The 71,219-nt window shown below is 48.4% G+C and overlaps 1 protein-coding gene across 3 annotated transcripts; it reads left to right on the forward strand.

Annotated features, from left to right (window-relative positions):
* Positions 1-281: 281 nt before the first annotated feature.
* On the forward strand, positions 282-22,551 carry SPP2 (secreted phosphoprotein 2). 3 transcript variants are annotated; one of them, XM_030327332.1, is made up of 8 exons: positions 282-456; positions 591-715; positions 7,023-7,145; positions 8,296-8,403; positions 12,893-12,947; positions 13,638-13,685; positions 15,860-15,955; positions 22,522-22,551. In XM_030327332.1, exons 1-7 carry the CDS (start codon positions 399-401, stop codon positions 15,943-15,945), a joined length of 603 nt encoding a protein of 200 aa, XP_030183192.1. In that variant the 5' UTR covers positions 282-398; the 3' UTR covers positions 15,946-15,955; positions 22,522-22,551. The 3 variants fall into 3 exon arrangements, with proteins under 3 accessions (XP_030183192.1, XP_030183191.1, XP_030183193.1); XM_030327331.1 differs by lacking the exon at positions 22,522-22,551 and adding an exon at positions 16,459-17,535; XM_030327333.1 differs by lacking the exon at positions 22,522-22,551 and adding an exon at positions 16,100-16,118.
* Positions 22,552-71,219: the final 48,668 nt, after the last annotated feature.

The following is a 71,219-nucleotide window of genomic DNA, read 5'->3' on the forward strand; positions in this document are numbered from 1 at the left end:
GCACGGTTTTGCCGAAAATACGATTACACCCCCTCCTTCTGCACATGCAGCCGAAAGGAAGAGACAGAAGCAGCACATGTGGATGAAATTAAGACAGGGAAAAACAAACAGCACACGCGGGGGCCCCGGACCTCCCGATGTCTTTGGCCGTGGGCTAAAGTCCCCCACTGAGGGCAAAACTTCAAAAGCAGCCTCAACCTGGCCCGTTTCCGTAGGAAAAGCCAGCAGCAAATATTGACCCCAGGATCAATGGTTTCTGTCGAAGCCGCAGCGGGCAGGCCAGAGAGGCAGGCGGAGAGAGCAGGCCAGGTCACACGTGATCAGCGGCCGCTTCGTCCAACGCCGAGAAACCATCTCGCTGCCTCTGAATTAAAACTACTCTCCCCCGAACGGAGAAGATGGTGACGAAGATGCCGATTCTTCTGGTTCTTGGAGTGAACTTCCTGTCTTGTGCAGGTAAGCAACTCAGCGCCACGGCCCCCTGCCCTTCATGCTGCAGGTGCCGTCCTGGCCCGGGGCGGGGGCGGGGGCGGGGGCGGGGGGGTTGGGGCTCTCGTCTCACTGTGTCCCCCGTGTCCACTCGCGTCCAGGTTTCCCGGTGTATGACTACGACCCGTCCTCCTTGCGGGAAGCCCTCGGCGCGTCCGTGGCCAAAGTCAACGCCCAGTCCTTGAGTCCGTACCTGTTTCGAGCCTTCAGGGGCTCAATTAAAAGGGTAAGTGAGGGGGGGTGGGGTGGGGGGGGCGCCTGGGTGGCTCAGTGGATTAAGTGGCCGACTTCGGCTCAGGTCATGATCTCGCGGGTTCGTGAGTTTGAGCCCCGTGCCTGGCTCTGTGCTGACAGCTCGAGCCTGGAGATGCTTCCGAGTCTGTGTCTCCCTCCCTCTCCGCCCCTCCCCCTGCTTGCGCTCTGCGTCTCTCTCTCAAAAATAAATAAGCATCAAAAAAACATTAAAACAAAAAAGGGTAAGTGCGCATTCCATCTTCTTGATTCCTCTTTCTACTGCTTTCTGCTCTGTTTTTTTTTTTTTTTTCCTTTCGTCTGTTGGGTGCCCTTGAAAATTTTTTCCAGTTTAGAAAGATAATAGCTAGTCCTCTTTTCAGACTTTTTAAAAAAAAATTTTATTTATTTATTTATTTATTTGTTTATTTTGATGAGAAAGCATTTAATTACTGTTCTTGTCATAAGACCCTCAAAGCCACTTCGGATGCCAGATTCTTCCGTCCCTCCCTCCTCTGGCCTGGCTTCCTCTTTCCAGATGTTGCCCTTTGTGTATCCTGCTTCTGTGTCCCCGGTTCCCCCCCCCCCCCGGTTCCTCTTGAGCAGTTCTCTATGAGGAACTGCTCCTTTATTAGAAATGAGGTTTATTTTCGATTTCGGAGGTCCCCCTCCTCGCCCTCAGAGGAAATAAATTCTGGCTTGTAAGCCAAAGAAATCCCACCTTCCTTTGTCAATTTGGTAATGGTCTGTTTCCTGTTAGCTTCGGGAAATGGGGAAAACATGAACTTTCTGGGGCTTCCGATGACTCAGTCTGTGATCGGCCAAGAAAGAAACACAGAAAGAGGCTTCAAAGCCCGGACAGCAAGTCCCCTGCCCCTCCCCCATCCCCAGGGGACTTCATGACCTACTTTTATGGTCCTGGGCCCTGGGCCCGGTTGGAACAGAAGTGCCCCCAGGGTAGTGGGTGCTAAGGTGGGAGGTGGGGGAGGGTCTGTAAAGTGGCAGGTCGCAAGACTGAGAGCTCCTCGCGGCCAGGCCACAGGGCACCGGGGTGGGGATGCAACCGGGGGTCCAGGCGGCAGCTATGCCCCCACAGGGGCAGGAGGGCCTTGCTTTCCCTCTACCTGCCGCTCGCCTCTCCCACCAGGACTGGGCATCACCCTGGCTCACGCTTAGCTTTCTCCCTCTCCTGCCACGGAGAGCACGCAGCTCGTGGCTTTCCTAGCCCTGGTTTCCAAATACAGCACATCCTTCTTGACCTTTGTCCAGAAACTGGCTCAGTTTCTCACGTCCAGATTCCCAGGAAATTAACTGAATTGTCTCAGTTATGTTTTGTAGTTGGGCCCTAGGTCATGAAGATGATGGGCTGTGTGTCAGCTAGGGGCCCAGCCTAGGAGCAGGCTGTCAGGGCCCGGGGTGTGGGGGGTCACTTGGCCCCGACGTCGTGGTTCGGGGACACTGGGAGATAGGTCAGCGCCCAAGCTGAAAGATGAGTTCCTTCTGGAAGAGTAAGGATCAGAATAAAGGACTCCCCTTTTGCACACCGGCTGCCTTGGTTTCCATTTTCCGCATTTAATGAAATGTACTTGTGGTGTCAGGGGCTCGGTGCTTACAGACATAAGCTTTAAGTTTACCTGTAACCCGCTGATATTACAGAAGAAAGTTAGTGGTTTGTCACGTGAGCAAGGGCTCGGGGCAGACCCTCTTACATGGGTCCCGACACCATGGAAACCTGGCCTGTGGCGATGGGCTAGGACGAGGCGCCCCAACCCAGGCAATTGATTCTACGTGACTTGAGCCCACGTTTAAAAAAGACGGGAGAGGATAAGACAGTGACCTCCGACGTGGACATGGGACCTGCTCAGATGCTTCTGTCAGGGGCACGGGCCGGGGAGGACAGTGGACACGGGTCTTGTGCTGGGGAAAAGAACGGAACTCAGGTCTCATCGGGGATGGAGCAGAGGGTAGGAAAGAAGGAGGTTGGGTTGGACAACGACATAAACAAATGAAGGTCATTTCGGAGGGTGGGGAGCACTGCGGGGGGGGGGGCGGAAACAGAACAGGCAGAGGGAGGGGTGGGCGGGCTAGGGCTGGGGCTGGGGCAGCGACAGATGGGGTGGAAGCCTCCGCCGTTATATTTGAGCGAAGACTCAGTCAGTGACAAGAACCTCCATCTGTGGGGAGACCGTGGGGGAACCTGGAGGACCAAAGGCCTTGAGAGAGAGGTCGGAGAGGTGGGCCGGATTGGGGGCGTTCCCGGAGCATGACTTTGAGAAGCTTTAAGCCTGTTTTAAGGACAATGGAACATGCACACACGCTCAGGCAGCTCTTTGCCCTTGGGAAGGTCTCTCCAGCCACCAGGTGGAGTGGGGTGCCAGGGCGGAGGCTGGGCCAGCGACCCTAGGCAGCAGGTGGTGCTGGAGGGCAGCTGAGCCTGGGGTGGGTGCGGGGAGGATGGGGGTGGCTGGGTTCTGGGACAGCCGTAAGCAAAGCCACGGAAGGTTTGGCATCCTTTGATGTCGGTGCCCCTGTCTGTCCGTTTTTACCATTCATCTTCTTTTCTTTTCTTTCTTTTTTTTTTGTCACTGTTTTTCTTTCTAAATTATTCTTAGTTGTACCTGATCTTTACTGATCTTTACTTTTTGTCCAATTGTAAGGATTAATTGGAAAAACCTAAATGATCACCGTGTTAGGCTTCTCCAGAGCAGAATCAATAGTGTGCGTGTGTGTGTGTGTGTGTGTGTGTGTGTGTAGACAGAGAGAGAGAAAGAAATGTGGGAGGAGAGAGAGAGAGGGAGAGTGAGTGAGATTTACTTTAAAGAATTGGCTTACACTATGTGGATGGAGGTTTGAGAGATCCGAACTCTGCAGGCGGGGGGGGGGGGGGGGGGGGGGCTGGCAGGTGGACGTTGTAGTTCATGTCGGAAGGCAGGATGCTGGCAGATTTCCTTCCTGCTCAAGAAAAAGGCAATTTTGTTCCATCCAGGCCTTCAACTGATTGGGTGAGGCCCACCCACATTAAGGAGGGTGATCTGCTTTACTCAAATTCACCAATTTACTTTTTTTTTTTTTTACTTTTTAAATGTTTATTTACATTTGAGAAAGAGAGAGAGAGAGACAGAACGAGAAGGGAGGGGCAGAGAGAGAGGGAGACACAGAATCCGACGCAGGCTCCGGGCTCCGAGCTGTCCGCACAGAGCCTGACGCGAGGCTTGAACCCACAAACTGTGAGATCATGACCTGAGCCGAAGTCGGATGCTTAACCAACTGAACCACCCAGGCGCCCCCCACAAATTCACCAATTTACATGTGAATTGCATTCAAAACACACCTTCATGGAAATATCCAAATATCCATTTGACCAAAACTCTAGGTATTGTGGCCCAGTCAAGTTGACACATAAATAAACCATTATAATCACCAAAAAGAATTGTTATGGGTTTATATATTTTTGTTTCTGTTTGGAATAAAACATTTTCTGTTTGGAATAAAACATTTTCTTCTGTTTGGAATAAAAAAACCCCAAATATTCTCATTATACAAAGTCAGAAAATACAATGAGAAAGAAAACACCAAAATTACTATCTATTGCCCATTCCTCTGAGACCACCACTATGAACATGTGGGAGAATGCCTTTTTGGATCTTTTTCATATATTGGAATAAAATATGTTTTGTTTGTTTTTTTACGACACACAGTAGCATAGTGTAACGTCAGTCGTGAAGTACTACAATTTATTTCAGCAAAGATGCTGGATTTTGGATTTCCTCTAGTTGATTCCTTACCGTGGGGCATTTAGGTCGTCCCACCTTTTTCAAACAACACAGGAAATTCGATGGTTGAAACTGAGTTTACGTGAAAAGGCAAAACCATTAGGCTTTCCTCCTTATTCTGAACGGAGTGCTTAAAGGTGCTTAAAGATGCAAAAAAAAAAAAAAAAATGGTTGCAAACTTATCTCAGAGTTCAATAAAATCATCTGTACTCCAAAATTCCCACATTTTTGTCTTTTCAACCCAGCCTTTGTGTCTCCAGCTGGCTTTCGCTGGGTCGCTTTCAGGGAAACTGCTGAAGTGTGATCGGTGAGAGGGTCCCACCAATGGTGTCCAGCAGAAGAGAGCTCTCTCTGTTTACGAGACTCCGATTTATTAGCCAATATTTTAAAATTACGAGTAAATGAGGTAGTAAATATTGTGGAGGCTGAATTTTTAGTCTTACTTCTTTCCAGAAAACTCTACTTCTATGAGCACGCCTCACCCAGTGTTAAAAGGGACATGAAAGGACGCCTGGGTGACTCAGTGGGTTAAGCATCTGACGTCGGCTCAGGTCACGATCTCGCGGTCCGTGAGTTTGAGCCCCGTGTCGGGCTCTGTGCGGACAGCTCGGAGCCTGGAGCCTGCTTCGGATTCTGTGTCTCCCTCTCTCTCTGCCCCTCCCGCCTCGCTCTCTTCTTTCTCTCTCTCTTAAAAATAAATAAACATTTTTAAAAAATTAAAAAGAAAAAAAAAGGAGGCACAAAGGCGCCCCATCCCGGGCTTGGGGTTTGCTGCTTATTTCCAAACAAAATGTTCTACGTGTTCCTGTTCTTTCCTACGTGTGAATGGTCTGTGCTCTCAGAGAGACATCTCCCCACCGTCTCCTCACTGGGAAGTCGGTCGAACGTGTTGTTGACTCTGATTTGCCATAAGGTCGCTCAAGGACTGAAAGGGACTTGAGTTTTGGAGCCTGGGTGTGTGGTCGGGTACTGGGCTATGGCAGCTCCCGTCCGGCCTCCCCGCTGCCATCTTGTTCCCGCCCCTCCCCTTGTGTTTTCTTTGTAGCGGTCGTGGTGACACACATCTTAGCTCTTAAGTCCTTCTCCGAACTTTCCATCGCAATGAGAATGAAATCTACACACTGTCCCATGGGCGACAGGGCCATCAATTACCGGACACACCCCATCTCGCACACATCATCGTGTAGAGTTCTTCTCTTGTTCATTTTGCTTTGGCCACAACCTCTGGACTTGTTCTGCCCCAGGACATTGGCCCTGCTTTTTCCCCACATGACGGGCTCTTTCCCATTCTATGAGCCTCAGTGGGAAATATTTCTTCCTTGGGAGGATTTCTCTGGCACGTTGTCTCCAGTATTTCCTCCTCTCCATCCCCACCACCATGTCGTTTTTTTCCCTCATAACACCGTAACTGTCTAGAACGACCTTGCTTAGTTTCCTTTAACGTGTTTACTGTGTGAGCCTCCAATTGGAATCCAAGCTGCGTGGAACCTTCCCTGCTCTGCCTTTGGCGCTGGGCACACAGTGGGCAGTCATTAAGTCACGGGACTTCTGGGTCATCAGAACATTGCAGATTCATCAGGGAGTTTGGAAGTTTCCCCCACTATCTCACCCTTGGTGGAAAGGAGTAGACAATTGTGCAACCTCATTTATGGGTCAGAAGTGATCAAACAGGGAGCAGGACTAGACAATACTGTGCAGCAGAGTTGAACTTACCCCTTAATTTCTTATTTCGGGGATTATTAAGAAGTCATGGAGCGTTCTTTTAGGAAAATGTCCCTTAAAAATACACCCAGTTGATTCTCGCTATTTGCAGGGGTTGCGTTCTATGCAGTCACCACACACACTAAATTAGTACCTACTGAACCACTGCTCCTTGTCTGACACGCGTGTTTTCTCCATACGGCACATCTAGGCTTTCCGTGTTTGGAAGCCCTGGACAGCACTGTAAGGCTACAGCTGGGGGGCCATTTTAAACAGCAAAATCACCAAGGAAAAAAAACACAAAAATGAGAAAAACATGGTCCAAAAAAGAGCAGGAAAAGGGCGCTTGTCTACAGCACGACAGCGGAAACAAGAAGGCAGAGCGCTGCCTTGTCTGATCTCCGCTGGGAACGTGGGCGCAGGACAACTGAAATCCTTAGTGCACGCGTGTGGATGACTGCAAAGGGACCCTGAACCTCGGTTCTGGGATTATAAATAAATTTGAGCAAGTAGGCAAATTGGCAAAAACGGAATCTGCCATGAGGATCAGTTATAAAGGTAAGTCGTCGTAAGCAACGTCGACCTTGGAGTTCCCGCCAAGAACGCCTAAGTTCTGGCTCCGTTTTTTTAAATGAAGTATTATGTGCCTTTGGAAAAACGTTTCTTCTTGTCTCAGACTGAGGGCCGGGAACTGGGAGATTGTGAGTCCAGAAAGCTCTCACCATGGAGGACTCTGTAACTTTTTCTTACTGTGCAGGGACAAACATTTGGAGCATTGCAAACCCCAGTAGCTCACCCATGGCAAACTGATGCTTTGTTTTTGTGAAGGTCTATGTCCTGGACCAGGATAGCTTGAGCATGGACCTAGAGTTTGGCATTCGGGAGACAACATGCAGGAGAGAATCTGGAGAAGACCCTTCTACCTGTGACTTCCAAAGGGGCTACTACATGGTAAGCGTGGTGGGAAATGCCATGTCCCAGAAATTAACCTGTGGAAGCTCCTCGCTTCTTCTGTGACCTGGAGCTGTGCCCCGTCACACGGACGCTCTGGCATCCGGTCACACTGGGAGGCACTGACTGTCCATGCTGTGCTCCTTGCGCAGGGGCGCGGTGCGGCTCAGTGGCTGAGGGCTTGAGCTCTGGACTCCATGGTGTTGAGTGATCCTGGCAAATTGTTTAACCCCTGCTGCCTCAGTTTCCTGCTCTTTGAACCGGGTGTAATGATGGTTCCAGGCAAACTGAACACAAAGAGGCCAATCCCAAAGGCAAATTCCAGAGGTGTTTCGAGTTCCATTTTAAACTGATCTAAAAACTGTGTCCTTGGTGTGAGTCACACTATTTTGCAGTTGGCTGTTGTGCAGTATGTTACCTGGCTCTGGTTCAACTGAACCACGGTGTGTTCCGTTTTGCACCCCCGGTGGCCAGAACGTGGCCCAACACTTGTTCCCACCCATGGGCAGGTGTCTGGGGCGAGCAGGCCACCACCACCGGGCCAACTCTTGCTATCCAAGGTGTTTGCCTAAAGACATATGAGTTTTCAGGGTTTTGTGAGCTTATGAGTTTGTTACTTTATGAGTTTGTTACTTTATGAGTTTGTTACTTTATGAGTTTGTTACTTTATGAGTTTGTTACTTTATGACAGGGTCGCTTGGCAATGATGTAAATTCTGAAAAGGGAATCCTTTGTTTTGCGACCTGTTTCATGAGACTTTTCTCTGTGACTGTTGGGCGAAGGACTCAAACCCAAGTGTCACAGCGTCCGCTCCTAACAGACTCTTGAGGTCAAAGGAGAGGAGAACACAGTCCTTGGGTTCTTCCTGCTTCCTTTTGTTCCATTGGGAAACTTCGGGGCAGCTCACTCAGGGCTCACGGGGAGGGGAACACGTGATACCTACATGCCTGACAACACATCTTTAGGTATTTCAGTTGTGTCTGCTTCGCTGCTGGGAGATTTTCGTTTTGGGAACGTGAGGTGCCTCTGTGAATTTCCCCTTTCCGTCTGCATCATTCTGTCAGGCGTTACGTTATCACCTGATCTCTGAGATGGGTCCTAACCCTTTCTAGGAGCCGCTGGCCACGGAGCTCACTGTTTTCTTTTCCAGCCGGCAGTTGTTTGCAGAAGCACGGTGCGGATGTCTGCCGAGCAGGTGCGGGACGTGTGGGTTCGCTGCCACTGGTCGTCCAGTTCTGAGTCTAACAGCAGCGAAGAGGTAGGACCAGGGCCTTGGTGTCCCCCGGGACAGCGCCCTGTAGGCTCTGTGTGGGTCTGTGACAAGCAGACCCGTGTGATTGAGTCACTGGAGTATCCCCAGGCAGGGGCAAACACAGCTTTGCTCACTTGGCTGGAGTCTCCCTTCCTTCTCCAGCCTCCCTCTCTCTTTCTCTCTCTTTGTTTCCCAGAGAGTTGAAAACAGAGCTTAAAGCAACAATTGGCAAATCGTTAGAGTTTTAGAACTGAGTGTGCAGGCCACTGACACTGTGGTTTAGTGGAGGAAAGGGGAGGGGCATTTTTGTTGGACTAGAGTTCAAAACCATTTAGCAGCTCTGCGGTCCAGGTCAGGGTACTTAACTCCATGATCGGGCACCTCTTCACCAGCGAGATGCCGGCAGTAAAGGCCATCTGACAGTGCTGAGAGAGTTGAGTAAGTTGGTGGACAAGTAAGATCTGGCCCAGCGTCTAGTCCGTGAGAGATGCTTGGTGAATGGCAGGCTGGCCCCTCACCCCCGCAACTGCGCTGAAATTGATTTGGTTCCAAGATCTATTTCCCGGGTGTTAGGACAAGTACGAAGGACTTCCTTTTCCAGACTCCACTGAAGCTTACATAAAGTCTGATGTGTTTTTGAGCTGACACACTCACACATCCGTGGCCCGGCTAATCCAGAAACGACAAGGACCAAGCACAGCGTTTCACAAGCATTTTGTGCATGTGGATTTTGTGGCTTATATGGGAACAGCTGGGGAGAGAGTGAGAAGCGAGACAAGCAAGTCCCGGCCCGTGTGGAGTTTGTAGATGAGTAAGGGGGGCTCCGGGCAGCAGGGTTGATCCTGACTACCAGGCAAGCGTTTGGGGGTACATGTTGAGAGGACGGAAGATCGTCTGGGCGCAGGGAGAGCTTCCCTGGGGAACTGACGTTCACATCAAGAATGTCCATCAGTTCAAAGGGGACAGGTGTTGAGGGGAGGAGGAAAAGTGATTCCAAGCACAAGGGGACCATCAGGGAGTTCTATGAAGTGCAAGAGAAGCTGGTGGGTTGGAAGGGACACAAACCATTATGACCGCGATGAGCAAAATACGGGCACAGAGGCACACGGTTGATCTGGAGACAAAGGCAGGATGGACCTCCAGGGTCATGTCTAGGATCCCTGGCCTCATCCTAATGACGACGGGCCTATTGATGGCTGAGAGCAGGTGGGAGCACCAGGGGGCTGACAGGACAGGTGCCAGGGAATGCTAACGGGAGCCGGGAGTTAGTAGTGAGTGTTGAGAAATGGATTCTAGTTCATTCTGTGGCCTTTAACGTGTTGAAATGAATTCAGTAACTGCCCCCCTCCATTTAATCCCTCTTCCACCACTCGTTTGGTAAGTCAATTCTGATCACACAACCCACAGATCTGTTGCAACTTTTTTGTAGCACAGTGGACTGTCTGCTTGTCTTCCAATCTGAGTTTTATAAGAAGACTCTGACATTAAGTTAGGCGAGCCCCTGAAAGAAGCAAGATTTTGAAATAAACCCTCAGGTGGATGTTCTCCAAAGATTAGGAAATCATAAAGAATTAGGGGCAAATTTAAAAAAAAAAAGAACTCCTTAAATTCAAGAATTCTGTAATTCGAAGGAAGAAAGAAAGCAGATGGAGATTTCAAGTAATTCCTGGAAACTCTGAAGTAGATTTCATATATGAAACAGAAAAAAAAAAGAGAAAACAGCTGCTAACCATTTTCAGTGAAATAAGCAGTGATATTAGAAACAAAAGATATGGAAACCAATTGGACAATAAATTTCATATTAAGAAAAGAAAAAGAAACATAAAAGAGACGAGACTAGGATGCATTTAGGCATCAAACAAAGAAGTCATTGTTGGAGGTAGGAAATAGAAGAAATAAAACAAACAAAAAAAAAATCCTGGAGTAATGAAAATGAAGATCGTTTGAAAAACATATGTAGGTTATAGAAAAATTTCGGGAGGTGGCGCCTGGGTGGCTCAGTCGGTTGAGCGTCCGACTTCGGCTCAGGTCACGATCTCGCGGTCCATGAGTTCGAGCCCCGTGTCAGGCTCTGGGCTGATGGCTCAGAGCCTGGAGCCTGCTTCCGATTCTGTGTCTCCCTCTCTCTCTGCCCCTCCCCCATTCATGCTCTGTCTCTCTCTGTCTCAAAAATAAATAAATGTTAAAAAAAATTAAAAAAAAAAAGAAAAATTTCGGGGGAAAGGAATATAATGTGAAGAAAGGGTTAAGCCATGGAGAATAAGACTGAAAAATCCAAAATATGAAGACTAAGGACTTAGATCAAAGGGAAGATATCTCGCAAGGATATGATGAGAGAAACTGTCCATAGTAGAAGTTTGGAGTTTTCCCTTACGTGATTTTAAGAAGTATAAAAGCTGTAAGGACATATGAGGGAAAAAATGTCTCAATTTGCTAACATTCTGCTGTCCTTAGTCAAATGTATATTTGAATTATAGGTAGTTTCTATGATTTCTGGTTGATTTGGAAAGAGAAATCTAGAGAGGACGGAGGGTTCTATGTGCACACGAGTGCACAGTCAACCACTTAATGGTTTAGTCACCGTCCAGAGTGCGGCGCTCATGCCTGTAGGTTGTTGGCGGAACTTGACTTTAGGCAAATCCTGATGTGGAGTAGGTGGGATGAGATTTGCCTAAGCCTTCAGCCAGGAGACCCAGAAACAGTCCAAAGGGAGAAACTGAAGAAGAATAACCAGAATGGAATTCGAGCTCAGGGGACGAGAGGCGACTGTGTTCCGTCGCAAATGATAGAACTTGAACTACAAGTCGCCAAAGCCAAAATGGGTAAGTCCCTGGATCACATTCCCAGAAAGGAAGGGGAGGAGTTGACCTCATGGACCCGTTCATTTGGGAGTCTTCAATGCCACCTGGGCCAGCTTCTCCCTCCCTTCCCTCCCCCCTCTCCCCCAAGCCCCACCCCCTTCCCCTCTCTTCCCTGCTTCCCTCTCCTACTGTAGATGAGCTTTTTCCTTTCAGCAAGGCCACAAGCTGCTCCAGATTCAGATGCTCTAACTAAGGAGGAAGAGGGAGCATTTCTCTCTAGCTCCACTGGACATGCCTCTTGGCATGACTCCCTTTGGCCTGGCTTAGGTCATGTGTGCCCCAGGCCTTTTTTTCAAGTTTATTTATTTATTTTGAGAGAGAGAGAGAGAGAGCGCACAAGTCGGGAAGGAGCAGAGAGAGAGAGGGGGTGAAGAGAGAGAATCCCAAACAGGCTCTGTGCTCATAACACTTGGTACTTAATTCTGTGAACCAGAGACAATGACGTGAGCTGAAATCAAAAGTCGGACACTTAACTGACTGAGCCACCCAGGTCCCCTCCCTTTTCTTTTTTTTTTTTTTTTAATGTTTATTTTTGAGACAGAGAGAGACAGAGCATGAACGGGGGAGGGTCAGAGAGAGAGGGAGACACAGAATCCGAAGCAGGCTCCAGGCTCCGAGCTGTCAGCACAGAGCCCGACGCGGGGCTCGAACTCACGGACCGTGAGATCGTGACCTGAGCCGAAGTCGGATGCTTAACCGACTGAGCCACCCAGGCGCCCCCTTTTCTTTTAATAACACCTTTACTGAGTTATAATCCACATAACATACAACTCACCCTTTTAATGTGTCCAATTCGGTGGCTTTCAGTATATGAGTATATACTGAATATAGCCTCCACTATCTAAATCCAGAACATTTGCATCAACTCGAAAAGAAATCTCATCCCCGTTAGCAGCCGTTTCTGTGCTCCCCGTTCCCCCAGCCCCCAACAACCCCTCATCTGCCTTCTGGGTCTACGGATTTGCCTATTCCGGCCATTTCATACAAATGGAATTATACAACACGTGTCCTTTTGTAACTGGCTTATCTCACTAAGCATCGTGTTCTGGAGGTTCCTACCTGCTGTAGGATGTATTGGTACTTCGTTCCTTTCTAGTATTAAGATTCTATTGTACAGATATACTACCTTTGATTACCCATTCAATACTCGATCAACACTTGGGTTATTTCCGCTGTTATGAATGATGCTACGAGTATTCGTGCCCAAGTCTTTGTGTGGACGTATGTTATTCAGTGACTTCGTGGAATCTATTTGTGCAAGCCTTTCCCTAACTGAACACATTAGGGGAACTTCATACCCAGAAAACCCCCACATCTGATCTAAATACGGTCTGTTTGCAAGTTCATAGGAAAGGTGCCATATTTCTGGTCCCCCATATTTGGGAGCACGTTCTGAGTCCAGTGGAAAGCTTTTCAGGTGATTTAAACATCGTGTGATTTGTTCTTCCCCATGTGCTTTCCTAGACACACGTTTGACACCACATAAAGTTATTTAATACAATATATTACCTTATTTCATTAAAAATGAATTACGTAATACCTAAGAATCTTCCTGATAATATTTGCATTTTTTACAATGTCTTTTTTTCCCCTCTTTCACGTGCTGATCTATCCTGATGCCGAAATTGACTTAGATGGGTTTTGGGGACATATTGGGATCCTCTACATGGAGAAATATGTACCTACCTGGTAAGTTGAGATCTGTTCTTTTTAATGTGTTTGTTTTTTCTTGAAACAACTTTATATTGTAGTTCTCTGTTAGTGAGTCATTTAACACTGGAAACACTATACACGCCTTTGAACAATTATAGTGTTTCCAGAAGATGAGCATTTTTTTTTTTTGTTCCTTTCTTACCAGTAGACGACAATGATACAACTTTTCATTTAGGTATCTCTTTATATTTATGCAGAGATTTTCCATATATGATTCCATCTGAGGTGTCAAACAAACAGAGCAGATGTGAGTTTACACCTCGAGAGGCTCCCCCAACTTGAACAGGCTTATTTCCTCCTGGGTGCGCAGGCCGAGTTACAGGACCCAGGTGTGCCGCAACGTGTGGCTGGAGGGTCTGGACTAAAGCTCATCTAATTGATCGAGGGCGAATTCTGTCATCCTGAAGCCACGTGATGAGAACCAACCATCCCTTTAAGAGTCTCGGTTGGGGGAGGGAGGGCCCTCCTTGCTTTCCTTGGTTAGGGTTCAAAGGGTTAGGGGCCATTTTTATTTCCCTGAGCCTTTTTCCTGCTACAAAACTATTTGGTGATCCTCCACTGTTTCTTGCTTAAAAGGAGGTATATTTGGGGCATCAATAATGAAAGGACAGAACATTCTGGAAATGGAGAAAGGGGTCTTGCCTGATGACCATTCCTGTATTACAGGTCTCAGTCCTGACAAGTCCAGAAGCGAACGCAGTGAACGGTCGCTCGGTAAGTGGTCCTGCTTTTTTCCACGCAGCACCAGCAGATTCTTTTTGGATCGTGCTGGCACCATTTCACAGTAGATTAACCCCCGAAATACAAAATATTTCGAGCGCAAATGAAAAGAGCAGCACTGCACAAGCTTGCTTTGTGAATCACTGAAAAGGTAAAACGTGAGGCATGAAAACTTACTTAAATGTTAGCAGGAATCGAAATGTCACAGCTGGCTCAGGACGTCAGCGTCGACCTTCCCTCCTGCCCCACTTTGGGGCATTTTCTGAAAAAGCGTGAACTCTCTCGAACCACCTCTTTGCCATCCGCTTTCAAAGGTGTTTTGGGGCCCACGGATGGAGTTAACAAGACCATAGTTCCTTTCTTTTTACGGATCATTTTCCTCGTTTAGTCTTCTTAATAGCTCTGGGAAGCAGGTGTTGTTTTACCTGCTTTTATAGACGAGATACATGATAATTCGTGGTGTTAATCGCAGATGCAAAATGTAAAATGCATATGCAAAAGTGCTAATTGGTAGACACGGCTTTGTCTTTCACAACCATCCTGGGAGGCCGCACTGTGTTCCTTCCCATTTTGCAGATGGGCAAACGGAGGCTTAGTGAGTTTCTGGAGTTTGTCCAAGGCTACATTGCCAATGTAGGACTTGATACAGATCTGTCAGACTCTAAAGCTTCTGTTTTTGCCAGTGCTATTTTCTGGAAGAGCTGTGAAATTCACTTTATTTTGGATTTCTTCATTAAAATGAATAACACAGATAATAATATTACATTGAGCCCGGTGTTTGATCCTCACTAGGCATACTGAAATTTATCTGAAGTGCCGGGGCTTACAATCCGAGGCTTGATTTCAAACAAAAAGTTTTAGACACCCTCTGCGTTGTCTGGGAGAACATACAATTATTTGCGCAGTGCGACCATTGCTGAGGACATTTTTTTGAACACTTCTTTTTTGGAATTGCCTTCAGAATCTATGGCCCATTCTTTCAAGCTGCTGTAGTGGTGGAAAATGGGTGTCCTTGGATTTGGTTTTGGAAATAGCCAAAATACATGTGATTAATCAGAGTAATAACCAACTTGGGTACATTAGTTATAGATTTCTGTGTGTCAAATTACCCCCAAATTTAGCAGCTTAAAGCCACAAATGTTTGTTATATCACACTTTCTGAGGCTCAGGAACCCAGAGGCAGCTTAGCCGGCTGGTTCTGACACAGTCTGTAACAAGGCTGCAGGTAAGGTATTGTCTGGGGCTGTGATCTCATTTGAAGGCTTGACTGGGTCTGAAGGATCCACTTCCAAGGTCACTCACGTGGTTGTAAAAAGCCTTGACTCTTCATGGGCTCTTGGACTGAGGGCTTTAGTTTCTCCCACTGTAGGCTTTTCCATCGGGCTGTCTGAATGTCCTCAAAACATGACAGCTGGCTTCCCCCAGAGACAATGATGAGAGAGAGACAGAGAGACAGAGAGAGAGACAGGAAGAGAATGAGTAAGCTGCAGAGCACCTGAGACAGAAGACACGGTCTTTTGTTACCTAATTTTGGAAGTTGTATATCACTTACTTCTTTGTATTTGATTAGTCACACTGACCAACTCTGGTCCAGTGTAGGAGGGGAATACCCAAGTGTGAATTCCAGGAGGCCATCTTGGAGGAGGCTGGCTACTACAGTGGGAAAATGCCATTTGGGACCAAAACTATTTTACGTCTAAATTAATGTGACTGAGCCTTCTTATATGGCTCAGAAGATAATTCCAGAGTTGAATTTTAAAAACGTGTCGGGCCCTGGGAACATCACGGATGCGGTTGAACATCCGTCTCCGAGATTTCTTTGAAGACGACAATTTAATTTACTTCACCAAATGTGTGTGACAAGCACTGGGCAGATCTCACGGAGGCCTGAAAGACAAATGTGACAGTGCCTGCCTTTGAGGCTTACAGTAGTGGCCGGGACAGGTCGCACGTGGAGAGAAACACACACGGGTTCAGCTGTGATGTCTCGCAGGGGAGGGGGAGGGACAGCCGGGGAGGGCAGATGGAGCTGTCCTGTCTGGGCATCCCTCAGCAGTGTGGGGTTCTTTATGCCGGTCACGACCCTTCCCACTACTTATTGTCACGGGGCCCATGTCATCTCAGATGTTGGTGTGAATGACAGAGCCTATCCGTCCTTCCGTCTGCAGAGAGCCTGAGAAGGATCTTTCCTCCCGGGAATCGAGGGTACCCGTACAAGGGGCACAGAACAAGGACAAACGCTGGCTTTGAGTAACAGCCTCGAGGTAAGGGGACACGGCTAAAAACATGCGTATTTAGAAAGAGAAGCCGCTTGGAGTGAGCGCCTGGACGGACGCCGCGGCCCCCAGATGTCCTGCTCGGCCGCTCGGCTCCTGTCCTCGCCTTCCCACCCCCTCGTCTCCTCCCAGGCTCTGCCCCTCCGTCGCCTCTTCCGTCCCGTGCACCTCGAGCTTTCTCCTGTGGCTCTTGTATTTGTCACCACTGGTGTCATCACGTGTTGAAGAGCGAACAGAACAGCCGCTCCTTTGACGCATCCCCCTTCCAGCAACTGCCCCCCAACCCCGTCCGCTAAGCTTCTCGACTCCACCGTGGCCTTCGGCTGCTGCCCTGCCCTTCCCACCTCTCATTCGCCTTCTGCTCCTTGCACCCTGGATCTTCAGCCCTCGGATCTGCGAAATCAGATCTGCCTGCCTCTCCTCGATCGGTAATTTAAATACTGGTGACGATTTGTATTACCTTCTTAGCCTGCTGTCTCTTCCTTCTGCAGATTGCTCCGCGGTCTCTTCCACTTGCCCGCCCTCATCAATGATCTGCAGTTACTTCCAAGCACACGTCTCTTACCACGCTCTATCCCGAGATGCAGGCCCAGTGGATGCAGTTGCTATGGTTACCTGTGACCTCTCGGGTCCCACCCAGCCTCCTCGTCAGCTCCCTGCCTTAATTGAGGGCATCGCCATCCCCCTAATTTTCTCAAGCTCAAAATTTTAGAGCACCATTGACTCTTTACCCTTTCTCTTCTCCCAACATCCACAGGGGTCCAGTCTTACCGAGTTGGGCCGCACGTTTTCTCTGGTATGGGCCGATCACTTGCTCGCCATCACCACCGACCGGGGCATGCTTTCCTGCCTCCGGTCCTGATCTTACGCTGTCCACCTTGCACGCCGTCCTCAGGCTTCTCTTGAAACACAGAGGGGTCTCTGATCCTTTCCACGTAACCCCCCTAATGCTCGCTTCACTTACGGGATAAAGCAGAGGTGTGCAAAAGACAGGCACTAAGCCAAAAGGAAGAAAAGCCTATTGGCCCCCAGCGCTGTGGGGAGCTGGACCCCGAGCCCTGCTTCACCAAAGCAGCCCTGAGTGTCACCGACTCTCACGAGTATATAGATTCCCAGTTGCTAGGGCATTTGTAGCTAAGTCTTGTTAAAGGCTCCCAAGTAGTAAGGGGATATCAGGAAGTGGACACCTAGAAGGAATCCTCAGATGCGATTACAGACATCGATTCCCTGCACATCCAGTTTTGCACAGAAACACAAGTTAATAACGAAGCTTGAGCTCTCACAGGCTTCAGTTTACACAGCACTGTAACCCTTCAGGATAAAGTCCAAACTCCTCAGCGTGGCCCACAAAGGCCTTGGTGACCTGGCCCCTGCCCACTTCTCCAAGTCGGCCTCACCCCGAAGCTCCAGCAGTACTGACATCCGCCCGGCTCGCCCTGCCGTGACCTCTGCAGGGAACAGCCCCCTCGCTGCTCTCCCCTCACTGGTCAGGCCTCAGCTGGGCGTCCAGTCTTCCCATGGGCGGTCTCCTCTGATCCCTTTAGGACGGTCCTCATCACGGGGCCTCTGCACTCGTCCGTCCCCTCTCTGCCGCATCACGTTGCACGGGACCCCCGGGCGCAGGGCGCAGGGAACTTCACTTGCTAACATCCGACTGCCCAGCACGGAGCCTGGCACGCGGCAAACGTTCAGCAAGTAGTTTTGAGTGGGTGATGGAATCTTCCACGTTAGGTCCCTGAAATAGTTATTTTTTAAAAAATCACTTAAGCCTCGTATAATTAATTTTTAACCGCCGGAGTTTGAAGGAAGTCAACTGACATTTTACTAAAATAGAAGGAAAATTTACCAGTGAGGCCGTATTGGATGAAAGATGCAAACAGTAGGTTTTCTTTTTAATCCGCGTGCCTCCTAAAAATAAACACCAGCTTCGTGTGGAGATCAGGAAACTACTCATTACGAAGAAATGGACTCATCATATTCCTTTTTTTTTTTTTTTTATAAATTTAAATCATTTCCTTTTGCTTTATAGAGCATCCTTGGGGAAAAATACAATGCTCAATGAACTGGCTGTATTTCACCTATTAATAACAGGATTATATTGGGCATATACGCACACACGTATTGCAATACAAATTCTTGATTTGATTTCCATAACAAAATTGATTGCTTAACAAATGTCTCTTTAAAGGCAGTGGAGGGGCGGCTGGGTGGCTCAGTCGGTTAAGCGTCCGACTTCGGCTCAGGTCATGATCTTGTGATTCATGAGATCGAGCCCCACGTCGGGCTCTGTGCTGACAGCTCGGAGCCTGGAGCCCGCTTCGGATTCTGTGTCTCCCTCTCTCTCTGCCCCTCCCCTGCTCACGCTCTGTCTGTCTGTCTGTCTCTCAAAAATAAATGAACATTAAAAAAAATAATTAAAGGCCGTGCAGACGAAAGGTTCAATGCGGCCGTCCTCACCTGGACACTGACTTTGAGTTAAGTCCCGGTTATGTCCCTGCCCCCCCATGACCTTTAGATTTCCCCACTGCGCTCTGGATTTCCAGGAATCACAAAATGAGCCTGGGAAGGCCAGCACAGGGTCTGGAACCAGCAGACCTGGCTCCCAGCCTGCTCTATCACCACGAGCTGTGAGACAATGTTCCACTCTCTTAACTTCTCGGCTCACTTCCTTCAAAGGAAATTATTATTATTAGTTTTGTATTTGTTTTTGTGCCTGTTGGACCGGGAACTCCTTGGGGACGCATGGCCTTGTCATTCTTATTAATTATTTTAGTTCCTACCATAAAGTTAAGGACGATGTCTAGACCATAAGAAAGGTTCAATCAGGTTGGAAGGAAGGAAAACACACACGCATGACCCAAATCAGGACAACTATTTGCAAGCTGTGAGTGACGTTCTTCCAGTGGGGAGCTCCTTGAAGGCGGAGGCTTTGGTTCCGGTAGCTTGGAGCCCTCAGACCCTGGTTCAGCTCCTGGAACAAAGTAGGGGCTGAGGAAGTGTTTTTGTAATTCAATAAACACTGTTCTAGGATTCTTTCAGGTTGCTAGAAAATCATTTCGTACATAGGAGTAGATCGTGAAAGGTGATATTTAGACAAGAGCTTTGGAATTTTTGTCTTATTTGCCCCTCTAATATAGGGGCCATGAAAATCAGGCTCCAACCCTCACACTGGAAGGGATCTTTCTGAGTGTCTAACCCTTGCTTGATCCTTATAGCTAAATAGTCCACACTCCTTAATTATGCAGTGGCCAGATGGTCACAAACCACACCAGACCGCAGCACTGTGAGCGAGGCCTTTTCCTTTACGTTGCCACGTTGATTTGTGCGGACCCCTGGAGTTCTATGTCCAAGAGCAGCAAAGGAGGCCATTGCCAGTGAGACCTGTTGGGGATAGCTGCATGGTGGAAAGAATCAGTCTCAGGATTATATCAGTTTGCCCAACAAGTACTCAACTCCCAAGGGTGCCTGCGTCTGTGTTTGGACCCTTTATGTGCATTGCCTTTTATAAATCTTGCAACAACTCCTATGAAGCTTTGCCATTATTGTCTGTGTTTTGTAGATGAGGAAGCGGAGGCATCGGAGAGTCTTGCTCTCAGAGGGGGTGTTGAGATTGGGGTTTTCACTGTTGATGTCTGGGTGTCTCTCTTTTCCCGCCTGTGATACTGTACCTCATGCCAATACATCCGTGTTTAAGAAAGATCATGAAAGGGCAAAGCCCCGAGGATTATTTATTTAAGATACATGTGTCAGGTGTGGGGTGAAGCTAGGTAGGCAGCCGGCTAGAAGGTAGACTAGTTGACAGGTAGACTAGTTGACTGGAAGTGTTAACACATACCTATGTGTCATCAGCCAGGTGGGAGGGGTGACCCTACAACACGGGCCCCTAAGTGAGTGGCTGAGCGATTTCCATATTCGGGTGTGAGACCCGTGGGTGACAACTTCTCATGATCTCCCATGGCTCCCACCTCCTGGGGGAACCAGACTCCATCGGAGATGGAAAAGACCAGCCAGGTGCTTGGGAGCTGGCAACCTGGCTATGTGCGGGCTGTGTCTACTTGTACTCTGTCTGCCCTGACGCTCATCCATGGCACACACGTGACGATTACTCCACCAAGTACGGTCGGTTCTCATTACCATCATAGTTATGATCTGTAGAGTCGATGCCAACACTGATTTAGCGGATACTCAACCATTGCTCCTGTGGGAAGTACAGGGTGAGGCTCCTGTGAGCCTCTGGTCACCTTTCATCAACCAGTCAGTGCATGACCTTGATGTATGGGTGTTTCTGTTTAAAGACACCTTATTTACCGTACTGTTGATCCACGTAGAACTCACGGCCAGCGGCACCGCAACTCACGCCTGAACCGCGTTTCTCTGACACAAGCGTATCTCCCCGAGGCGCGTCACAGCCCGCGCTTAGCAGCGCTAGACAGCACTTGGGCTCCACATGTGGGGGCCGCAAAATCACCACCAGGAAGCACAAAAATGCCAAAAATGTGGCACCGAATAAACCGTGAGAAGGACACTTGTTGACAGTCTGAGCCGCAATAAGGGGGCAGAGCGTCGTTTTACATGGCCAACAGCACCCATGTTGGGAGACTCCCTGAGCATCTCCTGGAACGAATGCAAAACCCCCAGGAGTATTGATCTGGGGGGTACAAAGGAATGTTAGCGAGCAGGCAAATTTCTGAGAATTCAGAGGGTCTACAGAGCAATGGTTTCCACCCCTCGCTCCTCCCCATCCCCTGTTCACTCTCTTGGGTTCTCTTCCCACTTGGCTTGAAAGAAGTGGGGTCTGTACTGCTGCCTCCTCTTTCCAGTGGCTCCGCCCTGCTCTCTCTCCGCCTCTTGGGGCCTCCAGCCCCCTGGCCTTCCCTGTGCCCACTGGACTTCGTGGCTGCATTTAGTGCCTCTTTCCTGGCTCTCCTTTCAGCCAAGACTTCTCTCTCTTCTGCATGGATCTCTCTTCTTCTTCCTGCACCCGAAATGGTGGTGTTCCCCAGGACTCCGGCCTCAGCTCTTCCTCTATGCACTGTCTTCTCTTTCCTGGGTGATCCCAGGAACCCCCGGCACTTTGATGCCTATCTGTCCGGGGAGCATTCTGCCCTCCATGTCCACACTGCACCTCTACAGCGTTTATAGACTGTGTCTTAACCAACAGCATGCTAGACATCTGCATCTGTGTATCCTGTCACATGCTCGAAGCACAGTTCTTCCCTTCGGGACTGGTCTTTCTCCTGTAACCAACTCATCTTCCTGGTTATCCAGAATCTGAATAACAGATTAATCTGAATAACATCTTCCTGGTTATCTGAAACAGAATCCTCTTGGACCTCTTCCCTGCCCTCCGCCACCCAGTCACTGCTTTCTGCTGTCTCCCTCTGAAGTTTCCTGGCTCTGTCCCTTCGCTGGCCCAGTGTGGACAGTGTCTTCATGATGGCTTCATCTTGTTCCCTCAAGGTCACCTCCACATGTCACCAGAATTGTTAACACTGGTGGGGGCAGGAGTGGAGCGGGACACAAGGAATGGGGCCCTCTGTCCCGTGGTGTGGTCCATGTCTGTGTCCCCCGATCCTCTCTGCCTCCACATTGCACAGAAGAGTCACATGGCTGATTATTTCCGTGGGCCCCCAGTCTGGCTCAGACCTCCATTCCCAGGCCCCCGATGCCTTGCTACAGCACCCACCCCCACCTTGTCCTCGGGGTCTCCTGCACCAGATGAATTCCTGGAATTACATTTATCATACTGTATTCTAGTCCCTTCCGGTTTCTCTACAGTTTGTGATTTCTTCCTTCCTTCCTTCCCCCTTCCTTCCTCCCTTTCCTCCTTCCTTTCTTCCTTTGCCCCCTCCTTCCTCCCTTCGCTCCTTCCTTCCTTCCTTTCCCCCTCCTTCTTTCCTTTCTTTCCTCTCTCTTCCTCTCTCCTTCCCTCCCTTCCCTCCTTCCTTCTTTCCTTCCTTCCTTCCTTCCTTCCTTCCTTCCTTCCTTCCATTGAGGCTACACCTTATTCATCTTTGTAACCCCCAATACTTAATGGATGCCTACATGCTATTGAGCAGATGAATGGATGACCGTAGCTGAGGCCTGTCTCCTGCTTTACTGATTCCGGTGGCTCCCTCGCTTGTACCCTGTCTCTTTCCTGGCTGCAGCTTTGCCTCAGGCCCCCTCTGGCCCCTTCTTTTTTGAGACTTGAGCTTCCTTTCTGGGGCCACCTCCCCTTCCCCCTGCAGGTTTCTCTCACTTCTTTGTCCGAGACGCTGACCATTTTGAATAGTTGTTCCAGTCTCTAGCGCCATCTTGGATTCCCCTTGAATACACTCAGGAGCACTGGGCCCTGAGCCTCCATAGAAAGGAAGTGGAAAGCATGCTACAGAATCTAATCCCTCCCCCCTTCTCTCTTTTAACAGCAAAATGCATTGGAAGGAATAGAAGTTCCAGAGAAGAAAGATACTTTATGAATTGCGTAATTTTTCTTTTGATCAGTTCCAGTCGTTAATGAATGTCTTACTCTTCCTCTTTTTTCACTGTTCGATTTTTTTTTTTTTTTTGAATAGGCATAACTGTCGGGGCACCTGGGTGGCTCAGTCGGTTGAGCGTCCGACTTCAGCTCAGGTCATGATCTCGCGGTCCATGGTTTGAGCCCCGCGTCGGGCTCTGTGCTGACAGCTCGGAGCCTGGAGCCTGCTTCGGATTCTGTGTCTCCCTCTCTCTCTCTGCCCCTACCCTGCTCATGCTCTGCCTCTCTCTGTCTCTCAAAAATAAATAAATGTTAAAAAAAATAAAAATAGGCATAACTGTCAAGTTTTTAGATAAGAAGCAATGACATGAAGAGATTAGTATTACCTAAGGATTTTAGGAGCTGAGGACTCACAAAGTGGCCACGCTTAGCCTAATTATGTCAAACACATGTTTTAGATCAATATGCAATGATTGTAAATTCCTTACTCTTAAAGAGACAGTCCCAGGCAGCTTGGCGTTAAGAGTGTCTTTCCTTTTGTGACTTATGTTAATTTTAAAAAATAAAGGACCTGAAAAAAAAATCATCTGGTGATTTAGGGATGAAAAGGCAAAGGCCGTCCCCTCCCCACCACCCAAATGCCCCTGTCGATTCTTTTTCTCCAGACTTCTCAGTCCTGGGTGTCAATACAGCAAAGCCAGCTTTCTGTCAAACCAGGTATTGCCGGGAAAGAACCCAAGGACAGAGGTCCGTGTTCCCAAGCCACTTAATGATTGCTGCAGTTGGGGGGGCCTCTCCTGGAGCCAGGCCCTTGTGAGGTGTCCTGGGGGGATTAGAGGAGGTGAGAATCTACAAACCCAAACACAGCACCTCACCAGTGAGATTGAAACCCCGTCAGTTTCCCAGGCTTTCTGTGAAGACGTCACAAGCCCCTGAGAACCATTTCCTGGATGGGAGGTACATTAAGACGTTATCGGTCCTTTGCACCGACCTCGTATGAGGTGAGTTGTTTGCTAGGGAATCATTGGCAGTCTGCTTAAGCATGACGATGTTGCATTCTTGCAAGCCCCCGGGGACACGCACACCCCTCTCCGGGGAGACCACATTTACCTCCCTTGTCCCTTCCCAGCTTGGATTAAAAATTGCCCAGAGTTCCGACATTTGATGTTCTTTTTTATTTTCTCTCCCAAAATGTCTCGGTGTGGCTTGGCTTGTCACCAACATGTCGCACGCCATGCCCTTCTTCCCACATCCAGAGTGTGTGTGCCAGGAAAGCTGTAGGGTCAGGTCTCACCTCTGGGGCTGCCTCAGCCGCAAAGTTTGCTGGTGTCTTCCTCAAGTTTGGGGCAGATTCCCAGGGTATTCTGTTTTGTGTTATCTTCCTTTCCAGACTGTAGCACGCGATTTAATTTTGATCCTAAGATTAATTATATATACATTTCACAATACATGGCCTGATTTCTTCAGCGACTGTCAGGTATTAGTGGCTCACAAGGAGTGGGACAGGGACAAGGCAAGAGCCATTCTATAGAATGTTCTTCACTGCAGATGCCATGTTCCGACCTTTTAAAAGGAAGCTCAGCTTGATCCACTCTCAGCTTTCTGGACTATCTCTTTCCTTCTTTTTGTTTTCTTTCCTCAACACCTGTCTTGTCCTTCCCTTGGTTGTGGTATCTTCAGTGCTTCAGCAACCCAAGGAAGGCAAATGAGGACTTCCCACCTTGCTCAACTGTCCTATGTGAAGAGCTCTGTTTATGTGAATGGTAGATTTTTAGGAGGGTATGTGGGACCCACTGTGGATGAGTGTGAGTGGGATAAGGAGAAGTCCAAAGGGGCTTCAGCTGGGGCCACAGCTATAGTGTGCAGGAGTGGTGCTGGATGGGTGGGCTTTAGGGTCTCAGGACACAAGGAGCCTAGAATATGGTAGGAGCCAGAGCCCCCCGGAGTCTTTCTGGAGGTGATTGGTGAGACTTGTCCAGAGTGGTAGCCCCAAACCCTTGCTATGTTACATGGTTTCTTACGGTTGCCCTAGCTGCTGCCCAAGGCTTGTATGGTCAGGAGCCCAGCCATAGTTGCCATGGTGACAGCTATGGCCACTGGTCCAAGTAGCACATGAAATCTGTAGCTGGGATCAGGTAGTGAACTGCAGGGGGCTACTAGGGTCACATGCAGACAGTTGAGGATTGGTAGTCAAGAGAATTAGACACATCAGAGGGATTATAACCTCTGTCCCACCCTGGGAACTTTGAGAAGCCAAATCCCGGATTTGATTTGTGACAACCTCCATGCCCCCACGTTCCCTGGCTAGAACCATTTCCCCAGAAAAGCAGCATGTTTCTACTATATCTTTGAACTGTCATAGTTGCTACAGTCGTGATTCTACCCACCAGCTCCCGCTGCCAAAGAAATGGACTCCCCAGGGCAGGAACCTGTCCTCCTGGAGATGCTAATAGACAGAGGGAGAGAAGGCATCCAAGGCTGCCCATTCTGATGGATTTGCCAGTAGAATTTACATGGAACAGCAAGAGGTCAATGAGAAAAGCCATGGGTCTGAGACCCTCAGATTTCTCAAACTGCTATCCTTGAGCCTGCATATTTGTCCCAAACCCACAATTCTCTCTTCCTTCCCTCTTTTGAGTCCACTATCTTCTCCACCCTCCATGTTGCAAGGTCTTCTGCGTCAGCCCTGGCAGACCCCCAGATCTGATTTTTCCCTTGGCCAGCTCAGTCTGCCTCTCTCTCTCCTTGTGTTCCCAAGCCTTTACATGTGCGATGTGGTGTAAGGTTGGCCCCAATGTCTGTGTTGGCTCCCATGCTCTCTTGTCTTGGTAGTAGATTGCTTTAGCCATTGTTCCATGTTCCGAATTAGGCAAATTATCAAACATTTATTTTCTGTTATATCTTGAGTCAGCGTTCACATGAGCTGAGGTTTCTCCCTGCTGTCCTTTATCTCTTTGTTCTGTTTGGGGCAGGCCTATTTTATCCCAAATGGTACCTACCCATTCCTAAAATATGATCCGAAGTTGACTGTATTACCATAGTTAATGGTCAGTTTTTTACGATCAACAGGTCACTCACTAATAGGTTCACCCTGAATGGATCCTTGGGCTGGGAGGTCCTCCCTGACTGGGAGGAAATCCCTTTTATAGAAAGATCCTGAAACCAATATCATGGAGCCAGCCATATTGGGAGGATTTTGGTATTTATAACTATATTCTTTTCTTATTGCTGCTGAAGCACAAACTGAGTAGCTTAAAATAACACAAATGTATCATTTTACAGTTCTGAAGGTTAGAAGTTCAAAATGGGTCTCCTGGGGCAAAATCAAGGTATTTTTAGCAAGGCTATGTTCCTTCTGGAGTCTCCGGGGAGGATTCATTTCTCTGCCTTTTTCAGCGTCTACAGGCCAGCCTCATTCCCTAGCTTATAGCCCCTCCTCTGTCTTCAAAGGACAAAACTCCAACCCTCGCTTCCATCATACATGGCCTTTTCTGTGACCACCCTGCACCCTTCTTACAAGGAACACGGGGTCGACCCAGATATTTCAGGATATGTTCATCTCAAGATCTTTAACTTAACCACATCTGCAAAATGCCTGTTACTTTGTGAGGTAACACATTCACAGATTCTGGGAATTAGGATATGGACGCCTTTGGGAGGCCAGTATTCACCCTACCATAATAGCTATCATTTATTGGACACTACAAACCAGGCACTCTACATGGATTCCATCATGTAATTCTCAAAATAACCCTAATGGGCACCTACCCACTCTGACCACAATTTGACCAATGATGAAAAACATGGCTTAGAGAAAACTTGTACCATCACCAGTAAGAGGCAAACCCAGGCCTCATGGCCTTATATCTCAGCTCTCTGAATTCTACCCTCCCTCTGAAAGAAAGAAAGCAAGCAAGCAAGAAAGAAAGAAAGACATCAAACCTTCAGAAAGCTAATCAGCGGGTTTGAAGTTCTCTCAGTAGATATGAGGCAAAGAGAAAGTTAGCCAAACTGTCAGCCTGACGGATCACTTTGGCCATCAGACGTCGCCCGTGCAGGCTTCTTACAAAACCACCGCAAGCCCACCCTGCAGACCCACCTACCCCTTGGATGCATGTGCATTAAGCGAATCCAGAAGCGAATGGAATCCATAAGCGAATTCCATTAAGTGAATCCGGGGAGCATGGTTCTCTGCCTCAGCTATAGGGACTCCATACAGGTGGGGGTGGGGACTGTTTTACCCCCAAACTCCCTGTTAAACACACACACTGTTGCCCTTCTGTTTAATTCTTCTTTAGACCGAGGGCCAATTCTGAAATTGGATGAGGCGCTGGGTTCATGCCAAGTTTTCCTTTGCCCATGACCTTGGCATTCTTTCTTTGGGTATCCAAACAGACACTCCCTTGGCCATCACTCAACAGAAAACTGGCATCCTTAAAAGCCAAACACAACCTACCTCAGAAGAAAAAACACAATTAGTGAGCAGATAAGACATCTGAGCTTTATTTTTCTCATAAGTGGGACGTGGTAGAGTAATGGCTTTGCGGGTGAGGTGGAGGAGGGGAAGAAAAAGGAGCTGTTTCCTTAGACTCCCCGGCTGCTCCGGGGCGCTCTGAGCCGGAGGGCACTAGGTGGCGGGATTTACTAAGCTGGGCTCTGCGGGGCTGGCGGTGAGGAGGGCGAGGCTGGTTGTGTTCACCGTGTCACGGTAACTAGGTCACAATTAAAGTGGGAAATGTGTGTCGTTCTGTGGGCAGAAGCACAGGGACTGTTGCTGCTTCTTCAAAGGCACAGCTCTGCGTGCTCGCGGCCACCGCAGAAGCCTGAGTGCAGTTTCCACCCTTCCCTCCTCTCCCCTCTTGGCCGCTCTGTCATGCATTCATTCATTCCCCTGCTCTGTCCCCTCCACGGTCCAAGGTCTGCCGCGACAGACCCTAGTTTAACTCCTGGCGGCTCAGAGGTTGGCGCGCCCCTGCTTCCCATTCTGCAACACACATCCGGTTGGGGACATCCCATTCTCAACTCTCAAAAGTAGCTTTGGTGGTAGGAGATCTCACATTTTCAAGAAACCGCATTGCATATTATTACATATTAATGTGCACATCCTAGCACATGTCTTGTGATACAGTCAAAACTCTAATCTGGGTTCTGGCCACCTTCTCTCCCATCTCAGAGGCACCTGCAGTGCGGAGGGGGAGGAGGATGGTCTTCTGTTCTCACACTTGCCCTGCAAGCACGGGGGAGGGGACTGGACAGTTTTGGGGGTGCTGGGTAGCTTTGCCCTGGGGCCTGGCACCTGCTAAGTCTGGTTCTTTCACTCAGGGCTCTTTAGAAATGCCTTGTGCTCCCTTCTGCCCCGGGTTCCTTTGGCCTGGGCCTGGAGTGGACATAGGTCCATTCAGAATGGTCCCTGCGGCTCCTCACTCAGCCCCGGGGCATCCCACCCTCCTTTTCCAGGTCTTCTTGCCCGTCCACGCAGCCACGCCGGACTGACTCAGGGTGACCCCGTGCCAGCTGGCGTGGGTTCAGTAACGTTCCCCCCAAACTCATATCTCCCTCGGAATGTGACTTCATTTGGAAATAGCATCTTTGCAGATGTAATCAGTTGAGATGAGGTCATCCTGGATTCGAACGGGCCCTAAGCCAGTGTGACTGGTGTCCTTAGAAGAAGAGAAAACAGAGACGTCAAGACAGAGGGAGGAAGTCCGTATGACGATGGAGCGGACACTGGAGTTTTGTGCCTATAAGCCAAGGAAAGCCAAGGATTGCCAGAATAACCAGGAGCTAGCAGGGAGGCCTGGATCAGATTATCCCTCGGAGCCTCCAGAAGGAACCAAGCCTGCTAACACCTTGACTGGGGACTTCTCCGGAACGCCTTCATTCTCTGAAGTCTGCGTATGGGGGCAGCGGTGGGCTTTTTGCATATTCGTGTTGGTTTCCCAATCCCATTACAGGCCGTATGTATGTACCTGGTTGAGGCAGGATCGAATAAAGCTATAGCCAGCCTTTCTGACTAATTGTAGTAGATTGAATCGTACCTCCCCCCACCGAAAAGATGTGTCTTCCCAGAACCCATGAACATGACCTTATTTGGAAAAAGGGTCTTTGCCAATGGGATTCATTCAAGGATCTCAAGATGAGAGCATCTTGATTTTAGAGTAGGTCCTGAATCCGATGGCACGTGTCCTTACGAAGAGGGGAGGACACAGAGACACAGACGGGAGAAAGCCATGTGAGGACAGAGGCAGAGATGGGAGTCATGGAGCCCCAAGACAACAGCCACTAGCAGCTTGACGAGGCAGGGAAGGATGGGCCCCTGGAGACTTGCTCAGAAGCGTGGCCCTGCGAACACTTTGGCTGATACCTTGATTTCAAACTTCCAGCCTCCATAAGTGTGAGTGAATCCATCTCTGTTGTTTGAAGCCACCCATTTGCAGTCATTTGTTATGACAGTCCTAGAAACCTAACACACGAATTATATTATAAACATTTTTCCATGGCGCTAGGCATTGTAATTATTTTTAACGACCGCGCACTAATCTCTAGTATAGGACGCCGATCAATCTTCTATTATAAAATATTTAATATTTTAAAACTGAACTAACTAAAGAGCAAGGAATTATAAACACCCAAATATGCAGTTTGAGTATCTGATGAAGTCTTCAGGAAGGTCTTACCTAGAAGGGAAACTGCTTGGTCAAAACATACACCCTCTGCTCGCACGCGCCTCTCCTGCATGAAGCCGACTGCTCAAAGCCTGTAATTTCTGTAAATATTATTTCACACCAGTTGGCATAAGACGTGTAATAACTCCGTGACTCATTTGTATGACAATGTTTGCAAGTGCTGTCCTCGTGAGCGTGAAAAATAACCCTCTGAAAACCAGGCAACCTAGTATTTAGCCGTCTGGGTTTCCTTCCAATAGGTTTTAGTCATATCCTTCCATCTTGGTGCCAGACACGTATTTCAAATATGTGCCTTTTCTTTGATGGGCCTCAGTTCTAAAGAGCACACCCTTAGCTACAGCCAGTCATGCCTAAGCAGACAGAGCTACAGTTGAGTGGGGGCGGCTCCCTCCTCAGTCTCCAGGGTTGAATAACACGAACGCACTGGTTGTTGCACGTAATGTGAGCCCGAGAAGTCTGTGGGCATCATTGTTCTGAAGACGTCAGCATAGAAGAAGTGCTGAAAACTGTATTTATCTGGAGTCAAAGGATCTGCGATTCAACTTCTATTTTGCTAACATCAGATTATTTTTACCTTGGGAATGTTTGGGAGTATCACTTCGCCTTGGTGGCATCTCCAGGCGATGAGAGCAGTGGGCTAAATAAACTCTCAGGTTCCAGATTCTATTCTCCTGCTAACGTCTAAATGGTCCATTGCAAGGGTGTTGGCATGTTCATCTCTGAGTGTTGGAGCAAATGTATCTGAGACATATCAAGCTGTCTTATGTGCTCAGAGGTGATATTTGGAGTCAAGATCTGACTAAGATGACTATCTCAAAGATCCCAATTAACAGAAGCAATTGTTCCGGGAGCCCACCTCAGTTTTTCAGTCGAATGAAACATCCTATTATTACAGGAACTACCATCTTGATGCCAAAGGTTATAATTAAAGGCAATAAAATATATCGTGGAATCATTACCAAACTAACGATCGTGTCTCATTTGTAGGTTCGTAAGAGACCGTGGCCTGCTATAAGCTTACAAAATAGGTCTATATAATTCTGACCCGGAATCTGAAAATGACTTTAGGAATTTAGTCCAGAAGGAAGCTGATCAGTACCATTAAATACGAGATTCCTTCCTTGTTTGGCCAATGACTTTTGGATAACCCTCCTTGCCGATTCTAGGATAGAGACACAGCACGTACGCACATCCACACACACGGGCGTGTACACACGCATGAGCGTGCGCAAGCACACGTACTGAAAAGGATGCAACAGGTGCGGATCAGAGCCTCCACCTCCCTCTTAGCAACTCACACCAGTGCCTTTCTTTGGGAGGAGGCGACCACACCATGCATCATGAGGGAAGGCCTGGGAGCAGCAAAGCCGTCATAGAGAAAGATGACATTTGCGCGGAGCACCCTTTGGAAGTTGATGAGGGGCCAGTAGACATGGGTGGTGCGTGCAGTATCCCCAGAGGACCCAGGGTCAACTTACATTATTTGGAACTACTTTGCCTCAATATCATGTTGCTATCTGGTTTCCTTCATTTTTCTAGGTTTTCATTTGTGAATGTCATTTCATAAAACTTGCTGAGTCCTTGGAGTTGGGGGGGCCTCCGAACACACCTGTGGCAAAGGGGCGCCAGTCTCTGGTCCTCCTGGAAGCCGGGGGCACAGTGACCGTGGCCGGCTGTGGGAAAGCCAGGTGCACCCAATGACGGCTCCGGAAATGGGCATGTGAATCCACTGCAGCCAGGGACAAGCAAGGAAGAGTGTGCCAGAGGCTGCTGGAGACGTTTACGTGCGTTATGGGTCTATCTCTCTTCTGCAGAGGTGAAGCCGGCACAGGGCGGAATGCAGGGCTAAGAGGCTCTGAGGCCTGGAGACAGAGCCGGGCGTTAGGTTCAGCCCCAAACCCGTCCTACACCTGCACTTCCAGAGCCGACCCGTTCTTTACCATCCAAGTCATTTTGGGCTGCCTGTTACGGCAGGGGTTCTGTGATATACTACCATGTCCGGTCCCTCTCATTTTGTAGAAGAAACCAGAACCTCTTAGGCCACGGCTACGGCTACAGGGCTTGCCCAAGATCATCAACGACTCACACAAACACCAGCGACCCGGGCCCAGTATCCCGAGCACCGGACCGCGGCCTGTATGAGCTTGAGCAGATTTTGCACACGCTTTTTCAAATGTTCCGCTTGGGTGGATCTATGGACTTCTCTGGTGAAGGCCTTTAATGATCAGAGAAACTAGATAAAGCCAACGGAGCTGGGTTTGTCTGAGAGACACGGTTATCTTGATGACCCAGTTTACTGAGATTCGTCCTGATCCTTGCTCACGCACCAAGGCGCTTGCCTGATGAATAACATTTTAGAGTTTTGATACTGATGGGTAGGCTAATGAAGAGTCCTATCCTCTAATTAGTTCTTGCCTTCTGGTTTGAATGTTTCTGTGTGTTGCTGTTGCAAATGCTCAGAAAGGACCTCTGGGCCCCGAGGACATCTCGCACACATACTTGTTGGAGTCTTTGCCTTCTAGGGAAGAAGACAGCACCCCCTCCCATGTGCCTGGGCTTTTTCAGAGAAGTGTGGACCCTCTCTTCTGTGTCTCTCGGCTCCTCATGGCTTATCTCTCCCTTACTCCTGGTTCCACCGCCAACCCCATGAACACACCTGTTGTTGTCGTTGTTCTAGACATTACGGTATAGGACAGAGGTACAAGACCACGGATCAGACAACGTGGTTTTAATACCCGGAAATGACCCCGGGCAGGTCATTTCCGTGACACCCTGAAACACTTTGTGTTCCCAGGCCTCTCCTGGCTCATCTGAAAATGAAGACAACACCCTCCAAACGCATTTCTTGCCCATGCCGCCGTGCAACCCCCAGTCTTGTCATGCCGATCCATTAGTTCACTGACACATGTTGGGTGTTCAGTACGTAAAAGGCACGTTGCCAGGAAGGAACTATAAAAATAGATTGTGGAGCATTATCTGAGTGTATCTCGTTACCATTAAAGCCTCATCTGGAAACTGCATCAAACATTTTATTTCTTCCTAAACTACATTCATCGTCCACGTCCATAAACTTCCCAGCTGTCCTCTTACGTCCGTGGTAAAAACAAAATGCCGTCCTTTTCATGCCCTCCACTGAGCAATCATCATGCCGACTGGAAACATTCTAAATGTCATCTGGCTGGGACATTTATTCCACGTCGTGCATCATTGGGCTTTTAGAGTGTTGGCTAAATATTACAAGTGATTAACGTCCCACAAGTCTCACTTTTTGTTTTGTAGTTAATCAGTCACACGTGGATCAGAAATAACAAAGATTGTGGTCAGATTAGGCTTGTTTAATTCAGAAATGGCATCATGTATGGGGCGCCTGGGTGGCTCAATCAGCTCAGCGTCTGACTCTTGGTTTCAGCTCAGGTTGTGATCTTGTGGTTCATGAGTTTGAGCCCTGTGTAGGACTCCACGCTGACAGTGCTGTCACTGCTTGGGATTCACTCTCTCCCTCCCTCTCTCTAAAATAAATAAATAGGGGCGCCTGGGTGGCGCAGTCGGTTAAGCGTCCGACTTCAGCCAGGTCACGATCTCGCGGTCCGTGAGTTCGAGCCCCGCGTCGGGCTCTGGGCTGATGGCTCAGAGCCTGGAGCCTGTTTCCGATTCTGTGTCTCCCTCTCTCTCTGCCCCTCCCCCGTTCATGCTCTGTCTCTCTCTGTCCCAAAAATAAATAAACGTTGAAAAAAAAATTAAAAAAAATAAAATAAATAAATAAACATTTAAAAAAGGAAGAAGTTTGAGAAGCATTTCCAAATGCTATTGTATTGCTTATCTGTTTTTGTGCAACAAATCGCCTCAATGTTGCAGCTTAAAACAATACAATATATTATCTCACGGTTCCCGTGGGTCAGGAAACGGAGCATGGCTTAGCGGGGCCTTCTGCTTCCAACACTTCAGATGCCAGCCTCATCTGAAGGCTCGACTGGGACAGGGTCCATCATGAACTGATGGTGGGTGCCTGGTCCCAGCTGAAGGGCAACATGGGAGACCCAGCCTCCTTGTTCTTTAGCCTATGAGAGCTTCCTGCTTTCTGGCCCACTTTGCAGCTCTGGGCGTGGAGTGTTAAACAAAGTTTGTTTGCATCACCTAAACTGTCTTTGGTAATCATTCTTTAACATATACTGCTGTGAACTGAAGTCTTTGAAGACACAGAGAGGGCATGCCACATTTTGAAGGGTAGCAGAATGTGTTATGTTTCTTTGACATAAGGATTATTTTGAGCTGATTATTTTGAGAAACAGCAGACCCAGGAAAAGCTCTGAATGTGGAATTGAAATTACCCTTTTCAAAGGGAAATCAACATACATAAAGGAAATCTCCATTTGTGCGGGTGTCTCTTTTTCTGTACCAGGAAGAGGAGGATGGCTCTAAATCACAAGAAACTTTCAGTGGAGAAGTCACCACTCGACCCTGCACAACAACCTTGCCCTCATTTCCCATGGCTTTCCTAGCAACCTCTCTTGACTGGCTTCTCCTTCCCCAACCCATATCTTCTTTTCTTTTGTCTTTAGCTAAAGATCGCATCTAAACCGGTGCTTTGGGCCACCTGGGGAGTTACGCATTTTCCCCTGGGTATCTCCTGTGTGTAGATGAGGTCTACATTTTGATCAGCTTCAGTTTGTTTTTCTCTTGTTCATCTGTCTTCTATTTAGGGGTCTCAACTAAGAACTCAGAAGGGTAGAGGGAAAATGATGTTTCCTCCCCTGCAATTTCCTAAGTTTAGATGGTGGGACTTCCCCTCCCTTGCTGTTTTTTTTGGGGAACTTTCCAAGGGACGTTTTGGGAAGCGCTAATCTAGAGTTATATTTTACTAAGTAAAATTTAAAGCCACGACATTTGCTTGTTCTGGCTCTTGGGTTCAGGGAGGATGTGTTCCTGGCATTGCAACTTGAAATTCAAGATTCATTTTCCACGAAACAATGCAGCTAGATGTAGCTGAAACAGTATGATTAGAGCTGTAATTTGGGTGTATGTGGGTAAAACAAGCTGTTGTGGACTAGCCTGGAAACCAAACCATCAGGGATAAAGCTGTCACTAGAGAAGCATCCACTTGGGGTTGCAAGCAGATTAGAAACATACATGTGCAATTCATCCCAGGCTTCAGCGGGGAGCTGACTTTGCTGGAATTTTCAAAGCAAAGCTTTTTATCAAGCTTAAAATATGCACTCGTTTTTTGAATGACTGAACCTAACATGAATGGTTTTTACTTGTTGCCAGCTTACATGCCTTGAAATTCTGAGACATTCTTTCATATTGAATTTTTCTTAAGAATCTAAAAAAAAAAAAAAAAAAATCCTGAGTAAATGTCTTACAATTATAATCAACTTTAATTACTTGTTGCTATGGAGTTTTGCTTGGTTACAAATTCTTCATCTGATGTTCCTGATTCAACGCAAGTTTCAGCAGCTGAAGAGATAGTCTGTTTCTGACAGGGGACAACACATACATTTTTCGACAGTTTTGGTCTTTACTCCAGCAATGTCTACCCAAGGAGTGCCAAGAAAAGAAAGCGTTGGGGGAGGAAAATTTTTTCCTTCTACCCTTGGTTTTTTGAGTGGTCTAATAAATCATATTAGCATAAGAGAAATTAACAGGAGAAAAACACATTTAATTATGTAATTAAAGATGAGACCACAAAACGAGCTAGACAATTGAGGCTTATCTGTTTTCTCGAGCTAAGGGAAGGGATATAGCCTGGGGGCTCCAAGGGGGAGGAGGGTGGGTCACAGGAAACTGAGGAGATCAAGTGTCTGGTAATCAGATGTTTGTCCTGCCCTGCAGATAGGTCATTAGGATAAAAAAAAAAGTGATCTCTTGGTAATAGCTCTCTTTCTGGGCTAGGTCCCCTGTCCAAGTTCTTTTAGATAATTTACAGGAGAGATGATGTTTTCTTTTTTCAGAATGGAAATTTTGTCGTAGCAGCTTGAGAAGGAGAGAAAAGCCATTTGTCAAAAGATTCATTTTAAAACTCAAGCTGTTAGTTGGGAGGTGGGCTCCCTTCAGGAGTTCTATGCTAACTTGTTTTTCCCAAAGGAAACGAAAGTTTCAGCATTCGTCAAAATGATTCTGATGATCTTACTCCATCATTTGGTGGAAGCAAGTGAAAATCAGTGCTAGGCCAGGCCAGGCGAATTTAACAGAATCTTTCCAAAACGGAAGATACGGTATTAAACGAGAGGAAAACTGAACTCCAGCAGCGCCCAGGGCTCGTTTCGAACACTTAATCCATACCACTCGCGAGAGCTGAACGTTTGCCATTAGAAGTTCCTCACATGGCTGTTCTCTCCTGCCCTTTCAGAAGGGAAACTTGAGGTGAAAGTTGAACAATTTAGAGGTGAAATGGCAGCATTTTGGAAGCTTAATTTGAGACGGTGGCTTTATGACGTGTTTGCTCAGCTCTGCTGACCTGTTTCCCAGAATTGCTTTTCTTGTATGTTTCTGGTCTGTGGGCCACGAAGGACATTTGTAGGAGATGCTGAGGGCACAGGGACACAGTAGGCATCCCACAGGTCTTGCAAATGCCTGAGCAATAGACTCACCTGTCACCGTGCTGGCGTGAATGAGCATCTGGGCCCTGCAGCCGGCCCACCCTCCCTGCGATTTCCCTTCGGTTGGTTCAACTCTCGGGCCGGGTGTGTGTGTTCGGCTCCATGAAGAACGGCCTGGCTTTTGCCAGGGGTCCTGCCTTGTCAAGGTTGGAGGTGGCAGGAATGGCTCGAGTCTGCCAACTATAGCCTTCTGCTGTTCTCTGAGGAATAGCCATCTGCCCATCCTTGTGGGGGTCTCTTGAATCTCTTCCATTTTACATCGATTTTCTCTTCTGACTCCTGCCCTGTGGACTTCAAGCTCCAGCATCAGAAGTGAAGATAATGGCCTTAGAGATATATGAAAACAAATATAGATATGAAGATATAAAGACGTGTAGTGGTTCCGCATCTCTGAACTTTAATCAGTACATGTGCCTGTCCACACATATAAATGAACGTAATATTGACAGAAATCAATTAAATAAGCTGTTAACAATTACCGAACTAGAGAGCAGGTGCATGATTATCTGTTTTATTATTCTTTCAGCATTTTGTGTGTCTGAACTTTTCTATACATATGATTTGGGGAAAGAAAGGATGAGTCATTGGCTATGGAGTAATGTCACAACAAATGATACTTTTTAAGTGAAATAAAGTAATACACTCATTCAGTGAGTAGTAAACCAGTATTCAGTTGAGCCAGGCACTGTCCTAGGTGCTGAGGATTTTATGGCAAACAAGACCATCAGAATTCCTGCCCTCATGGAGCTTGCATTCTAGTATTTTCTTACACACCTACAATTCATTGGCAGTCTTACGTTTTGGCCCCTCATGGCCACTCTTGATATTAATGAATAATGCAAGTGGCAGTAACCAATCACAGATTTCCTCTGGTCTCTGAAGACCAGCCATTGCGTGACCTTCCTTCCCAGTGCCAGTAAGATGCCAGTGATCATTATGGTCCTTCAGTTGTGCATAAACAGTAGAACTGACCTAAACAAAGGAACCATGGGAGGTTCCAAGCTCCCTGTTCCCTTTTCCCTCAAGGGGGCCAGCCTCTAACGTTGTATATCTGGGCGGTGCTTTGGTGGGAGATGATGGGTTGAGAGTGGGGGAGGTGTAATGCTGGATCATGGATACCCAGATAGGGAGGTAAGAGGGTGATGCACAGAGAGATGCTGAAGTCCTGCACAGGTCACAATTTGGGATCCACTTCTTTTGTGAAGACCCAGTGTTCTTGTTGTGATAACATGTCTTGTGATTAAGGATTCTAAATGTCTTAGATGACAGTATTTGGGGATTGCTCTTTTTCCTCTTTAGCAAACCCCAAACAGGAAAAGCAAACCTGTATAGTTTGGAAGGGAAGGAGTAGGTGAAAGACTAAAATCTGAATATAATTAAAAAAAAATTTCTGTAAGTTCAAAACCAGAGGAAAAAGTTGCCAGTTGTGTTATCATTGTCTGCCAGTGAATTGTTTCTAGTTCAGCAGCATCGTCTCCCCTGTCTATTCTATTCTGGGGAAAGGATGTGATTAAGGCAGTAGTTCATTAATAGAGAGTGCTTAGAGAAAGAAAGGCAAAGAAATGAGGTCTTTTGTGTGATATTGCAACCATGAAAATTTAGAGAAAAAGATGAACGCTCGCTTTGGATCTCCTTCCTTGAGATCCACTCCTTCCCCAACCCCTTCCGTGTTTGTACCCTGAGCCCTGCAGGTGATACTTCCTAGGCTCCGTTATTGTGATAGAATAATGGCCCTCCAAAGATATTCATGTCCTAATCCCCAGAACCTGTGAATATGTTTCTTTACATGGCAAAGGGGACTTTGCTGATGTGATTAAAGTAGATATCTTGAGATGGAAAGATTATCCAGGTGGCCCCATGTAATCAGGAGAGTCAGAGGAGTGGTGACAATAGAAGCAGAGAGTGGAAAGAGAGAAATTTGAAGATGCTTTGCTGCCAGCTTTGATGATGGAAGAAGGGGCTCTGAGCCAAGAAATGCAAGGAATTCATTCTAGAGCTGGGAAAAGCTAGGAAACAGGTTCTCCTATAGAGTCTCCAGAAGGAACCAGTCATGTCAACACTTGGACTGTAGCCCAGTGAGACTGGTTCTGGACTTCTCACCTTCAGAATTGTAAGATAATAAATTTGTGTCACTGTGTATTGAAACTTTATACTGGTTTGTTACTGATTTGTTACAGCAGCAACAAGAAACTAATACAATTATCATCTGGTTTCCAAATAGGTTTGGCCAAAGGGAGGCATTGTTGAGAGATTGGAGAGTGAGGGAAAAGAAAAGCCAAAGCATTTCTTCTCTTCTCTCTCTGCTTTGGAGATATCACTAATAGGGGTCATGTCTCCTTGGATCCAGTTTAGACCAGACATACCCAGCCTCTAACACACAGCACCATCTCTGGGATTTGGTGGCACCACTTTCTCCCTTGGTTCCTCCACCTGGCGATGGCATCGGGTCCCGCTGTTGCTACCTTCTGGGCTGCCTCACTCACTCCTGTTGGGATTTTTAACAAACAGTCTCAAGTGATGTGTATGACCAACTATAGATAGTGAAGAATATATACTTCAATGGGTTTGTTAAGATCCCTTTCCAGTTGTATGGCCCCACCTTGTGTTGGTCGTGCTACCACTACCATTGTTTTATCAAAACCATTGTTTTGTCATTGGACATGCCATTGTTTTATCAAAACCAGTTTGATTTGCTGTAGAAATGTCTTTATAACCGATGTGCATGGATTCTACTTATCTCTTTCTTAATGAGACAAAAGCAACTACAACACGGCTTTGATTAAAATGCTCATCTAACATATCGTCTATCAGATTGGCTGTTGTTTTTATTACAGTAGCAAGTCTATCACTGTGTAATACTTTCTAATCTTAGATAATGATGACCTTGCCCATGACACGTTACCTGTTATTATTCTGTAGTAGCCACCCTCTACGATGGCTACAAATGATTCTCATCTCCTGGTATTTATACCCCAGATACTACCCCACACATTGGATCAGTACTGGTTCTGTGTACCCAGAAGAATACAGCGCCGTGGAGCATTGATGGTATAGTGGTGAGCATAGCTGCCTTCCAGCAAAATATAGCAGAAGTGACAGTTGAGACAGTCACTTGAGACAGAAGTGACAGTGTGTGACTTTGAGGCTGAGTCATAAAAGATATTTTAATTTCTACTTTGAACTGATTTTTTTAAATGTTTATTTGGAGAGAGAGAGAAAGAGAGAGGGTGGGAAGGAGAGAGAGCAGAGTGGGGGAGGGACAGAGAGAGAGAGAGAGAGAGAGAGAGAAAATCCCTAGCAGGCTCTACGCTGTGAGCAGAGCCTGGCGTGGGGCTCAATGCCGTGAATTGTGAGATCATGACCTGAGCTGAAACCAAGAGTCAGAATCTTAACTGACTGAACCACCCATGCACCCCTGAACTGATTTTTTTAATCTATTTTTTCTATCTTTTTTGTTGTTTTAATGTTTATTTATTTTTGAGAGAGAGAGAGAGAGAGAGAGTGGGGGAGAAACAGAGAGAGAGAGGGAGACACAGACTCTGAAGCAGTCTCCAGGCTCTGAGCTGTCAGCACAGAGCCCAATGCGGGGCTCGAACTCAAAAACCATGAGATCATGACCTGAGCTGAAGTCGGACGCTTAACTGACTGAGCCCCCCCCAGGTGCCCCTAGTTATTCACTATCCAGTTTTCATACAATGGCCTCTCAACTTTTAAAATTTAACCTCGTAGAAAGAAGGAAAGAGACACGATTATAACCACAGGAGCAAGTTGGGAGTTCTTTTTTACATTCCTAACTTTAACTCACAGTAACCGAAGTATAAAATTCTCACGGGGAAATTAAGTTAATAAGCCATCCCCTTTTTTCAGGTTTAGCAGCCAGGTTTTGTACACCGGCCACGAGTCCTTCAGGCTTCATGAATTTGGTTACAGTTTCCACTCGGTAGGAATCTGGGTCTGGTGTCTGAACCTCTAACCTCCATTCTCCCTTGAGCTGTGTAAGTATATTCGTAGGCAACTTAGAATTGAAAATGAGCCCCCTGCCCCCACTGTAGTGATTGGCTAGGTCAGCGCAAGGTCTAATAGTGCTGACAACCCAGAAACTTTGTTTTGAAGACTGTATCCCAAACAGCAAAGAGTACTTAGACCCCAACAAAGACTTCAGGCATACTGCGTTTCTGGGATTGGGCTTTGCAATCTGTAAAATCTGTAAACTTTGCACTCACGTGTGATTTTTTATTTATGCTTCATATAGGGACCCTTTTCATTGAAATATAATTCTGATTGCATTTTTCAGTAATGAAACTAACTTTAAAATTTAGCACCAGAGGGAAGAGGGGTCGTGGTGGGGGGTGGGGGGAGAGTGAGGGGCAAATGGGTGAAGGGGAGTGGCAGATATGGACTTCGTATACACAATTATATATCTATGTAATATACAACGATTTCATACAGTCTCATCATCTGCTAACTGTATTACCGCAATCCTCATTCTTACCCACATCTCCCTCGCTTCCCAAATATTTCATCCTTCTAAAGAGAAGGATTTTATGACCTCAGAATCCCCAGAAATGAATTTTGGCATAACTCCTTTATTCTCTCCAAGCTCCTTTGAAGCCTTTATCATTTCTTTCAAATCACAAATATGGTATTTCTTTTCCTTTTTTAAAAAAAAGAAAAAAATCTCTCATTTCTCTTTGAAGCATGTTTTTATAAGCCTATAACGCTCATCATTTGGTAGAGACATAACAGTCTAAGTTTTACCAAAGTTCACAAGCCGCTTGACTTACTGGCCACTTGTATCACTGAGGAATTGTTTAATAAACTGTCCATATTTCAACTGTTTAAACATTTCCTCAATCCCTATCATAACAGCAAACAACCCAACATGTTTGGAACCGGTAGGTAGCTGCCAGTATGATATATTTTTACTTTACTTTGTTGATATTTTTAGTTTGCCAATCTTTTTTTTTTTTGTAAATGCATAAATCTTGCTGTATAAAAATGGACAATTGTGATACAGATTGCTATTTTCCCATGCAATATCGATTCTACTAACTTTCTTTAGAAAATGCAGAGAAATAACCCTGATTTTAGCCACTTGGGACAAAGATTACATTTCCCACCGCTCCTTGAAGGTGGATGTAGCTATGTAAGTACATCTGATGAATGCGGTGTTAGCAGAAGCATTGGGTAGGACTTCTAAGAAGTTCCTTGAAGTCAACTGGGTGCACTGGGAGGTAGGCCCCCTTTTTGCTGCTTCTTCTCCTTTTTCTCTATAACCTGGAATTCAGACTGATGGAGCTCTAGCTGTCATCCGTCTTGGACTATGAAGCAAACATAAAAATGGAGACCAGGTCTTTGGAGGGTAGAGCAGAAGAGAGAAGGGTCTTTGATAATCACAGAGCTGCTATATCAAGCCGGGACTGCTGATCTCTGGCCTTCTTTGTTTTTTTTTAAACATTTTTAAAAGTTTTTTAAATTTATTTTGAGAGACAGAGGGTACAAGTGGGGGAGAGACAGAGGCAGAGGGAGAGAGGGAGAATCCCAAGCAGGCTCTGCCATGTCAGCACGGAGCCCTATGCGGGGCTCAAACTCACAAACCATGAGGTCATGACCTGAGCAGAAACCAAGAGGCGGATGCTTAACTGACTGGGCCACCCAGGTGCTCCTCTCTGGTCTTTTTTTTTTTTTTTTTTTAAAGAGAGAGAATCTTCTATTTTGTTTAAGCCACTTTATTTACATATTCTGTTACATAGAACGTAAACTAATACTAATACAACGTTAATATTTTGAAAATTATTCAGTTTCTCACAAAATCTCAAATTATGTTGATGGAAAGGAAATATATATATACATATATATTCATATATGTGTATATATGAATATATATTCATATATATTCATGTATGTATATGAATATACATTCATATATATTCATGTATGTATATGAATATATATTCATATATACATATATGTACATATACACATGTGTACATATATACATACATATGTATATATGTATATATATGAATGTGTGTATATGTATATATATATCAAACATCAATATATAGCACTTAAACATATATGGTGATTAGCATATCCTTCAGGAAGTTTGTCAAAATTCCTTCTTAGGGGAGTGGCCCTGCCTCTTATGGGTAATGTCATCACAGACCATGCCACTATTTCGTCAAAATCAATGTCTCAGGGCACCTGGGTGGCTCAGTCGGTTGGGAGTCCAACTTCGGCTCAGGTCATGATCTCACAGTCTGTGAGTTCGAGCCCCGCGTCAGGCTGCTTTGGATTCAGCGTCTGCCTCTCTCTCTGCCCCTCCCCTGCTTGTGCTCTGTCTCTCTCTCTCTCTCTCTCTCAAAAATAAATGTTAAAAAATGCAAATAAACATGCAAATAAAAGTTTTTATTTTTTTATAGAAATACTTTTATAACTCATTTGTGTTGATTCTAGTTACCTCTTTATTAAAAAAACAATAACAGCAACATTTATTACAATGCCATGGAAAATATGAACTCATAGCTTGGCTGTTATTCTTTCATTGTACTTGAAAACATATTATTATGTATTATCTTATAATCCTAATTATTATCTTATAACATTAGATAATGGTGACCTCACCCATACATTTCAGTCTTTATTATTCTGTGATAGCCAGCTTCCAAGATGGCCGTTAATGATTCTCGTCTCCTATCTGAACACCCTTGTATCTCTCCATCTATATTGAATCCGAGCTGGCCCTGTGCACCTTCTAGAATATGATGGAAGTCACAACGTGTGATTTTTGAGGCTAGGTCATGAAAGGGATTTCGGTTTCCACTTTGGTCTCTCAGATCATTTACTCTGGGGGAAACTATAACCATGTTGTAAAGGCAGCCCTCATGATGAGGTTCACATAGAGAGGGAATAACTTGTCATACCAACCTGCTGGCCACATGAGGGGCGGTCTTGGAATCGGGTTCTCCAGCCTCAGGCAAGCCTTAGGATGAATGCAGCCAACCTTTTAACTCAACTTGTTGAGAAACTCAGAGCCGGAACCACCTGACCAAGCTGCTTTTGAATTTATGACCCACAGAATACATGACAGATAAAATATAATTATGGTTGTTTTAACTCACTATGTTTTATGATGATTTGTTATATAGCAATAGGAAATAATAGGTATGTTAACGATATATTTTAGAGTTTTGGATATTTTATAGATATCACACTGAGTTCATCATGTGAGGTCTTTCTTCTCCTTTATCCTTTGGTCAATTTCTAATAATTTACAAAAGACTCCCCCCCTGCCTTTGTTCCCCAGAAAAACAAAAACTCAATAGTGGCAAACATAGGTTTCCAGGAAATAGGTATTTTCTTTAAAAAAAAATTTTTTTTTAAATGTTTATTTTTGAGAGAGAGAGAGAGAGAGCAGGGGAGGGGAAGAGAGAGAGGGAGACACAGAATCCAAAGCAGGCTCCAGGCTCTGAGCTGTCAGCACAGAGCCTGACGCGGGGCTCGAACCCACGAACCATGAGATCATGACTTGAGCCGAAGTCAGACACTTAGCTGACCGAGCCACCCAGGAGCTCCAAGAAATAGGTATTTTCAACTGTAAGTTTCAGGTATATTTTAATTTATTTTTCTCAACTTGTTTTGAGTGAGCAGATAGCAATTTATTAGCTATAGTTTCATGTAAAAATTCTTAATTTAGGGGGTGCCTGGGTGGCTCAGTCAGTTGAGTGTCCTGCTCTTGATTTCAGCTCAGGTTATGATCTCAGAGTCATGGGAAGGAACACCACATCAGGCTCTGTGCTGTGCATGGAGTCTGCTTAAGATTCTCTCCCACTGCGCCTCTCCCCTGCTCACACTCTGTCTCTAAAATAAACACAAATAAATAAAAATGAAAAAAATTAATTAAAAAATTAAAAATAAAAAAGAATACTTCTTAAATTTTAAAAGAATACCTACTTCAAAATTATTATTATTCTTGTTATATTTCAGGTATTTCTTTCCAAACTTGTTGTAAATTTCTAGAGTTGTGGGGTGCTTAGTGACTTAGTTGATTAAGCATCTGACTCTTGATTTCAACTCAGGTCATGATCTCACGGGTTGTAGGTTCGAGCCCCACATTGGGCTCTGGGCTGACGGTGCAGAGCCTGCTTGGGATTTGCTCGTCCTTTCTTTCTCTCTGCTCCTCCCCACTTGTGTGCTCTCTCTCTCTCTCTCAAAATAAATAAATAAATAACTTTAAAAAAAATTTCTGGAGTCAACCCCCTAGATAGAAACTCCTTGTATTATAAATAAAGTTTTTGCATAACCGAATATCTCATTGGCATACCAGTTGGCGTGAGTCACATGTGAAAGTAATACATCCTTAGTAACTATATTCAAACTTCTGAAAATATGCAATTCAAGGTTCTCTGACATTTTACAATTGGAAACTTTTTTATATGTATATTCTGAAAGGAGACTTCATTGTTACCCATGACCCAAATACTCTGTGTCCATGTGTTCCGATGTCTAGGTTGGAGGTCTATGTTCTGGATTTGATCCCCATAAAGCAGATATACAAGTGCCGAACCTTCGCCTTGTTCCAAAATATGGATTCCCAGTATCCATTTGTTGTTTTCAGAATGCCTTGGGCAAAAGGCACTGCTTTTTGCAATTGACCCTGGACCCACCCTGGTCTTGTCATTGCTGGTGACGCGAGAAGAGAATTACATCCAAGTCTGAAGCAAACATTAAGCGGCATAGCGAGGTGGTATAAGTAGGTGGGTAGAGGGGGGTAAGTGATGTCTCCCTCTTACCCTGGACAGGAAGAAGCTCCAAGGTCTGTGAGCCTTGGACTATCTAGGGCAAGGACTTTCAAAGGCCGAGAAACTTTTATAAGCTCAAGTTCACTGTGCAGATGGAAGGAAGACCTATATGGAAGACCAAGGAGAAGCTTTATCCTCTGAATACACTTTCCCAGGAAGCATCTGGGATTCTGAGTTAGGAAGAAGAAGGCACAGAGCCTGTTGGTGAATCTTTCTCACTATGGAAACTTCCTCAGTGGAGGGCCTCTGCAGTCATAGGGGGCAGAGCTGTACTTGCTCAGCCAGCCCCTGAAGAGAGGCACCTTGTTCTGCATGAGGGAAGTGCCTCCAGGCAGCAGGAGGAGGCTTACCCTGCACTGCCTGGGTGCTGAGAGCTGCTGTTTGCATGGACGGACGGACGGAGACCAGCTGGCCTTGGACTTACTCGTACTGGAAACTTGATCCTGATTCTCCAGCTATGACCCTTTGGAACAATTTGCCCAAAGTCATGATCTCTCAGCCTTCTCATCTGCAAGATCAGGTTGAAAAATCCACCCCCCCACCCCGCCAAGAGTTGATGTGTGGGCTAAATGGAGTGCAACCCATACTGCACTCGGCACCTGGCCAGTGCTTGGTATCTGTGAGCAAGTCTTCTTCCCGCCCAAACAACCACAGGTGATGAGCTCTTGGGGAGTTGGCGGGGTTCGGCACTGACAGCCAAGAAAGAATTCCCGAAGACATCTTTGGTGCAGAAAGGTGGTTTGATTGAAGCACGGGGACAGGACCCTGGGCAGAAAGAGCTGCACTGGGGTTGTAATGGGTGACTCATTATATACCCTCAGGTTGGGAGGGGGTTAGGGACAGCGTAAGTCTCTAAGGAATTTTGAAGCAAGGTTTCCAGGTCCTTGAGGGGCTGGCTGCTGTTAGGAAAACTGTTGAGTAAAACCTCAGTCATGAGACCCTTCAGATGTATATCAGGGGGCCACAAGCTTGGAGTATGATTGCCTGCATGTATCTTGGGGAGTTGAGATCAAGGAATTTTTATATGTTAAAGCAGACTTACAGGATCCTGGGGTGGGGGGCGGGTCAGGATAATGTGAAGCCAAGATTCCCCTTTGTCCCTAGCAAAGTGTCATCATGGAGGCAGCCGAGCTCCTAGAGGGAGGTCACTCTGTCTGTTTCAAGGACTCGTCACTGGGCTGTAGGCAGTACGGGCATCTAATTTTTCATTTGCCTTTGTTTCCCACATCACCACGGCAAGCACTTAAACCCCCTTACATCTTGATGAGGGTCATATGAGGGCTCCAGGAAACGGAGTCTATAGGTTTCTGGAGATTAGGTTCTGGATAAGATTGCCTTTTTCTTGCCATTACTAAGTCATCCGTAAACTGAAGGAGACTCCCGTCCTACGTGACCTCGATCTCCATCAGTCAACCATTTGCTTTCTTTCCTTTCCCCTCTTCTTGGGCAGCCAGGAGTGTCCGAGGAATATCACACATATCCCATTTGGGGTGGGGGGGCGGTGTGCTGTTAGCCTGTACTTTGCCCTCAGCCCGCCTTATGCTCCCTCATCGCAGGTAGGGGCTCAGGTCATGGCAGAGAGGCAGCTGTAGTGGTCGGTTCTGGTGGCTGTAACAAAGACCACAGACTGGGGGGCTTAAGCAACAGACATTTATTTCTCACAGCTCTGGAGGCTGGAAGTCCATGATCAAGGTGCCTGCAGATCCGGTGTCTGGTGAGGACCTGGTTTCTGGTCTGCAGATGGCCTTCTATTGTGTCCTCCGCGGCCGAGAGCAGAGATAAGGTGATCGCCACTCTCTTCCTCTTTTTGCAAGAGTGCTGCTTCCATTCCTGAGGGCTCCACCCTCATGACCTAATCGCCTCCCCAAGGCCCCACCTCCAAATACCATCACCTTGGGGATTTAGGCTTCACTGTATGCTTTGGGGGGGACACACACATTTAGTCCACAGCACAGCTGGAATATTAATCCTCTCCTCTGCTCTTTCCCAAACTTCCAGCCCACCCCAGCCTGCACCACAGCTGAGAGAAAGACTCAGAGGAACCTCAGAAGAAAGAAAGGTAGGCACAAAGCCACAGGAGTCCAGTTTCTTGGGGAACCAGTTTCCCCACTCCCAAGGACTAGAGAGGGAAACCGGGGGGAGGAGAAGACTGCTGGAAGGAGGTCACTGGGTAAACAGAGGAAGAAGGGGTGAAGGAAGAAGGATCTACAGGCTGTCCTGAGGGCAGAGCGGAAGGGACATAATGACTACTTAGCATCCTTGAGTTTGGACCCCACTGACACATCATCTGGGGACACTTGCAGTCTGACTGGCAAGGCTACTTGTGATCCTGCCTCTGTGTAGAGGGTGGACCTGGGCACCTGGGTCCCAGGAGTGGAGGTGAAGCAGAGCATCCCCCTCTGACCAGGTGACGGTGGGATGTCCTCAGGATGGCCCTGAGGCCAAGACAATGGTGGACACCTCCCCCTCGTCCCCTCACCATCCTTCCTTTGCTGACACATGCGACAGACGCAGATGCTGATGGGTCACTCACAGACCCTTGAATAACGTGGCTGGTATTTTGGGGACCCTAGATGTTGGCAGATTTCTATTCTTTAAAGGTGATATAAAAACACAAACACACTACCTTCCCTTGGCACTATCAGTTTACGGAAGAATGGGCACTCTAACATAAAGCAAAACTTCAGAAGGGCAGTATTAAAGCAAAGGAGAATTCTTTAGGTTGAAGACACTCGGTTTTCTTCAAAATTAACAGTGACCGTGACTATCTTCTCCACTTGGGGCGGGTGGCCTGGAGGGGGACCCCCTTTGAGCAGACGCCCTTCTGGAGCCTCCTTTCCCGGGGAGCACCGACGTGAGAGCCCAGCAGGCTGGGCTGGTTCCTGCACATTGGTGCATGGTGTCTGGGGGGACATCAGCAGAGCTGAGTGGCTTCCTTGGGTCACCGCTTCCTCTTGGGTCGCACGGAGTATAAATGCCTACGTGACAGACTTGCTCTGAGGATAAAGTAGGTGACTATCCACAAAGCCCTTAGCTCAGCGTCCAGAACTAGGACAGGGGTTAGAAATGGTGGCTGTCGTCGTTTTTCATTATTTTAACTTTAGAACTTCCAGCAGCTGCTGCGTTTATCCAGGAATGACTGTTTTCTCCTAATTCAACGATATCGCTTCAATTGACTTTAGGCACAATCAGTAATATCCACGATGTACTCGTGCACGCCCAAGGGGGGCCCTCATTCTCTACTGTGCTTCTGAGTGATCCTGAACCTGTTTTGCAGTTGCTTCGGTTGAACGTGACCCCACCAGCCTAGCCAATCTTTTACCTCCCAATGCTTGATTTTAAGAAATCAGTGCTCAGCAGGCACGGCCTGATTACACAGTCCAGTGGGGCGATGAGCCTGCCCCCTTCCCCTGTGTTTTAAAGGAGGTTCATCTGGCCCACACCTTCTGGAGTGACCTGGGGTGATCTTGACGTCCCTGTAACTTCCTCCCTCTCCTCCTCCCCACACACCCCGCCTCTTTCCCACAGATAATGAGGAGACGATTGTGTAAGAGACAGGTTGGCCCACAAACTGTGTGTTTGGACAGAGCCACAAAGAAGGCTGACATTGAATGTGGTATGTCCTGCCTCTGTCCCACTCACATTCTCTCTTTATCTCTCTCTTCAAAATAAATAAACAAACATTAAAAATAAATAAATAAAAGTGGAAAAGTGTCCACGTCAAGCTTGTTTTGAATATTGAAAAGATGAGGGTCCGAATTAGTTTCTGTAACGTCAATATGAAACGCTGAAGGCATACGTTCCCTGTAATGAATTACAGAAACAATCCGCAGCGCCAATATAAGGAGGTAAAAGACACAGATATACATCCCCAGCAGTACAAATCCACGATTTACAAGTCATGAAACAAAAGATCAAAATTCACGGCTCTGATTGCAGATACTCCCTGGAGACCACTCCCTGTGATGTTCTGTAATGTGAATATCGCCAAGATATCACAGAATCATATAAATGATCTCTGGAGAATCTCTGGAGGGAAAGGCGAGATAAGAAACCCGGTAGTTGAAAAACGGGAAAATGAATGAGCCCGTAGCTGGAGAAACGTCATCTCTGTGTAGTGAGGGAGCACTGGTTGTGACTGCCCGTCCTTCATCAGAAGGAATGAGTCCTGATGTGGTTTGGTGGAATGTATCCGGCCACTAACCCCCCCCCCCCCCAATAAACAGCAGGAGTCTGGGAAAAGCTTGAAGCAGAAAAGAAGGAGAAAAGGAAACATCCAAAGCACCCCTCTGAGCCCTATTCTGACTTTATTTCTTTCGTTTCCTGACCGCAGTCTGCAGATTTCCAGAGCCCAATCTGATGAAGTCAAAGAGCTTCAAAGAGATAAATTGAGCTAAAGGGATTTTATATTTTTATTTGCAAGCCTGGAGTTTTATTAAATACCTCTGATCCATTAAGCAGATGTTTGCCAAGGATCCAGATTCCTCTTGGGCGAGGAATAGATAGCCTTTTTTGATTCACTTAGGAGGAGGAAGGAAAATTGACAATAATAGGTTTTGCAAGGCTTTCACTAATAGTACAGGACTTAGATCATTACGTAACACAATGGTGGTAAGTATCGGAATGAACGTTTCCATGCTTGGAAGGGCCATCGTTTTGAAAATGAGAGTACTCACTAAGGGGGAGTCCTTATGTTTTCCAGCTGCTCCCATCAATGATTATAAAAGTATCGTTTTATGGGAATGTCACATCTCTGCTTGATGACAGGCAGAGCCAGCCCTTCCTGGTGTCTTCTTGCCCGATTACATTTTCTTGGGGTCTATGGTAGGAGGACAGGCGTGCTGCTGTCCTTCGAGCCTTGGGTGGGTATCCGCTATCTGCCATTCCCCGTCCCGAGGTGGGGTCCCTGGCCTGGAGAAGGCTCTCCACGCTGCCAATCACGTTCTGCTGGCCCTGCCACTCTCCACCGGCCTCTGCCCTAAGCTGTGACCCGCTCTCCCCGGGGGTTCCCTCTTCATTTTGTCAACTTGCTTTGTTTGTACGGTATATAGAGTCAAGCCTCGTGCCAAATAACCCGACTGCCTTCTGATTGGGAGTTGTGTTCCCTTTTCATGACTCCGGGAGTTTCTGAGCATGCTCTGTGCTCTGCAAGGCCCCAGAGCCAGGGTTCCAGGGTATGAATCAGGGGAGGAAGGTTGGGAATCAAGTGAAGGGAATCTGTCTGAACACCCAGAGCTGTCTGCCAGGTGGCTCCAGAGCAGAGGGGCATGGTGGCTCCCGGACAGGGTCAAGGCTGTCCTGAGGCAGAGGTGGTGGAGGGTGAGTGCAGGGGTGTCATGGGTCCTGGAGGCTCTGTGCAGAGCTGTGAGATCCAGGAGAGCAAAGGTGGAATTTGCAAATCACACAATGGGGAATCAAAATGGCAGTTCCTGAGCAGCCCGTGGGGCCACGGGCCACATGCTGATGGTCGTATTAAGAGTGACAGAAAATGTCTTTGTCCTCATCAGTGAAAGTCATCTCCAGGTAGCAATAAATCGATTCCTGAATATCGTGAGCAGCATAAATAAATAAATCAATGGCCCAGAAATGAAATTCTAATAGACTTGGTGGGAAGTAATTTGCAAAAAAATATCTTTCCTCTGCTCGGGATGCAAACGGCATCTCTGGGAGAGGTCGTCAGGTATCTCTTTTCTAATTACTAATGCTAATTACTTGCATCATCATTTGCATACCATTATGAGGCAGGAGCTACAGAGGGCTGTGGCTGTTGGTTTTTTTTTTTTTTTTTTTTTTTTTTTGTCTCCTATTCGTTCAGGAATGTGGAAACTTCCACCTAGGCTGAGCATTATGTCAATAGACAGGCTGGCTGGGGCAGGATGTGCCCCTCTCCATGTTCTCTGGGAGCTTCCAGCGATCAGATCTAAACATAAATACAAATTAATATATACCTAAACCTATACCCACACTTAAACCTATACATGTACCTAGACCTATACCATCTATGTATATATCTGTGTCTATCTATCCACCTCTAGGCCCATGGCCAGTGTGTGAAGCTGGGACACCAAACGGCCTGGTGGCAAAGGAGTCCAGGCCGTGGAGTTAGATCCCAACCCAAGCAGACGAGCACAGCTGCAGGGCTACAGGAAGACAATTGTGATTACTTCTACTGCATGACGAGCGTTGACTCTTGTCCTGCTCCGTCAAGCACTTTATTTTTCCTAAGTTGCTGGTGACGTGCAGGGTGTGGTTCTTCGACCAGTGCTGTGGCTCCCAGACCGGGCTTCCCCTACCCTACTCACCATTAGAGAGCATCCCAGAAAGTAGCGGCCTCTGCATACCCCCCCTCTTGGCTTCCTGCCGACCGCAGAGGGTTACAGTCTGCGAGGGGGAGTCTGGGGGGTGTTCATGGGTCAGGGGTGGGGTGGCAGGCTGCTGTGCCCCTGACCTGCTTGATGGCTTCCTGGCTTTTGGCTTTTGTGTTTTTTCCTGATTAAGACAAAAAAAAAAAAAAAAAAGACAGCAGGAAATTGTAGAAAATCAATTATATATTTATATTATATATATATATATATTTTTTTTTTCAGTTCAGAAGATGGAGTGTATATTACTCAATCTCCCTACATAGTCTACACCATGGCAGAAATTTTACCTCGAAGGAGTGCCTGGGTGGCTCAATCGGTTAAGCGTCCAACTTCAGCTCAGATCATGATCTCACAGTTCGTGAGTTCGGGTCCCACATCGGGCTGTCTGCTGTCAGCGTGGAGCCCACTTTGGATCCTCTGACTCCCCTCTCTCTACCCCTCCCCCGCTCTTGTGCACTCTCTTTCTCTCACAAATAAATACACGTTAAAAAAAAAAAAAAGAAATTTCACCTCGAAATTGGCCCCTGGCTTTTCCTCTCCATATTCGCCTATCTTGATGATTTTTAAAATGAGAAGTGGGGGGCGCCTGGGTGGCGCAGTCGGTTAAGCGTCCGACTTCAGCCAGGTCACGATCTCGCGGTCCGTGAGTTCGAGCCCCGCGTCGGGCTCTGGGCTGATGGCTCAGAGCCTGGAGCCTGTTTCCGGTTCTGTGTCTCCCTCTCTCTCTGCCCCTCCCCCGTTCATGCTCTGTCTCTCTCTGTCCCAAAAATAAATAAACGTTGAAAAAAAAAATTAAAAAAATAAAAAAAATAAAAAAAATAAAATGAGAAGTGGGATGAACCCATTTAAAACACAGCTAGTCAACCTTTGTTATTCTGACCCTGAGGTTTAAGTGTTATTTCTTGAAAGGAAAACAAGATGGGAAATTTCCTCCTGGTGCACTATAGAGCAGTTATGATTAGATTATAAACGATATAGAGCGATTATTTGAGATGTGAAATATGGGGTTTTATTCACAAATAAGAGAACCAAAATGCCTTTGCAGCTTGCTAAACTATGATTTGTTGTGTGCTAATGTGCTTGAAATTATATGTATGAAGTCTTGCACAGAGTTCCAAAATGAACTTTGCTGCACGTAATAACATGTTGTTCAACGAACATGTTACGTTCCACTCTGCAGTAGTTTTCTGAGTTGTCTTCTTACAGGTATAATCACAGCCCTTGCACTTCTGCAATATACTAACGCATATGTACGTGTCAATCTTCGCATGAATCACAAATCTTGCCCATTACTCAGTGCTGCCCTATATTGGTGTTCTGTTGGTACCTATCAAATCATCACAGGCTGAATGGCTTAAAGCAACACACTTCTATCACTTCATGGTTGCCAAAGGCCAGGAGTCTGGATGTGGCATAGCTCGGTTCGCTTCTTGGGGTCTCACGAAGCTACAGTCTATGTGGTGGTCAGGCCGCATTCCCATCTGGAGGCTCAAATGGGGAAGAATCTTCTTCCAAGCTCCCTCTTGTTGTTGGCAAGACTGACCTGGGGACAGTGGGATGGGGGCTCCTATTTTCTTGCTGGCCGTCAGCAGGGAACTGCTCTTGTCTTCCAGATGCTTCCCATGGTCCTCTCCCCACCCCCACCCCACCCACCCCCAGCTCTCCCCAGAGCCAGTTCACAGCGTAGCTATCTGCGTCTCTCTGTGGCACTCAAGGGGAGGGGATGTCAGGGCATCAATGCAGGCGTGGGGATGATGGGGCCACCTTAGGACTCTGTCTACTACGGGCCAATTCTTTGTGACTCCAGCCTAGTGCTTTATGAGTATCTACGAGGGTAATAAACTTGTTTTGACGGACAGGGAAGAAGGGCCTTTTTATTCCCAACTTAGATTTAGAGGATGTGAGAAATTTCACTGCTTATTTGCTTGACTGTTCCGGTATTTTTGGAGTACAGAATCTGCTAGATACTCTTTACCTACTGGGCACTCATCCTTCAGCATGCTGACTCATACAGCCTGCTCCCCTTGCCTCCAGGTGGGACAGTTTTATGGAGACACCCCTCCCTTCCATTGTGTTGATTAATCCAAGGCTAGATTTTATCTGAGGCCACATTCTCGCCTTGCTCCTTCCCTCCCTCTCCTGCTTTCTCCCTCCCTTACAGATGTCGCCTAAAGAGCACCTTCTCAATACATCGACTGTACCTGAGGCTCTGACTCAGGCTTTGCTTCTAGGGAATTTGACCTGAGATATCGGTCATGTTTCTAAAAAGATGTCCGGTGGTCTAGCACAGCCATTACCTGCCTGGGTTTTGACACCAGACGAGCTGAAGTTTGTTTTTTGGCTCTGCGGCTCACTAGCTGTGTATACTTGTTTCATAACCTCCGTAAGTCTGTTCTCCTACCAGTAAAATGGACATGATAAGGGTAAAGGAGTAGCGAGAATATGTAGAAAATGCGCATCACAGAGTGTCTGAGATATTTATTATTATGATTACGATTTCCCAAAATGTGGGTCTATAGACATACTTTTCAAGGAAATATGCTTATTCAAATGTCAAGCTCCACACATATGCTTTTCTTCACATCTAAACTAATTATGCAAGTTCTCCAGGCAGCAGCTTTGATTTGTTTTTTGAGATTTGTGGCAAGGGGATCCCATCGGAAGTTGCCTTTTTCAGGCGCGGCCCATGGACCCAAGGCCCCTGTGATGAGGCTCACTGCACTTCCCAGGCAGCCCCAAGCCAGAGGTCCGAGCCCACCTTCCCTTTGGGGACCTGGAGCCAGGTCTTTGAATTCTTTAGTAACTGGCTCTGGCTGGTCTTTGAAGCAAATCAATCCAGGCGTTCTGGATTTCTTCCAGTTCTGTGGCTCGTTCATCGCCCTGAGCAGTGAATTAAAGCTCAGATCACGGTTGCCTCCTTCATTAGAAGGTGTTCGTGTGTGTGGAGGGCAGCAGGCAGGCTCACAGGGGAGAAGGAATGTAAATACTTACCTAGTAGATTTTATTTTATCCCTGTTCCATTATGAATGACCTTATAATCCATGGTGAAGAATTTGAATTTTACTCTGGGCAGTAGGGAGTCATTAAAATGTTTTAAGCAGAGAAATGGCGGGGTCAGATTTGCATTTTAGAAATCTTTAGCTCTGTGGAGAATGGATGGTAGGCAGAACGATTACCAGGCTGCTGCAGTTGCCCAGAAGAAAGGTGGCGGGGCCCCAAAGTACTGCAGTGCTAGTACAGAGAGGCGGAGAAAATGCTACAGATACCTGGAGAGCAGAGCCAAGGGATTCCGTGATTGACTGCATGTAGGGGGAAGAGAAGGATCAAGAATGGGGCCAAGGTACTGTGTTTGGCAGCTGAATGGATGGCGAGTCATTCGCTGAGATGGGGGCACGATGGAAGCAGCAGGTTTGGGAGTGAGAATGTGAGTTAAGGCTGACCCTTGTGAATGGACATAGGACATCTGGGTCAAGATGTCTGGGGGGAAGGTGCCGTGAGGAGGGAAGAAGAAGAGCCTCGGTGTAGCGGTGACGGGAGAGAGTGGGGGTGTAGGAGAGCTATCAGTCTCCACGAAAGGACTGTTGGGGAGCCCTGCCCCCTGGGTGCAGCCAGACTTCTGTCAGGGCAAGAAGGAGAAGGAACCCTTGGCGAGGTGTTCCGTGGCGTAGGCTGCTGCACTGACCCTGAAAATCATTTATTTGGGGGACGGAGGGAGCGCGAAAAGTTGAGTGATGGGAGAAGAGCGGACAATACGGGAATGTGATCGTGGTGGAATGGGGTGACCATGGCTGCTGCCAGCTCGAGGGGCAGCCAGCAGAGGGGTGCAAACCACAAGGGTTTTGTTAGTTGCAAGAATCCTAGGCTAATTAGGCAGCCGTGGATATAAGGGTCCTTGTCTAGGTGAGAAGCTCAGGAGTGAGTTTTTCTGGCTCCCACTTTTCTATTTCTCAGACCCTCTGACCAGCAGATGTAGGCTGATATGCACCTGCTCTGCCCCTGAGAGAGCTTCATGCCAAAGCCAGGCCATGGGCCCCGCTTACAGACTACCCGGGTACATGTCCAAGGCGTGGTTTGTTTTCTTCATCTTCTCCAAGACGTTTTGTGAACATCTCTGCCACGTCATGGCCGGTATTTCCACCATCTTTCCCACTCTCGGTTTCCAGTCCCCACTTTTTTTTTTTTTTTCTATTTATGCCCTATTAAGGTGTGAATGACTTCAGATTCAGGAACTCTTAACCCAAAGGTCTCAAGGTGAGGACTTGGGAAGACAGAAAAGAAATTCATGGGGGAACTGGTACACCTCTCCCTGCCCCAAAGGCAGGGCAGGGACAGAAGGTTGGAAGTGAAAAAAGGAATAGAATTTCTTAGGACGAGAATCTAGATGTCCATCAGCTGAAATGGCGTAACAAGTCAGGTGGAGATAGAAACCAGAAGGGGAGACTCAAACAGGCAAAGGGCATCCTGAACTGAGAACACAAGGGGGCCGAAGGGAGCAGAGGGGCTTGGACTGGAGGTGACATTAGACCAATAACAGCATCAACTCTTGCGTCACAACTAACGTCATCACCATTGTTTCTTAATTCACTTTTTAAAACTTTTATTATTATTATTAGCATTGGATTAGTATTAGTATGAGCATTTACTATATGCTGGGCACTTGGAATATTCAAGATACGACCACCATTCAGGTACGGCCCAACTCGTGGGTACCATTCCCTCTTTGCAAAGCAGAAGTATGTTAAAATCCATTTATATGGTGTTTAACTGGGGTAAAAAAATGTGCAGAGTTCTCCACATTCAGGCAATCAAAGCTGTTCTCAGAAGTACTTTGTGGCAAGGTGGAATTCTTTGCCCTCCCTTAAGCAAAATACTTCTGTTTTGACTCCTGAAAATAATGCCTTTAATGACACCGTCTCTCACAAGAAACACCCCTTTGGGATCAGAGACAGCCCCCAAATGTCTGCAGACAGTGAGGAGTATTAGCAGAGAACCTTCTCCAGAAAACAGTGCCTTGTGAGGGGTGCGGAACAAGAGACACAGAAAACGGCGGCAGCTGCAGAGGGCAGATTGTGGGTGGGGGGCCTGGGGGTGAGCACGGCCGTGTGCTTGCTGGCTGTGCATGGCCCCCCGGGCCTCTTCCTCCTCCCACTCCCCTTCTGAGGCTGCCATCACTCCTGGGGGGGCTGGGCCCTGGAAAGGCGTCAGTCCCTTGACTCTGCTTTGCCCAAAGCCTTCCCGCAATTTCAAACAAGAATGTTGGTCAGTTTCCATTTCTGCAGCTTCTTCCTTTTCTTCCTGATTGTCCCTGTTTCCAAAAGTGTCCTTCAACATCTCTTCTGCGATCAGAGCCTCTGCCGTGGCTCCCACGGGTCCCTCGTGGACCCTGGATTTCTGGAAACTTTGGAAGACCCTGGAGGTTGCCGTCACTTCTGTGCTTTTCTGCAGAGAGCTGGTCACCCTCCCAAGACCAAGGGCTGGTTCTTCACCCTGCTGAGCACAGCGTTCAAGGAAGCTTAGGACGCACCTGCTCATAGGCTGCGACCTCCTCATCTCTTGGCCAGACCACACAGACATCCTCTGGCCCCTCTTGGCATCATTTCTCCTCATCATCTCACTTGCTGAGAGAGAGAGAGAGAGAGCGTGAGCAGGGGAGGGGCAGAAAGAGGGGGAGACAGAGCACCCCAAGCAGGCTCTGCACTGTCAACCCAGAGCCCAACATGGGGCTCGATCTCACCAACTGCGAGATCATGGCCTGAGCCAAAATCAAGAGTCAGCTGCTTGACCTCCTGAGCCCCCCAGGAGCCCCCATCAAACATCTTGAGGTGGTTTTGGTCATCCTGGTTGCCAGTGAGGTAGAAGAGCTACTCAGAACTTAACGGGGCACTGGAAGGGAGGACGTGGGACACACAGGATCCCGTGGCTTTGGGGACACAGGCAAGACAAGGCTCCTGCCCAAGACGTGAGGTGATCTGTAGTCACGGCTCAAGAAAACAAATGGCGCCAGGAGGTTGGAGAGAAGCCAGAGCCACTGCACTTGGCAGACCAAAGCAGGGAGCGGTCTGAGGGGGCGGAGGGGAGCCCAGGTGGGCAGTACTGAGAAACGAGACCTTGCATGAGGAGGAGTTTGGGGGCAGCATGTGAGTTCTGGGAGCGGCAAAAGCGAGATGGAAGCAAAGCAATTTCTAGAAGAAGAACCCAGAACTGACACCAAAGCTGGAAGCCTCCCTTTGCCCAGGTATGTGTCTGACGTCTGTCACTCGAGTGTCTCTGAAAGGCTTCCCTGAGCCGTGTGCCCTGCCACTTCTCATGGCATTATCCATCGTCGGGAACTGCCTCGCTTGCTGGTTTTCTGTTTCTGCCCCATCAGCTGAAACCCTGAATCGGAGATCTTGTCTCCTTCCCGGGCCTGACGACATCTGGCATGAAGAGCGGATTCAACAAACATTTGTTGAATGAGTGAAAATAGAAGCCCTGCGGTAAGACTGAAGCCTGTGAAGAGGGGAGGGTGAGCAGGGTGAGGGGTAGGGAGGGATGTGTGGGGCTTGGCGCGGGGGTAGAAAGGTGAAGTGACTTAAGTCGCGTGGCAGAGAGGTTGTTCAGAAGCAGACCATCAGTGGGTTGCAATGGCTGTGGTCACCATCTAGGAAGAGGGGATGTGAGTCTAGATCAAGGGGCTGGTGGTCAACACAGAGGGGTGGATGGCTGTGGGCACATTAGAGGAGGAGGGAGAGAGAAGGTGGTGCCCAAGGCTTCTGCCCTGGAGACAGAGGGTGGGTGTCCTGTCATCTGAGGCATGGCATTAGGGGCTGACCTGTGTCCCTTCCAGAATTCATATGCTAAAATGCTAACCCACGGTACACCAGAATGCGACCGTATTTGCAGATAGGTCCTTTGAAGAGGTTATTAACTTAAATTGCGGTCATTGGGGTGTCCCCTCGTCCAATATGACCACTGTCTTCATAAGAAGAGGAGATTAGGACATAGAAACACACAGACTGAGGGATCGCCATGTGAAGACACAGCAGAAAGATGGCATCTACGAGCCCAGGAGAGAGGCCTCAGAACGAACCAACCTGCGGACACCTTGAACTTGGGCTTCCAGCCTCCAGAAGTGTGAGAAAATAACTTTCTGTTCTTTAGGCCCCCCAGGCTGTGGTCCTTTGCTATGGCTGCTCAAGTGTGCCAGTATACAGACACTGGAGGAGGAACCCATAAGGAGGCCAACAGCTTGATTTTGGTCCCCACCAGAGCAAGCAGCTAGCAGAGTGTTCCTACGGGGCTCTGTCCACCCAGGAGGAAATGCCGTCATACCGTGAGGAGCCAGGCCGTGGCCGGAAGGGCTGACTCGGAGCCACAGAGAGACTCTGGACATGGCTCCATGCAGAATGAAGCTCGTGTGCAATGAGCACCCACAGGGCTGAGGCTGGGGGTGGAGGTGGGGGGACGGGAAAACGGGCAAAGGCCAAAGCCCTCGATAAATGGACACGCTAGGTATAGGGGCAACTTGGAAGGTGGTTCCGGGGGGCCTCTCCAGCCCACTGCTTACCGCCTGTGACCTCGGACAAGCTACACAATTTCTCTGTCCCAAGTCTAAAATGAGACTCTGTCTCAAGTCTAAAATGAGATGATAATGCTAAAATGGTGCCCTCCTGGGATGACCCTGGAATGCTAACACGTAGGGGGCACTTAGATCGGTGCCTGGCCCCGAATAAGCAGATTTTCCAACACATCTCTTCTGCACATTGTTGGTGTCCTCCTGGGCACACATACTGTGTATCTATCTATCTATCTATCTTCTTTGGGGGGTACAGAAGGATCACAATCAAGCAATAACCCTGAAAACGTGAGGTCTCCCATGTTGTCACCAGTTGCTTCGTAATTTGTTCTTTGTTTTACCCAACTCGGTTTTTACAACAGCTTTACTGAAGTAAAACGTACCCTTCTAAAGCATACAGTCCAATAGCCTTGTCAATGCATATAACTGTGCAACTATCCTCACAGTTGGATTTAAGAACCGCCCGGTCCAGGTGGCCGTCAGTCCCTCCCCCCATCCCCACGCAGGCAGCCACCGGCCTGCTCTCCGCTGCCACAGTTCTGCCTTTTCTCGAGACTTCACAGAAATGAGATCGCGTGCAATATGCAGTCTTTGGCGTCTGGCTACTTCCCCTTGAGCACAGTGTTTGGGGAGCTCGTCCATGGTATTGGCTGCGCTATCAGTTCGCTCCTCTGCGTTGTCACGTAATTTCCCGTTGCACGGACGAGCGCCATTTTGTTCTCTACTCATCCGCTGGAAGACTTCTGGGCTGTCTCTGCTTGTTGGCTGTCACGACTAATGCTGCTGTGAACACTCAACGTTCACGTCTTTGTGTGGACGCGTTCTCATTTCCCTCGGATGTGTGTGTAGGAGAGGAATGGCCGGGCCACGGGCTAAGTGCGGGCTTAGCTTCTTAAGAGACCGACCAACTCTTTTCAGAAGTGGCTCTGTCCACCCAAGTAGACTTTAATTCCTTTCAAACACACTGCGCTGCGGCCGTTCTTTTACACCCAGCCCCCACCACCGTCACCCTCCTCCTCCCTCGAGACCGTGGAGTGGGCCAGCGGGAACTCATGGAACTGCCCACTGGCCGGATGAACGAACCCCTTCGAAACATGTCGCTTGTTGCCTGGCGGAACAAGCGTGGTCCTGTCAGAGGTGTCGGCTCTGCGTGCGTGTGTGGTGACTGATTGAGTGCCAGGTGCACTCGGTCTGAAGAGTGGCTGAATGACTGACAGAAACTCTCCAGATCCAATCGATCCTTCCCGTGAGTGGGCTGGTGACCGCCGGGATGCCAGCGTGGCCGGGAGGCCCAATGGGCAAGCTTTCACCTCCCGTGCTCCCTACGATAGGAGACTCTATTTTTTGAAGTCGTATCTATCAGCTTGGAAACAGCAAGGTCAGAGATGCAGAGGATGGGGTCCCCCCATGAGGTGTGAGCTCAGAAGGCTAAAGGGACTCTGTTCTGGGATCCCCCCCTTCTGGATAGGGCCGCTGGGGTCCATGGGGAAGTAGGACTCAGAAGCCGTGTCCCCAGGCCTTTGACAGCGTTGTGCCTTCAGAGTCGTCTTCTCTCGGTCTACCCGAGCATGGCCATCCCCTTCTCTGCCCCATGGCTGGTGAGGAGGTCACCATGGCTGGTGCGGAGGTCAAGTGATACGGCTTGTGAAGGCCCGGTGCAAACTATAAAGGGGCTCACGGAGGAAGAGGCCGCAGCCGTGCCGAGCACATCTGTGGCACCTCACCCAGCCCTCCCGGAGGATCGGCACCCCCCGAACAGACGTGCAGATAACCAGCCTCTTCCCTGGGAATTCTCATCCCAGGGTGGGTGGGGGCGGCAGGGAGGGTTGGGGCAGGGGAGGGGTAAGGCTAAAATGCAATCTGCATTTTAGCAAGTTCCCTCTGATGATCCTTCTCTTTGAGGGGTTTGGGGAAACGATGGTCTCATCCAGTGGTTCTGAGCTGAGGCTATACCTGGCTCTGGAATCAAGAGAAGGATCCCATGTGTGATGTTTGACCACTGACAGCTTTCAGACCCTACCCATCCTGCTCCCCTGCTCCCCCCCATGTGGAAACGCTGATAGGGATGCTGAGGGCCCCTTCTTTGGCCTGTGGGAGGTTCAAACCCTGGTCCGTACGCAGAAGCCCCCAACCTGCTGCACTCGTAACCACGAAGAAAACCAAAACCACCACTGACCACAAGCGTCACCTTCTCTCAGGTGCCTGGGCTAGCTGATCTCCCCAGCAGTCCCACTGCATGAGTGATGTCCCTTTTCATGCCCCATCTCAATGTCTTAACCAATTTGGGATGGGGGTCGATCCTGCCCTCCGTGAGGCAACCACAGAGCAGGAGCTAGAAAGCTCCGCGGAGAGCCCGGGAGAGTCGTGTATGACCTCCTGTTAGGCAGCCTGGCCACGGCTCACAAGGGCTCCCGGGTGGCTGCGATATGCCGCGGGGACAAGGGACACAGGGCGAGTCCCCCTCCTTCCCGTCGAGGTGACAGCAGCTGTCTCCTTGCCTCCGCCCTCCAGGGTAAGGCTGCGTGTTTTGTTACAGTTCTAGTCTCACATCATAGCGGAGGGACCATGGCCGGTGCTCTGCAAGGTGGGGGGAAACCGTCGAGTCGAAGCTGGCGAACACCGATTCCCTGCCAGCCATTTGGACGCCCCTGCTCTCCCACCCCACCCTACTTACTCCTGCCATTCACGCGTGGAACTCTGGGGTCAAGCAGCATGTTAAAAATTTAAGGAACAGGACTCCAGCTGAGGGATAAGGTTCTAGCATTTCGAGTTGTCCGAAAATGCAGTAGGGAGTCCCCGTACGGGGGCACTTTAAGCAAAGGCCAGGTTTAGGATTCTTTAGAAGGGATTCTCTGAAGCCGGTGGGTCCTCAGGATGAACAGTCTCCGTGCAATCCTCACACATTCCTCGTATCTATGGCCCTTTGTCCCCGGGAGGCTCACTTACCCTTCCCCGGGCAAGATGGCAGCCAGGCACCTGCCGGTCCTGGGACCGGCAGACCTGGTCTGGGCTGGTGGCCCCGAGAGGCTGTCATGGTCATCCTGTCCGTGGGCAGGAGACCAGAGAGACTCGGCGGGGCCAAGGACGTCGTCTGGGGATCACACTGTTGGTTCTTTAAAAAAAAATTTTTTTTTTTAAGTTTTATTTATTTTTGAGACAGAGAGAGACAGAGCATGAACGGGGGAGGGTCAGAGAGAGGGAGACACAGAATCCGAAGCAGGCTCCAGGCTCCGAGCCGTCAGCACAGAGCCCGACGCGGGGCTCGAACTCACGGACCGCGAGATCGTGACCTGGGCCGAAGTCGGACGCCTGACCGACTGAACCACCCAGGCGCCCCAACACACTGTTGGTTCTTAATCCGAGTGGATGACGGAGCAGGCTCCATGCATTCCCCTGGCCCCTGCTGAGGCCAAGGGGCACAGCCAGCGAGCCAGGCCAGGGAGCAGGGCTGGTCCAGGGGCTGTGTAACCAGGAACGGAGCAGCAGGCCTCTGTAGCTGCTGAGGGCGTTTGAAGCCCCTTTAGGTGCTGTGTGCGCCAGGCCTCCCACGCAGGGCTGCCCTGCCACCACCCAGATGGCTCTTTATTTCTTTATGTTAAGTTTATTTATTTATCTGGGGCGGGGAGGGGCAGAGAGGGAGAGAGAGAATCCCAAGCAGGCTCCACACCGTCCGCTTAGAGCCCGATGCGGGGCTCGAACCCACGCCGTGAGATCATGAGCTGAGCCAAAATCGGGCGCTTAACTGACCGAGCCACCCAGGTGTCCGCAGCCCAGCTAGGGTGCCTGGGTGGCTCCGTCCGTTAAACATCCGACTATGGCTCAGGTCGTGATCTCACGGTTCGTGGGTTCAAGCCCCGCGTCGGGCTCTGTGCTGACAGCTCGGAGCCTGGAGCCTGCTTCGGAATGTGTGTCTCCCTCTCTCTCTGCTCCTCTCCTGTTCCTGCTCTGTCTCTCCCAGTCTCTTAAAAAATAAATAAATGGTAAAAAAAAAAAAAAAATAGTAGCAACAATTATTAATCTCCTACCATTGTCCAAGCGCGGTTTTGAGCACTTTCTGTATTTAACCCTCGTACTAGCGCTGTGGAGAAGGCACCATCATCACTCATTTTGTAGGTGCAGAAACGGCCACGGAGGGATTCAAGAACTTGCCCCAGCAGCAAATCACGCTGCTGGTTGGATGAGAGAGCTGGGATTCAGACCCAGGGCTCCTGGCCTGGAGTCTTTTTATTGCTTTGTGTTGCCTTTGAAATGACCGGTATGGGCAGATCTATTCAACTCCGTTCATGTATGGACCCGAGGGCTCTTCCCATAGCTTTGAAGTTATAGCGTCAGAATGGTCCTGCCTGGGGGGGGGGGGGGGGGAGGCAGCCGGGCCTGGGGACGAGCTGCTGACGTGCTTGACCAGCGGGACGCACGCAGCTCCTTCCCCAGGCTCTGGCACCGGTTGGTCGGAGCACTTTCCAGAAGATTCCTGTGTGAGTCCGCCCAATAAGGAGAGGGCTGGGCGCCATTTCTGAGCAGCCTTGAGATGGGCAAGATGTGTCTTTTGTGGAGAGCGCGGAGGCAGAAAACAGAATTGTTGTCAAGAAGGACTCGGTTTGCTGCAGCCCCACCTCTCACATCCTTTTTAAGGCCAGCATCAAGCTTCCTCGGCCCTCCCAGGGATGAATCAACACGCTCCCTCGAGCTGGAAAATTTCTATGACATTCGACAAAAGCTGTCAAATTGCCATGCCTTTGTTCTTTGAGGACTTAGCACTACCTCCACCCCCCCCCCACCCCAAACGCCTGGGGTTATGTTTGCAACTCGTGATTCACTTCCCTGAAATGAGTTCTTTTTTTCTATAATGATGTCAAGTTTGGGACACTACTCGGATCTCGGTGGGAACGCTGAATGGGAACCAGAAAGAATCCCACAGCCCAGTGCCATTAGGTCAAGCTTTGAAAAGCCCTTTAACCCAGGTAAACCTTCACCAGGTGACGTGATAAATGCCAACAGCCCCCGGGGGGCAGCTCAGTGACAGCCACCCACCACCCAGGGGCACTGGGCCACCGCCTGGGATTTGCTGGGCTCAGTCCGGACGCCGGTCCCAAAAGCCCTTGGCTGGCATGGATGAAATTCTGCCCTCATGGTCCTCTCCGGGGAGGGCAGACGGGGCACAGGGCAGGGTGAGGACACCCTCCTGTGCCCGGCCTCCACCGAGAGACTTGGGCTGGAACGTGGGATTTAAAATCAGGTTGCTTTTGCTGCTGCTGCTGTGATTCAAAAAATTTTTCTTTTTCAAATTAAGTTTTGTGAGCATCACATTTTAAACTCATGGCAAGACGACGCAAGGCCAGTGATTTGAGAGGCTTGAGACTGTCCTCAGACTCTTGCCGAAATGCCACTTTCGTAGGGAAGCCTCCTCTGACCCAGCCCTCCGGCCCCTCCGTCCCTCGGGCCAGCTCTTCTGTGCGGCCCTCACAGCACCGTGTTCCCTCACTTTCACTGTATCTCAGTTTGGCATCGTGTACTGACCTATGTGATTATTTCCTCTGTGGTGGCTCCCTCCCCACTGAACCCCGCCTGGGTTTTGATAACCAGAGGGGTCAGGGAATGCTCTTGAACCTCAGAACATGGAGCACTTGAATCACTGAAAAAAAAAAAAAAAAGAAGAAGAAAAGTGAATGAGACATTCGATTAAAGAAGGGGAGCATTTCCACACAAGTCTGGAGGCCCCACGGAGAGATGGGGAAAAACGTATGCGTTTAGCTCTTCAAACTCTGAGTTTTCTGCACAAAAGACACTCGACCTTGACTCTTCCAGTCCTCCTTCCACAGGTAGGACCTCTTCCAGGGGTATTTTGGCCTCTCTATCCCATGGGGCACAGGGGGATTCATGCCAAGCATCAGGGCTTTTCTGACCGCCACCCTGGAGGGTGGTAACGATTCATGGTGGGCACCGTCTTCACGGCAAAGGCAGCGTTCTCGAGTGACTTCTGAGGGCAAGGGAAGATCTCGTCCGAATTTCACACCATCCTGCTTCGTTCACAGAGGGGTTCCCTCCCCAGATCCCATTCTCCTGACCTACTTCACCGGAAGTAGAATAGAACTGAAGATGGCCATCTTTTAATTTCTCACCAGTGACTCTGGGGCAACAGGAATTATATGATTAAGTCAAAGGTTCAGAAGTCACTTCAGACCAAAAGCATCTCCTTGGAAGCTCTCCCTTCCAAGAGACCGTATCTAAAAGAATTGCAAGTAAACATGACTAGGGTCCATTTATGTAGATTCCACCATTTTAAGAGCACATACCGCCAATGTTTGCCTACAGGGCAGCAGAAATAGCAACATGAATTATTTAAGCAATAACATCTCTGAGAGCTGCTCAAGTGATATTTACGGCATTACCATGGCAACCACTCTTGTTTTGAGTATCATTAAAGATCTCCCAAACTGCAGTGGTGGACTTCTGGTTTTAAAGTGCCCTGGGCCCTGGTTTAAAACCAGTGCCCTGGTTTTAAAGGCCCTGAGACGGCCTCTCCCAACTTACTGCTGAAACTCCTGTTCGAGTTGAAGAAATGATGCATACAGCACTTGGACCATGAACTGGCTGGAAATGGGAACCCCTGGGCAGAACCGTCATACCACCAGGACAGAACGCTGTGCATCCCGCGGATGGGTGAAATGCCTTCTTACATGGTGTCATGAGTTTCCTGTGGCTGTTACAGCACATTACTACAGACTGAGTGGCTTAAAACAACACAAATGGATTATATTATGGCTCTGGAGGACAGAAATCTAAAATAGGTTCGCAGAGCTGTGTTCCTTCTGAAGGCTCTGGAGGAGAATCTGGCTCCTAGCTTTCAGCTTCTAGAGGCCGTCCGCATTTCTTGGCTCATGAACCCTTTCTCTGTAATCGCATCTCCCTCCCTCCCCGTCTTCTTCTCGGACTCTGGCACTCCTGCCTTTCTCTTAGGACCGTGTCCTTGTGACTATAATGAGCTCACCCTGACAATCCAGGTTAGTCTCAGGATCCTCGACTTAATCACATCTACAAAGTCCCCCCTCGGCCATTTCAAGCAACGTATTTGCAAGGTTCTGGAGATTCACGAAGGACATCTTTTTTTTGGAAGGGGGCGTCACTCAGCCCACCACAAGGTTCACATCTTGTGTTCTGGGAAACATCTGGATCTCCTGGGGAAAGTGGCTCTGTGAAGCTCTATGAAGGAGAACACACACAGCCCCCACAACTGGCCCAGCCCCCCACCTTTGAGTCTCCTCTCCTCTTGCGCCCCGACTCAGCCCCAGCCCACTTGCCTGTCTTGATGGCACCAGCCTGTTGGATGCCTCTGTGCCCCTGTAGATGCCCTCCCTCCTGTCCGGCACCCTCCCAACCCCTCTCCACTGGCGGACCCACACTCCACTGCAGAACCCTCTGGCTTTGGGTCCCAGCTCTCCCCAGGCCCCAAGTGGGAAGCCAATGTCATGGCAAAAAGGAGAGCCCCAGGGGCCTCCGGATCTAATGAATAATCCCTCTGCCTCATCAAAGTCTCGCATAAAATTTGTATAATTGTTTCATGCTAAATAAAACACTATTTGTGACCTCTTACTGGTCATTTCTACTCCCCATCTCCGATGTCAATTTCAAATACATAAACGAGTTTAATAAAGGGACTTGCGGGCTCATCCGCTCGCTGCTGGGCCGCTGACACCTGTAGGCGACACCGTTCTGACCGTGAATAGTTATCTGACACCTATGTTGCTGATTATTAAGTTGGCGTTTACCAGAGCATTTCTAAATTGCCTCGTCCCTCAAAGATTCTCAGAGGAGGCCGGGTGACAAAATGGCAAAGCCGTTTTATTGCAGCGGTCTAGCGTCAGGCCCTAATAAAACGTGAGCTGCTGTACAAAGACACCCACAAGGATCGCAGGGAGGGAAACCAGGCTCAGCGTAGGGCCATCCAATCGCTCTCAACGGCCATCGGGGCTAATTTTCCCATCAGCACAGGGGGCACGGTGCTCGAAGCCTGCATACTTTGCGGGGTCCACAAAAATGTGTCCGTTTCTTTTAAAATCAGAAGAAAAGAGTGACCTTTCTTCTATCAGAAAGAAATGAAAAATCTTTAGGGCCCGTGTTAGTTTCCTAGGGAGAGCAGAACAAAATACTATACACTGGGGTGGGGGAAGGGGCTTAAACAGCGGAGGTTTATTTCTCACCAAGATCAAGGTGCCGTTGGGGTTGATTTCCTCTGAGGCCTCACTCCTTGGCTTGTAGAGGGCCTTTTCCTCCCTGCCTCTCCACAGGGCCTCTCCTTGTGTGTGCAAGTGTGTCCTTGCAAGTGTGTGCAAGTGTGTGTGTGTCTCGGTGTGTCCTAATCTCTTACAAGAACACCAGTCATACTGGATCAGGGCCCATCCTAACGGCCTCATTTGAACTTGATTGCCTCTTTAAAGGCCCATCTCCAAATACGGTACATTCTGAGGTTCTGGGAGTTAGGGCTTCAACATATTAATTTGCAAGGGGCCACTACTCAGGCCATAACAGGCCCCACAAAAGTCTATTATGATGGGAGGGACCCACAAGGCAAAAGGCCCATGAAAGCCATCATGTGGCCCTCAGGATAGCAGATGAATTGGATTTTCTGCAAGGAGGAGAATAAAACAGGATGGTATCTGGGCCTCCTGCAGAAATTCCAGAATGATTCAGCTGACTCCGGCAAGAGCTCTCATGCAACCTTCTCCTGTTAACTACCCCCTTGCCTAAAGCTCCAAAGAACACACAGGATCAACAAAACATGTTACGACACTTCTTGTTTGACTCTCTCCTTCAGAGATCTTACTATTTGCCAAGTCTATAAAAGAGAGAAGGTTTGTACACAACATTCACTCGACAAACATTGAATTCTTTACCTCTAAGCTACAAAGATCTATGCTAGACCCTTTGCTGCACTATGAAAAGAGACCGTCAATGTGCTTTCCGTGTCCCGAAGCGGACAGGGGGGCGGTGGGAAAGCAGCCCAGTGACTCAGGGTGAGGCACCAGGCCCAGAACTTGACTAACTCAGGACAGGGAAGACCGCTTCCTGTCTTCTGTTTCTGCTTTTCATTAACAGGAGATTGTGTGTGTTCAAAGAGTTCTGCGGACATTAATCACATCCACAGACACCGAGGGAGACTTTTTACGTTAAAGAGTCAAGCAAAGGTCACCCTGAATGGCAATGTTAAAGGAAGAGACAACCATGCTGCCTGGAGGCTGGGGCCACAAGATGGCCCCAGCGTTGATCTGGGCACAAATGGGTCGTCGGTCCTTGTCTTTCCCAGGGCGCCTGTGCGGGGGGCATCCTCACTCAGCCTCCGGGGGCTGCACCGAATTTCGAACCGCCGGGAGGAAGGAGGAATCTTGGGAGAGAATGCTCTTGTGAAGTATCACATGGCGTGCTTGTGGTTTCCAAGGCCGCGTTTTCATGTTCTAGCATGCTCTCTCTGATTTCCTGTGGGGGGCTAGTCCCCAGGCCTGCCGGTCGCTAATAAAATGGGTAGAGTCTGATCGGCTGTCTCAGGGTCCCACCAGCAGAGGGGGCTGATGTCGCCGTGAAGACTTGGGGGTCAACTCTCACCTGGGGAAGGTGTGAGGGCCTCTGCAGCCGGCTCACTGACCAAATCAACTCCATGAGGCCGGAGGCCTTCGGGACCGGTTGGCAAAGCATTCATGATTCCTTCTCCCCAGTCAGCTCTGTGGGAACAAGGGACTTAACCCAGACCCAGGGGCTCCCAGTTGGCAAGGAGCTCTAACAAGTAAACTGTTAAAGAGGAGCCTATTAAGACTAGTAAATAATTAACATGGGCTCATGGAGATAGATGCTCGGTGAAGCATTTCCAGGGCATCCGACCACTACCAGTAAACGTTAATCGGCGCCTTTAGATTATAGACTCAGATAATGAGATCAAAGGGACAGGAAGTCACAACTCCCAACACTGCTTTTCAAACAAGTCAAGGTAGACTAGAGTCTTACTCTTCAGAAACGCTTTCTGTACTCTTTCTGCCCTGACAGGTAGAGAAAGTTTAATTATAGGTGGCCAGCATGAGGTTAGAGTCTGCCCTCCATAACCAAGCTTGGAAAAGTACGTACGACGAGTATTTGTTTAGAATGAGGCTGGTTATTCTCTCTCTGAGAGCTGAGGCACAGCCCTGTTGTCGGATTAATCATTAAGCTAAGTCATTTCAGGGGAATTTAATACCACAGTCTGAGTTTGGGTGGACAAACAGAAAGCTAGATACACTGGGGGGGAGCCCCGTGGTTTTCCTCCACCTAAGCCCAACTTCCTTGAAGTATTGGATGGTCGTGCATTCCCCAAATCTCCCTCTTCCTCTCTGTGTAGGTGTAGGGTGGCTTCTTCAGGGTCCCAGCCACAAAGACTGTACCCCACGGGAGCCTCTTGCCCGCCTGACTTCCCACAAGGGCGAGTCGTTGGGAAGAAAGAGAGGAGAACGTGGTTCCTCCTGCAACTCCTGCCAGGCCCAGCCCTGCCAAAGCCTGCTTAGAACCCCGCTGGCCCTCATTCTGGGCTTCCTGGGTCCTCCGGGATGTGGGTGGAGACACAAAGCCACCCCGACTCAGGGACGTTTTGTTTGGTCGTGACTTTCTTTCAGCCTCTGAGCGTCCACTTGCCTTCAGACAAGCAGTAGTATCAGTGTGAGCCTCTCCCCAAACTCTCAACATAGGCCGGTCCCACCTAGTCCTCGCAGCCTGGAATTGTCCCCTCCCTGCTGTCCCAGGGGTGGCTTCCTGGGGGATGAAGACACATAAGCTGCAGGACAACAAGGGGTGAAGCTGCTCCCTGCCCATCTCAAGCCCCAGCGTGCTGGGCACAATTGGGGCAGGGCTTCCTCTGCTCCCCTGCCGGCCCCCTTGGGACGGCCATGCTGCTCTGTAGGTGTGGGTAAGAACCGAACAAGAACTGGGGGGCCCAGGACAGGTGGCACCCGCTCTCAGCCAGAAGCTGATTTTCAGAGCTTGTAGGTAACGGCTCTCAGCCAGCCTTGCTCCAGCAGATTGCACCGGTCACGGACTTCACTTACACTGGGCAAACAGCCTGCCTCAAAGCTGGGGAGGGACCAGAATCGCGTCCGCACAGGGGGCCTTCCGACGGCTTATTTAGAGCAGTATCCTGTTCTGCTGGCTCAGTGAGACCGGCTCGGCTCCCCTGAAGCACCGAGACAGTGTGTGGTCAAAGTTCCTTCTCGTTAGGAATGGAAGCAGAGCCTTGGGGCTGTTGGGAGAGCTTCCAGCCAGAGTCCTTTTGCAATTAGTATATTAATTCTAACGAAGGAAGGAGCTGTTGTGTGTCATCGGTGAAGATAGATGAGCATCGTCTGTGGGCCAACGCACGGCACAGGAAGGAGCAGATTCAGGGGGCCGACAGGATCAACTCCACGGAGGAAGAAAATCCAGGCCAAGAATGAGGCCAAATGTTCCTCCTCTCATTCGGGGCCATGGCCAGAGCGGGGAGACAGAAAAACCGCACGGTCGCTCCGTGGTTGTTTGTGTCTGGGCGCGTGGCTTCTGCATGGACTCAGACGCTCACCTTTATGTCACGTGACTCTCCACCTGCCACGTTTGTGGGCGCAGTGGCCAGAGGCCCGGGACGGACCACAGTAGAAAATGCCGCCTTGGAGGGATGGGCGGTCCAGGGTTGTGGGCCAGGCCGAGACTCGAGTCCGGCAAGCTCTGGTTGTCCCCACAAACCACGTATCTGCTTTCTCCTCTGTGCATTTTCATACGCCGGGTGTTTCGTGTGAATGGAGTCATATGCCGGGTGGCCTTTTAAGTCTGGCCTCCTCACTCGGCATAACATTTTCAAGTGCATCCATGCTGTAGCCCTGTCAGGCCTTGGGTTGAACACGCTGGGTAGCATCTACCCTCTGCTCACAAAAGCAAACACAGCTACTGGCAGATAGTCACGTCCCCCCTGTCCCCTTCCCCAGAGAGATAGTTGACGGATTTTTTTTTTTTAAGGCGAATGATTTAGTAGCCAGATATCTGCGCACAAACGACCCCATGTTTTCTTTCCAATGGTCCGGCTCATACTACCGTTGGGGTTCATATCCGTAAGAACAGGCATGACTCTGCTGCCTCGATGGTTCCGACATGCAAGGCTGTCAAGCAACAAAGTCACTGCTCTTGCTGGTGCAGAGGCCACTGCAGGTCCCAGAACTCCCCAGGGCAGGTGTCTTCCTTGTGGTGACTCGGGCGGCACCTCAACGGTGGCCGCACGGCTAGGATCGATGAGGCGGGAAAAGAACAAGCTTGTGGGTCTCCCAGCTGCTACTTGAATACCTTCACCCCATGTGCCACCTGCACCCACAACTCGGCCAAACCAAGTCCTGCAATCACACCTAGTCTCCAAGGAGAAGAGGAGAACAATTCCCAGAGTGTTCAGAAGGAAAAGAACTGGAAGTATTGGGGAGGTGCATTGATGTCTGCCAAGGGGTGCACCTTCCTAACGACTGGAACCCCATGTCTGTGCTCCCTCCAGACAGTAGAGCCCCTAAAAATGAAGGTACCAGGTAAGGGCCAGTGGGCATAAACTGCACAACAGGAGCTGCACACGCCATTGTTTTGACCATGATAGCGAACACGGTCGTGCCCACCTCATATGTCATGTCCCAAGACACGTAATGTTGACTGTTACGATGAGTCTGATGGGCCTTCTTTGCTCTTCTATCGATTCGGTTTGAAGGTTAGATTATTTGTAGCCATGAGAAAGAGGGCTTCCTGCATCTGTTCACTTTGTGCATGGAAAGCACT

The sequence above is a fragment of the Lynx canadensis genome, chromosome C1, assembly GCF_007474595.2.
Source record: "Lynx canadensis isolate LIC74 chromosome C1, mLynCan4.pri.v2, whole genome shotgun sequence".
NCBI lineage: Eukaryota > Metazoa > Chordata > Mammalia > Carnivora > Felidae > Lynx > Lynx canadensis.

Coding starts and splice junctions, on each gene's coding strand:
- SPP2 (XM_030327332.1), top strand. CDS start 399: ATGGTGACGAAGATGCCGATTCTTCTGGTTCTTGGAGTGAACTTCCTG. Junction 716..7,022: donor TCAGGGGCTCAATTAAAAGG/GTAAGTGAGGGG, acceptor GTTTTTGTGAAG/GTCTATGTCCTGGACCAGGA. Junction 8,404..12,892: donor AGTCTAACAGCAGCGAAGAG/GTAGGACCAGGG, acceptor AAATTGACTTAG/ATGGGTTTTGGGGACATATT.